Source organism: Equus asinus, chromosome 1 (genome assembly GCF_041296235.1).
Source record: "Equus asinus isolate D_3611 breed Donkey chromosome 1, EquAss-T2T_v2, whole genome shotgun sequence".
Classification (NCBI taxonomy): Eukaryota; Metazoa; Chordata; class Mammalia; order Perissodactyla; family Equidae; genus Equus; species Equus asinus.
The window spans coordinates 188,227,925-188,300,013 of NC_091790.1; the positions used below are offsets into that span (position 1 = coordinate 188,227,925).

Below are 72,089 nucleotides of genomic sequence, written 5' to 3' on the forward strand. Positions count from 1 at the left end.
ACCTCATGTGCTAGCAATAATCCCGAGTTTACCGTGTGCCAGGCCCTGGGCTAAAATGAGGGCAATAGCAGTCACCATGTGGGTGATGCATCCAAGTCAATATTCAGCCCACTGCACACTCATTGCCACCAGCCAGCCGACTAAACAGCCCATGCCTGCTTGCTTTGCCATTGCTCTATTTTCTAACCATGTTTTGTCCTTTCAACAGTTCTTGTAGTATTTGATAGGGTGATCACCAGAATTTTAAAGATGTGTTTGGCTGCAGCTTTCCTTGAAGAATTGACTCTTAAGGCTGGGGTCTCCCCAGGTCTTTGGGGGTATTCAGAAGACACTTTGAATAGCAGATGTTCTCATATCTGCACCAAGTCAGACATCTTTTTGCACACGGGTGATATACAAGCTTGTGCCCAAGGGAGGCAGTGGGCCTTTGAATGGGGTGTTTTTTTCACAGTTGCCTATTTGTCTTGCCTTTTTGTTCCACCTTTATTCTTCTCCTGAAGGAAACATTCCTAATAGGATTAATAAATGAAAAATGTAAATAATGTGACTACTGAAATATAGATTTTTCCAGAAATGCAATTTATTACTGGCTTTGTAGAAGCCAAGTCACGTGATACCATCTGTCCACGTCACAGGCTGCCAGGAGGAAAGGATTTCACAAATTTAGAGCCCGAGCTCCCGGGGGTCACTGACCCTAGGGGAAGCTGACAAGAGAGAAGGGGCTGACCCGGGGAGCAGAAATAACCTCCAACCATAAACAGGTGTCACATGAGCACAAGTCTTGAATCAGGGTGGGTGAGGACATTTATGCCTAAACCCTAAATAATCATTTGAAAGATTGGAGGGTTTTGGCCATGAAAAGAGTAGGAAGGGGAATGAAGAGGAGAGGAAGAGGATGATAATTTGCGGTAAATGTGGCAGACTCTTAAGCAACAATTTAGGCTCATGGGGTATGTTTGCAGGCTTGACCATTTTGAGGAATTATTTGCAAGACTGAATGAACCCATGTACATTTTGGAAACTAGACTTCCAAGTGGGGAGAGTCTGTCTTTGGGGCATCTTAATGGTCCCGCAGCCCTGGGCTGGACAGCAAGTCAGGAGACGTCAAGTCCTGGCTCTGCCTCTCACCAGCTCCGTGACCATGGGCAAGTTATTTAGTGTCTCTGCCCTTCTGTTTCCTCATTAATCAAATGAGAAGATTAGCTTATCTAGTCTCTAGAGTTGCTCGATCTTACATGAATGATTCCATTTCAGAATCAAAAGCTTTATAAAATACTCCTTTGCTAGATTCATTCAATGTCACCTTTGATATCACTTGAAGGAGAAGGAAATGGAAGCTATGGTGACCTTGCCTTCATCACAAACTATCCTCTGCAAAGGGGAAGCTGGAGAACCAAATAGGAAACCTGGAGAACCACAGGGATGTCTTGGATGGCATCAGGAACCACCCCCTCCCCCAGGGAGGGCACGAGGATATGGCTCTACCTTCTTTGTTAGAGAAGGAAAAATCCTACAAGAGTCTGATGGGGACTGCCAGCCTACATGACTTCTCCCTGGTCCCTCCTTCCCTCTCTCCCACCTTTCCATTCAAGGCTCTTTCTCCTCCTCATCAGCGACTTACATTTAGAACAAGGCTGTCTAGGACAGACACAGATTTCTGGATCTGGCCTTGACCTGAACCAAAGCAGGAAGTGCGATGGTGACCAGCTGTGAGCAGGAGAGGGGAAGCCAGCCCACCTCATTAGGGTGGTGGGTGGGAGAGGTGGGGTTTGAGAGCTGGATGGAGGGCGGAAGGCCTCAGAGAGGCATGAGATGCGGTTGCAGGCTGGCATTCAGGTGCCAGGCTTTCCAGGCAGCTCTGAGAGGTCGATTGTGTAAGGAGGTTCTGAGCAGAGAAATGAAGCCAAGAGCATGGATCTCCCACTGCAGCCAGAGAGCCAAAGGATAACTGAAGATGTTTCCCTCCAAAAGACTTCAGTTTCTTCAGAACTCATGGTATTTATTGGGGAGAATGAGTTTCTGCCCCTCATTCATTCATTCATTCAACAAGCAGTTATGAGTTTGCTGTGCCCCAGGCACCGTGGATCCCGTGGCGGACAAAAGACTATAAAATCTCTGCCTTCAGGAAGCTTATGTTCTAGTGGAAAAAACAGGCCATAAAGATATGACTGAAAATTATAAAATACTAGTAAGTGGTGAAAAGCGTTAGGAAGCAAAACAGAGCAGAACTAAGTGACAGAGCATGAAGGGAGGGCTGCTTTCAATCCGCTGGTGAGAGAAGGCACCACTGAGGGGGTGACATTTGAACTGAGACCTAAATAAAGCCAGGGAGGAAGCCCTGGGGATTTCTGGGGTAAAAATCTGTCCCCAGGCTGTGGGAACAAATCTGCAAGAGGCCTGAGGGAGGAGGGTGCCTCCTGTGTGCTAGGAATAGCCGAAGAGGACCATGTGGCTCCAGCAGAGTGAGAGAGAGTGAGAGTAGTAGGGAATGAAGCCCTGGAGGCAAGCAGACACCAGCCTGGGGCCACCCTTAGGACCCCGGATTTCACTCTAAATGTGATGGAGAGCATGATGAGGTTTAAATTTTCAAAGGGCCGCTCTGAGAATGGACTATATAGGAGGGCAAAAATGGGAGCTGGAGACAGGATTTTGGCTCAGCTGTTCACCACTGGACGACGAAGGACATTCTCTGATGTTCTCCCACTTCACAGGATATTAGCAGCCAAGCAGGGAGCCAAGGCCATCCTAGGGGAGGGTTCAGCCAGGGTCCGTGGCTGGGGGCCTGCTGGTGCCAGCATCTGAGTACATGACTGGCTGGGATGGTGTGGCCTCAGAGCTTTGCTATCTTGAGCAAAGATTACAAGTGAACTCCTTCCTCTCATTTTCTCCAGCGCTCTCCTTGGCGTGCTGTAGTAGAAAAAAGACAAAGCTTTGGAGTCAAGGAGATCCGCGTTCAAATCTCAGCTCTACTACTTATAGTGCACCCCTCTGGGCAGTTACTTCTCCTCCCTGACCCTCAGCTTCCTCGTGAGCAAACCCCAACTTGAATGGTGGAGGTAAGGGTGAGATAACTCATGCATGGTTCTTTGTCACAGTAGGTGTTCAGTAAGTAGCAGCCACTGTGACAACTATGAGACTGCTGGGTCTCTCACTGTGTAACAATGATCCTGTTGCCTTCTATTGGCTGCAGCAAAATTGATAGACTGTGAAGAGACTTTAGAAATCTTCTCTCCCAAGTTGATCGAGCACTGCCGTGTATGGGGGAACCAGGAATCTGGAAAATTGTAAGTTATTGTCAATTTCTCCATACTGTCCCCTCCTTTTCCAGAAAATAAGGGGACGCAGGGGAGGAGTGGAAACCAATGTTTGAGGGGTAGCTGTGTGATGTCAGAGAAGGCATCCAGCCGTCCAGCTTCAGTTCTTCCATCTGCAAGGAAAGGTTGGTTCTTCTTAGCTGGAGGGCCCTGTGACCCAGGGAGATGACAGACTGCTCTGGATCTCCAGCCTCCTCCGCTCACCAACCAGGGCCAGAGCAGCGGTGCCTTCAGGAATCCCTTATCCTGCATCCCCTGCTGTGGGCTTGAAGCAATGACATTATTCATTTTCTCTGGTGCCTGTCCCTTGGTTTTCCTCCTACAGAGGCTGGCATTGAAAGTGGGAAAGGACACTGTTGGGGATGGTTTTCCTGGTTCCAGGAGACACACCCCACCCACTCTAAATGAAGCCCCTGGTCACGCTCTCTCTCTTCACATCTCTTTACTCCCATCCTGGCTCTTATCATCACCTGATTTTGTTTGTTTACTTGCTTATTCTTTGTCTTCTTTCACTAGAACTTAAGCTCCATGAAAGAAGAGGCCTCATTGTCATGCCCACTGCTGTGACATCCAGTGCCCAGAAGGCTGCTGGGCATAGAGTAGGCACTCAGCAGCCACTTGCTGAGCGAATGAAGGAGTGAGTGAATGAATGTGTCAATGATGCCCAGCACACACAGGCTGGGTCCACAGGATGCCAACACATCTAGATTTGGCTATCAACCAGAACGTGGAAGCAAACACCTAGCTCTTGAGTGGTCATGGAGGGGCCAAACAGCACAACTCCTTTCAAGTTGCAATTAACGACTTCAACATACACAGTTTGGTATTCAGCAAATCAAATCAAATAGTCTCTCAGCTACATGTCACTCAAACGGATTGTTGGTTAGCTGGGTTTCCCCTCTTTTGCCTTATCATGGTAGATTTAGATTTCTGAGAGTACAGCTCCCGTAAGGCAGAGCAAAGGGATGCAAACAATGGGGGTTGATTCAGGAAAGGACAAGATGTGCCCGTGGAAGGGTCAGATGGCCAGGTGGGCTCATGGAGGCTGCTGGAAGACCACTGAGGCAAAAGAGCCCAACAGACATTTAAACTAAGGAAATAGGCTGTCCACCCAAACATGACCATGTGGGTGCTTCCTCCACTCTCTGCCTGAGTTGGCCTGAGTTCAACATTCTACGTCTCACTTTTCACAGTTTTGCTCAGACAAGGCCACTTCCTGTCATACCATACCTGCTTTTAATTGTTCCCCAGATGACATTATGTAATTCCTAAATTTAGCTTTTTTAAGTTCTATTTGTACCTTAACTAACCTGGAACCCCATCCTGCCTATGCCCTCATCAGACATGAGATGGCTACAGACAAGGAAGACACCGTCTATTTTGTAAATCCCATGTGGCTGCAGCTGGACACCCCTCTGGTGCCTTTTGGAGCTGCAGGTGTGAGAGGGACAGGAAATGTCCTAGGAAACTGGGGGAGCCGTGCCTTCTAGGCCCAGGAGGCCTTCACTCTGCCTTGTTCCAATGCTGTCTATTGCTGCCTCATTGATTTTGGCTGCTGATGGGACTACATTTGCCTGTTCAGTCGAAAGTACTTCATTTCCCTTCCTCTCATTTATTTTTTAATCTGCTCGCCCTTGGTGGTAGAAATGAATTACTCTGTGTCCACTGCTCAGCAGCTGGGGACTCAGTATTTTCCTTTCTGAGTGTAGGCAGAGGCCTGAGGACCCATCGGTTTGTCCAAATTAGAATTGCTTGCAAATCTGCTTTGTTATCAATGTTTGGTGAGTGAGTGAACAGAGACGATGTTGTAGCAGAAAGAATGTGGGATTTGGAGAGAGCTCTCTGAGTCTCATTTGCCTCAGGCCTGCGGTTTTCCCTCCTGACAGAGAGAAAATATAGGATCATCGTGAGGATTAAATGAGATGACATGTAAAGTGCTTGGCATACAGGAGGTAATTAACAAATACTAGGTCTCTTCCTTATACCAGAAAGGTAACCTCTGTGTCAGGGCCTAGAGAGAAGCCAGAGAAATAAGTCCCGATGACTCTGAGGTATGGGTCAGCCTCTCCCAACTTGATTGTCACTAATCCTGGTCTTGGTCGATGCTCTGGGACCATCTGCTTTAGCTCAATCCAAAATGTATCCCAAAAACTTGCGGTGAGGGCAGGAGAACATGCAATCCCCTTTCTAAGCTCCTCATTGTGTCATTGTCTATCTGAATCAAAGATCGTAACAGAGGATGAACAACAGATGAAAACAACAACAGCAAAAAATTCCCTATGAACTATCAGCAAAATAAAGCAGGAACTTTCAGGACTCCAAACTGACCAGAAATGAAAAGTGGGGCAATGGCGCCCCTAAGTGGTGAAACTGTGAATGACAGTTTTGGCCGCTGGTTTTTCAACAACTTCACCATCTCAGAGTTATGCCCAGCACCAACCAGGTCCAAGACCTGGTTCATTAGAGCATAGGGTTGACGGAAGCTGCTTGCAGGGACCAGCCATGCTAACACAGAGGAGACTTCAAACAATGTGCTCGTAATGGTGGCAAGCAAGAGAGCGGGAATGGAGCAGCAGAAATGAACTCCCTCTGGAGGGAAAACCAGTAAATATCATATTATTTGCAGCACGTCAGTGACACAAGGAAGTATTTTGCAAAATGTCTTTCTTATACCACCTGCCTCAGAATCCCTGGTAAAGGTGCAGATTCCTGGGCCTGCTCCAGAGCTGCTGGGTCAGAACCTCTGGGCATGGCGACCGGGAGTTTGCATTTTTAACGAGTACCCCAGGCAGGCAAGTCTGGAGCACACTAAAATTTAGGACCAGAAAGTAGCCAGAAGCCCAAGAAGGAGACATGAAGGCTCACTGACATCATTCTATAAAAAGAGAAAGTGAAGCTAACCAATGAGCAGGAGGAAGAACTATCGCATTTAAAAGAGATGGAAACTTGAAGGGAAAGGAAATCCTGATAGTAGATTGGTACACACACACACACACACGCAGCCCTGGATGCGCAACTGGACAAATATGGGGATTTTTGTTTCCTGGACCAAGGATTAAGATACTTTTCCTTTTTCTTGAATCAAGTATGAGTTAAGTTCCTGAAGTTTAAGCTCTTCCCACACATTTACTGCTGAGTAAGCCAGTTGCATTCTGGGACCTTTAGCCCTTATGTCAAAATTGAGATCTGCTTTCCTTGCCCTTTGTGAGATCATAAGATAAGCACATTCCTAGGCCCAAAAGGGCTCTATTTGTTTCCAAGGAGAGAGAAAACAGTAGTAAAATGTAATAAAATAATTAGGAAGTGATGAGTTTTGAGTATTTATTACCTTTGCTTCTAATATAATTTATTTAACTATGTTTATGTCATTTTAGTTTTTAAAATAAATCGTGTTTTTGAAAAATTCCTGAAAGAGTAGCAATCGGCTCTCATGAGCTGGTATAAGCCAGTTCCAACATGCCGTCACTCTGTCCCAGGATACATTCTGCCACCAACTTAAGGCCAGAGACAGAGGCCCAGGGCCAAGCCTGGGGAGGGAGCTGCTGACAGGAACTCTCAGGAAAGGACTTTCTGAGGCAGCTCCTGGACAGGTAGCAAAGCCTTACTGAGGGGTTTTCTTCCTGGATCTCTCTTTCTTCTCGAGGTTAGCCCTCCACTGGGCATGGAGTGGCTGCCTCTCTAAGCCCTTCCTGATCTGCTCCCTAGAGCTAGGAATTTGTAGCCTGCATATGGACTGCCAGGTCAACACTGTCTAGCACCCAGCGAAGTCCCTGGCCTATGGGGCAGGGGGTTCAATGAATATTTACTGTTGAATGAATGACCTGGTGGAGAACGCACTGGCCCAGAGTCAGAAGAGCTGGATTCTGGTCTCAGATCTACCATTACCAGGTTGTGCAACTTTGTGGTTTCTGGGCCTCAGTTTCCTCATCACATGACTCTGAAGGCTCTATTGCTATTCCAGGACTCTCTCCTACAGGGTAACTAATCCGGGGACCCCTCATCACTCTCAAACTTGGGCCCTGACCTGGTCAGCTCATCCCCAGGGCCTGGTTTCATTGTGAGGCCAGGGGTCTCCAACGTCTCATGGGTTGACCCTGGTGACACTGATGCAGGAGGCTCAAATACACATGGAAAACTTTACCCAAGAACCCACTTGTCCTATTAATGGCAGATTCCAGCCCCATGGGCAGAATTTCCCCAGAGATTCCAGAGAAGCGTGAGGCTGTGTCATGAGGCTGGAGCAGGCTTTCAGGATCTCAGCTGCCTGGGTTGCCTTGGTAACCCGTCCGGGAAACTTCCAGCCCTAGCTCCCTTCCTCTCTCTCCCAGGCATTGGGATAAGAAATCACAGGGAATAGTGAATATACTAAAAGCCACTGAACGGTACACTTTAAAATGGTGAATTTTATGTTAGCTGAATTATGTGTCAATTTAAAAAAGTATTTGAATACTTACCAGAGAAGAACAAGGAGCAAGAAGAGGAGGAGATAGAGAGAAGGAAGTCTCTCAAGGGTAGAGAGAGGTGAAAGAATGCTCTGAGCGTCCCTGGACCAACTCCTGTTGGAGGGTTTCCCTTTTGGAACAGGAATTCAACTGAGTGAATTTTTCCTATTACTTGATTTAATACGATGGGCAATTAGGGTTCAGATGAAACCCAAGTGCCAAGTCCCAGAAGAAGAAGAAGGTGGAGTGTGAGAGCTCATCCCTGTCCAGGGTGAGATGATGGTGGGAGAGGAGGGCAAGGTCCCCTGGGCCGACCTCAGCTCCAGCCCTCCCAGGATTCCCTTTGCTACGGATCCGGCTCCTGGTTCTTTACAGATTTCAGACAAGCATCAGCTGGGACCCTGAGTCCCCCTGTCAACCCAGAGCCCCTTGTGGAAAAATTCCTTTTCCCTTTTTTTCAGCTGAGACTGAATTGGAATTTTCCAAAAGGAACTCTTCCTCAGAAACACAGGGAACCAAAAAGTACAAAGGTCTTAGAAAAAAACCCCATTCCAATAGAGTGTAGATTTCCACTGTGGTCAAAGCACAGACCAAAGTTGGGGGAAGAGCTGGTGGGACCCCTTCTCTGGTCTCAGATCTGAACAGGGGCCCTGCTCACAAAGACCCCCTCTTTCGGGCCTTTCGTGTCTTTCCTTCCCACTCTCCTCTGTGGTCCCCCTGCCCCGCCTGGCGTGGGGAAGGAGTCCAGCCCTACACCTCCCGTGAAGCCATGTCCAAGCCTGGGCGTTGGAGAAGTCCTAGCAGCCATCCCTCCGAGGGCTAAGACAGGGTCTTTTTGGTGCTACTTTCCAAAGTAACCCCAGAATTTCAGAGTGACACATCTGGTAGGAACTGTCACAACCACTTGGTCCAACTCACCGGTCTCCTAAGAGGCTGAAGGTGCTTCAGGCTTGAGGGTACTTGTGTGTGGCCACAGAGCTGGCCACCTGGCACTGGGCACCTCGCAAACCAGGCCGTTCCAGGCCCTTCCACAGCTTCAGAGTGAACTCACTTGAGCTGAGGGGAGAGGGCCTTCCATGCAGCCCTGTGGAGCAGAAGAACCTTGGAAGGTGGCATGGGGATGGTGGGAAGAGAGGAAAGTAGTGCCAGACTAAAAACTCTGTTCTCTAACAAGTAGAGGGTATTTTGTTACAAGTGGGTGGAAACAGAAGGAGCAGGACCAAGGATCCTGAGGGCTGGTAACTCCCACAAATCAGAAATGGACGGAGGGTGACCCCAAGGATCTGGTCAGCCTGGGCCTGCAGTTACAGACCTGCTCACGGTTACATTGCAGCCCACATCCCTGAACCCTGCCTGCTCAGTTTGCGGGAGTCCAGTCTTCACGCAGGTTCCCTCACCCTACGCATCTCTGAGTTTTACTAAAAGTGCTCACAAGTGTTCGTGAATCAGTCCTGGTGGCCCCTTGCCACCTGCACTTCTCAAGCCCCTGGCAGCCCTAGGCCCCGGGTGGCACTGAATCCACAGTGGCCTGTGCCTACCACCCTCAGGACACCCTCCACAGATCTACCCTACTATAGTCCTGTGAGGTGACAGACGAGGCTCACGCCCCCTTTGTCATCTTCCCTCAGGGGCATCACTCCACATGGAGAACAAGCCCAGGCCCCAGGAGCTGCAGATCTTAGTGGTACAGCTTTTTCAGGTCTCTCTCTCTCTTACACACACACACACATGCACACACGCACACACACACACAGCACATGCTTGCACATACAGCCATTTCTCTCAAGGGTAAGTTCCCCAGGGTGACGGGCCGAGACTTCCAGCAGGCCCTTGTGCCCCTTGGTTTTCTGGGATCTGGTTCAGCAGGCCACAGGCCATTCTCCCTCTCTCTGAATGGGCGCTGTGGTCTCTTCCTGGGGCTTTTTAATTTGGCCTTGTTAGGGGTCACCCAATTTTTAGGATATGTTTTTTCATTCTTGAAACACAGTAGAGGCTAAAATTTGGATCCCTTTTTGCCCAGGGAATTTTTTAATCTTTTTTTTCCCAAGGAAGATTGGCCCTGAGCTAACATCTGCCACCAATCCTTCTCTTTTTGCTGAGGAAGATTCACCCTGAGCTAACATCCGTGCCCATCTTCCCCTATTTTATATGTGGGACACCTGCCACAGCATGGCTTGATAAGTGGTACGTAGGTCCACGCCTGTGATCCGAACCCATGAACCTCAGGCCACCGAAGCATAACAGGCGAATTGAACTGCTGAGCCACCAGCCTGGCCCCCAAGGGAATTTTTTTTAGCCAATCTGTGGATTCAAATTGGTACATGGGACAGGAGCTCAGAGGAGCTCCACATCCAGCAGCATGCAAATTCCAGCCTGGAATGCTGAAGGGGGCTGCTAAATCCACCCCAGCAGAAGCAGGACCCCAGGCTCAGCTCCCAGAAGGTTTTCAGGGCAAGGGGTGGGGTGGGGGTGACTTGGTGGGGGGGAGGTCTGTTACTCTCCAGCAGCATCTGACCTGCTCCAGTGCCCTGGTACTTTAAGGAAATAGCCCACTAGCCACTTTGCTCTAAATTCTTTGATTATTAAAACTTTTTGAGATTCGTCTTAGGTTCCTGGGGCAGAGATATTAACGGTAAGAAGTGATCTGTAGCTGCATCTGTCCCCCAAGGGACCATGAAGCCACAGGAGTGTCTGTGGAATGCTTTCCAGGGACTTTCTAACTATAGGCCTGAGGCAGGCTTGGTGGAGACAGGGCAGCTGAGGAGGAAGTGGAAGGTAAAGATGGAAACCCATAGGAGGTGGTCCTTGGCAAGCTGCTCTGGGAACTGAGTGCTTCAGGGGAGACCTGCCCTCTTGAGGCTGTGGCTTTCCATGGCCAGGAGTGTCTGGTATTAGCAGTCAGGTCTGCTTTAGGTCTTGGCCCCACTGGATGGAGCAGGGTCTGCCTCTGGGATAGATCAGGATGGTCTGGCAGAAATGTGTCTTCTCTGGGTCAAAGGTCCCCATCAAGAGGGGTTTGGTTAACAAATAGAACAATCTAGCTCTCCTCAGAACTACTCCGAAGTTTGCCTCAGAACTTGGTTTGCGAGACATCATATGAGTGCTCAGCCTCACCCGAGTCTTGATCTTACTCCATCCCTACATGTCATCTTATGGAGTTATTCTTGGCTTTACCCTTAAGCCCGCTGGTACTCAGGATCCTGGTACCTTTTCACATACAGCTGCCACATGAGTGATACAGACATGAGCATCCTGGACCCCGAGGAAGGGGTTCCTGTGGGCTAGGCTGTGAGGAAGCATGGCCAGAGAGAGCAGGCACAACTTGCACAGGTGGAGAAGAGGGGAGGCTATTCCAGGCCACGGAACCATGAGTCAGTCACCAAGATGGGGCATGTCCAGTGTGGTGAGGCACCTCTCTGGGCAACTGCCTCTGCCATGGCCAGAGTAAGTGTCTCCTTTGAAGAGTTTGTCAATGGAGTAGACAAGTAATCATACATTGGATGACAATTTGAGTGGGTAGCATGAATGGTGTTACGGAGGACCTGGGGATGTCTGTAGGTAGGGAGAAAGGATGCAGTCAATGAAAGAAGATTAAAGATGCTAGAGAAAATAGAGGCATTAGAGTGCCATGACTCAGTGGGACATCTTGTGGAGAAGATGAGACGGGATGATCAAGTGAACAGGAGGAGGGACTAACATTGTCAAGGAAGAAGGGGCCTCTTTCTCCAAGAAGGAAGACAAGCAAGGAATTCTCAAGGTATTCTCAAATGGAGATGAGTGTTTATTGATAAATCAGACTAGAAACGTGTCTTCTTCTCCTTTTTCCTTTAGTGACTAAAAAGTGAGGTCATCTGTAGATGAGGCTGCCCATGTCGGGTGATGTCTGATGATAAGGGATTGAGGCGGGCCACGCACATGGGTGACTCATAGGCCCCCTGGGTGCTTGGGCCTCTGCTTCAGGCCCACTTCTCATAAATGGGAGGGGCATTGCTGATGCAATGGGTTAATCGCTGACAACTGGAAGTGAGAGTAGCAGGATTTTATAAACAGAGGAGACAAGGCAAGTGGGGGTTCCCCTGGGAAAAATTTCTAAAGATTTGTCAGCTTAATTCCTCTCTAATATAATTTTATTAATAATTTTTACTTATTGCCCAAAGAACATTGTCAAAACAATAATAGTTTTTTAAAAAATCAAACTTTCATTTTTCCACATTTCTTTGCAGTCCTAATCCTAATTCTCATGATTTTTATGTGGTTTTAACCAGATCATAAATTTCAGCAGATTGTATTTTCTAAAAAACGGCCACAGCATGCTTGTCCAGAAACTTGTCACTCTCCCATAATGAGGTAGAGTTTCTCTTCCTTCCCCTTGAAACAGGATGGGACATTGTGACTGTGTCAATGAATGGAGATGGAAATGATGCTGCGTAATTTCCAAGACTAGGTCATACAAGGTGAGTTGACTTCTGTTTGGCTCTCTGGGGACTCTCACCCTTGGAATCCAGCCACCATGTTCCAAGGAAGCTCAAGCCATATAGAGGTGTCCTGGCCAACAGGTCCAGCTGAGGTCTCAGCTGGCAGGCAGCATCAATTCCCAGACATGTGAAGGAAGGAGCCTCAGATGATCCAGCCTCAGCTGAGGCCCCAGGCATTGTGGTCGCAGAAACAGTTGTGTCTTCTCTGAATCCCTGATCCATAATAAATGGTTGTCTCACGCCACTAAGTTTTGGGGTAATTTTTTGTTACAGCCATAGTAACTGGAACACAGGTGGAGTTTTGTTTTATAACTTTTGCATTTGTTAGCATGAGCATTTACTCATGTGGCCCCATAGTCACAATTATTGTTTTATTGGCTGTAAAATATTTTGAACTGATGTAGCATAGCTTATTTAAATATTATGCTATTCTTGGTTATTTAGACTGTGTCTCATTTTTCACTATTTAAGTAATGATATAAAAAGTTGTGCATAGAGATTTTTTTTTTTGAACTGCTTCCCTGGGACGAATTCCCAGAAGTGGAATTACTTTTGGATATGAACGTTTTTATGATTCCACAAATGTGCTACCAAATTGTTTCTCAAACAAAATTGCATCAAGAGATTCTGCCATCCATTGCATTTGGCAATTTTGGTAGAGAAATCCACCTCAAATCTGCTTTGAACTGAAGTGGGGTATAAATTAAAAACTGCATTAAAGAAAAACCTTTATTGTTGTCAGCATTAAACATCATCATGGCTTTACCTTTTGCTAATTTAATCAGTGAAAATTGCATTTTATCGTTGTTTATAATTTGTATATCTTGAGTGATTGCTGAAGCCAAGATTTTGCTATATATTAAAAATGGTCCTTCCACATTTTAAAAATTGTAAAAAATTGTTTCATACATAGAAATATTTATGCATATTCTTTATCTAATAATGTATTTATAAGAGATCTTAATATCACTGTTTTTTAAAATGCAAGCCACAATTCATTAGTAGATTATTAAGTTGATTAAAGGGCTCATGACCAGTACTAAAGAAAAAATTAGAACAGAACGGAATAGAATAGAACAAAAATATAAAAAAATTATATTCTGATAAAACTATCAGAATGGAATAAAAATTTCATTCCATACATAGTGAGTTTTTTTGTGGGAAACTTTTGTTTCAGTGTACATATGTGTTGGGTCATGACGTAAAATGTTTTTTTTCTTAGTGGAGAATGCAACCAAAGTATATTTTAAAAAATTGGCCTTATAAAAATGTATTTGTTAACGCCTTTTCATATCAATGTAAACATTTCCCAGGCTGTGTCTTCCCTTTTTATCTTGAATTATCTTTCTTTTGTATCATTTTAATTTTTCACGTGGTCATGCCCAGCAGTCCTTTGTGATTTTTTTTTATTTCAATTGAAAACCGAAATTCATCTTGTTTCTATCAAAGTGATAAATGATCCACCCTATTTTTTGTCAACTCAGTTCTTACTGAAGCATTGACACCCCCGAACTTACAGAAATTCTTGTTGGCTCAGCAAAATGCAAATGAAGGGCTCTGTGCAAATGCTATTATGGAGCTGGCAAACCCAGAATATGTGCTAATCGAGGGAGCACGTGCCCCTGGTCTCATTTCCAGTTATCAGAGTTTATGTTGCCTCAGCAAAATGTGTTCTGGTGCGAACGCTGTGTAAGCAAATGTTATAGTCACTCAAAGATTGCTACAGAATGAGGAAAAAAGCTGAAGAGGAAGTAAAGTTGAATATTACAGAACATATGGAAATAGACTAATAAAGAGAGATGAGTTTGGGGAAAAAAGAGTTAGAGACTAGTAAAATGATAATGATAATAAGAATAGCTACTATGTATTATGTGTGTTCCAGGATTATTTACCCCTCACCACCATGATGTGAGGTTTATCATCACAGTCTGTGCCGCACAACTAGATTTGGGTCAACGACTGACTGCGTATGTGAGGCAGTCCCAGAAGGCTAGGACCATGTAGCTTAGGTGTGTAGTAGGCCCTACCATCTAGGTTTGTGTAAGTACACTCTGTGATGTTCGCACAACGATGAGATTGCCAACGACGCATTTCTCAGAATGCCTCCTCGTCGTTAAGTGACACGTGTCTGTATTTCCATTCTACAGATGAGAGCACTGCGGCCCCAGAAGGCTATGCTGTGGCTTAGCCAACGTTACTCAGCTAATAGGAGCCTGGAATTTGTATTTCAAGCCCATGCTCTCTTTTTTTTATTTTTTTTTTGAGGAAGATCAGCTCTGAGCTAACTACTGCCAATCCTCCTCTTTTTGCTGAGGAAGACTGGCCCTGAGCTAACATCTGTGCCCATCTTCCTCTGCTTTATATGTGGGATGCCTACCACAGCATGGCATGCCAAGCGGTGCCATGTCCCCACCCGGGATCCGAACCGGCAAACCCTGGGCCGCCGAGAAGCGGAATGTGCGAACTTAACCGCTGTGCTACCAGGCCGGCCCCTAGCCCATGCTCTTAATCTCGGCCCCACGCTGCCTTGCCTAGGGAAGCCAGGGATCCAAGTCAAAGGAAAAAGGTGAACGCCTGGGGCGACAGTTACTTATAATTTAGGAGTCCTAAAGGAATACTTCTATTGCTCCATGAGAATCTTCCAGATTTCCCCTTCCACTCTGGGGAATTCTTTTCAAATTACTTGTCATTTGAATGAAAGCAGCTTCTACCCTGTACAGCGCTGGGGATAAACAGACCAATGTTTTGTACTCCATCTGTCATTTTGCTGGATTCCACTCAGATCATGAAACTTCCTAACATTACGAGGTCTTCAAGAGGCAGTGGAGACCATGGCTCTGAGCGCAGAGGCAGCAGCCAGTGTGCATGGATCTGTGACTCAGCTTGGCCTTCTTTTAGCTGTGTGATGTTGGGCAAGTTCTCCTCACTTGTAAGATGGATAATAATAGCACATACTTATTATTACAGAGAGCGCCTGGTCCACAGTAACGGGGTATGTCAGATCAGTTACACCATGAGTATATGCTCTAATGATTTCTTTCAAGGCCGGTATACTTTGTATTAGCTGCACAGTACTTTGGTTTGTCTGGCTAGATTTTAGGAGATAGTCTTGTTTTATCAGCAGCTTATTTACAGAGTTTTTATGTTGATGCTTGTAAGTTACATTTAATCACCTGGCATTTTCTTATCAAATTCTCCAGTTTCCAGAATACATGCTATTTGGGTGGGGTGACCATATGTCCCGGTTTACACTTGTTGTCCCAGCATAATGGCCGATAGTGTCCCCTTGCAACTCAAAAAGTGTCGGGTTCAGAAGATAAACAAGACGGTCATCGTTTTTGGAGAACTGCAGCCTCTCCCAGCCCTGGTCACCGCCGTGTCATATGATCCGGGTCAGGAAGCCCAAACCTGGCACAGAATCGAAGGCAGTGGTTCTTATCATTTCGTGCCAGGACCCCTTTGGCAGGCTGCAGAAGGCTTCAGACCCCTTCTAAGAACAGTGTTTTTGAATGCATAAAGTAAAATGCAGAGGATTACAAAGGGATTTCATGCTTTTCAAAGAATGCTATGAAAATATTGAAAAAAACTAGTTTGTGGTATAGTAATACATACATTTTTTATTAATGATTAAATAACAGACCTAGTGACAGGTTGAATAACTATTGTAATTTCAAAGCAATGATGAGCATAAATGATATTTTGAGGTATCTGTAACAATGGTAACGTGATATAGAAATACCTGCGAGTTCAGTTAGTGACAAAGCCACACCATGTCTGTTTTCTATTTTCACAATAGAATAGAATTATTTCCCTGTCCAAGCTCACAGAGCTCTTGACTCCCATCTGGGCCTCTTGCAGACCCCACTTTAAGATCCCCAGCACTTGCATTACGGTGAATGCTTGCTGCAAGCAGGAGAGAGGCAAATTGCACAAAGATCAAGAAGAAAAGGAAAAGACTGGAATGGTCATAGGTTTGGTGATGAGCACAAGAAGTGGAGGAGAAAAATGATGTGAGAGGTTGCCAGGATGTGGACTGATGGAATACAAGGCACGAGGGGTCCTCATTTGTCTCTGTTGGCGGAAGATGCGAGAGTACAGCCCATCCAGGATACAGCCTGCCAGGAACATGGATGTGTACAGTGGCTCGGAATGTGGACTTTGAAGTCTGACACACCTGGGTTTGAATCCCAGCCCTGTCATTTACCAGCATATACTTTGCACAAGACACATAACTGCTCTGTGACTCAGTTTCTCCTCTGTTTAGTGGGAGTAGTAAAACCTACCTCACAAAATCGCCTTGAGGATTAAATTAGATGATGCATGTAAAAAGCTTAGTACAGTGCCTGACATATTTTTTTAAGCCCTCCATTAATAGTATTGTGGTTGTTTCTCTGAAGGTCCACTTCCACAGCAAGCAAGGGTTCCCCCTAAGACACCAAGCTGCTCTAAAACATTGGCGTTGACTCACATATGGCCAGCAGGGGGCAGCAAATACCTAACTATAAGCTTAGGAGGCCCTGCAGAGGGAGTGGCGTGTGTGAATGCAGACTCCCATGTGCTCACGTAGAATGAACTAGATGAACTGGGTTCCCTCTGTCCCCCTTTGCTTGGCTCACAGTGCCCAGAAGGGTGTCCAGTCCCTGCTCTAGGGTCAGGCCCACTCAGGCACTGAGACCACTGAGGCACTGTCAGGCATGTTCTGGTGAGGCTAGAGGGCCAGGGACAGGACCAGAGACCAGCTGTGTGTATATACCCCATCCTATCCAAGCAGCATTTTAATCCTATAATTGGAGAGCCGGTGCTGGGTCCTGGGAAGAATTCTGCAAAGAGTGGGGGCCTCTCAGTTTACTCTCACGTAAACATCTGAAGACATAAATTCTAATCCTGGCTGTCCCACCAATTGGCAAGCTGGATTTGATGGAGTCGCTTGGCCCCTCCTATGCAATGAAAGCTGGGACCACATGACCTCTGAGAGCTCTGCCAGAGCCAACATTCAGCCAAACCTGCTGACTCGTGGTGCCTGGGAGGGACGGCCACACAGTTTCTCCTCGGTGCCCAAGTCCAGGCTGGTAGCTTCTGCAGCACTCCCTCAGGAGTGCGTTACAGCCATCCTGTGCTCTGCCCCATCCTTGTTCCATGCCGGCCCTTGTGCCCTCCCCACTGTGCTGAGCCATGAGGACTGTCCTCTGTGGTCAGTGCCCCCTTCTCTGGTCCCTTTTGACTCTGTACTCCAGTTCCACCAAAAACTTATCTGACTTCTGTCCTGGGTCCCAGCTATCTAAGAGGTATGTAAAAGACCCTGAGAACTTTTCTTCCAAAATCTGCTGTCTCAAGACTGACCGCCAATCTCATTTCCTAATACCACTGCAGCTAGTCCTGGCTCACAACTCCGGCATACTTTGCTTATCACTAGTGAATGGGTATCTTATCTACACAGCATAGAAAGCCAACGACAGTAGGAGAGAATATTAATTTTTAAAAGATAATTCCATTAAAAGCAAGCTGATTTCTTTTGCTCAACAACATGCAGTTGGGCACTCTAAATTTTGTGTGTCTAGAGTTAAGATAGCAGCAGAAATAGTCATAATAATCAGCTGCAGTGCGATCCAGTGGAAAGGCCACAGAATGAGAGGGTGGAGCCGTGGACTAGCTGTGAGATATCTGGCACATTGATGAGCTTTTCTTGATATAAGTTTATCATCTGTAAAATGAGAATCATGACACATGAGTCTTGTAGGATTGTTGTAAGGATCAATTGAGATCATTCGCTTATTCAGCATTTGTTTTTTTATTATGAAGTATACCATATATACAAAAGAGAGTATCGAATCTCTGTATACCACTTAGAGGACTAAAGTAAAATACACAAGTTCTCAGAACCCAGGTTAAGAAACAAGTAGTACCTTAGAAGCCCTTTGCATGTCCCTCCCTGATATCAAGCTACACCCCAACTCCCATCGGTTTTTTTGCGTGTGGTAACTTTAGTCTGCATTTTCCCCTAAGCCTCATTTTTTTCCCAGTTTTATTGAGATATAATCGACATATAATGTTATGTAAGTTTCAGGTGTACAATGTGATGATTTGATACACGTATATACTGGGAAATGTTTACCACAATAAGGTTAGTTAACACATCCTTCACCTCACATGATTAACATTTTATTGTTACATCTCTATTCTCATAGCAGCTTTCAAGAATACAATGCAGCCTTGTTAACTACAGTCACTGTACTGTTCTTTAGATCCCTGGAACTTATTCGTCTTATAACTGGAAGTTTGTACCCTTGGATCAACATCTTCCCATTTCCCCCACCCCTTGGCCCCTGGCAACCGCCATTCCACTCTATTTCTATGAGTTCAATGTTTTCAGATTCCACATGTAAGTGAGATCACACGATATTTGTCTTCCTCCATCTGACATTTCACTTACGATAATGCCATCAAGGTCCATCCATGTCGCAAATGGCAGGATGTCCTTTTTTCTTACAGCTGAGTAATATTCCATTTTATCTGTACACCACGTCTTCTTTATCCATTCATCCATTGACAGACACTTGGGTTGTTTCCATGTCTTGACTATTGTGAATAATACTGCAATGAACATGGGGCTGCAGAAATCTCTTTGAGATAGTGATTTCATCTCCTTCAGATGTATACTCAGAAGTGGAATTGCTGGATCGTTAGTTCTAGTTTCAATTTCTGGCGGAACCTCTGTACCGTTTTCCATACTGACTGTACCAATTTACATTCCCACCAACAGTGCATAAAGTTCGCTTTACTCCATGTCCCTGCCAACACTTGTTATCTCTTTCGGATATTGCTTATCTTTTGGATAATAGCCATTGTAACAGGTGTGAAGTGATATCTCATCATGGTTTTGATTTGCATTTTTCTGATGATTAGTGATGTCGAGCACATTTTCATGTACTTGTTGGCCATTTGTGTGTCTTTGGAAAAATGTCTGTTCAAGTCCTCTGCCCGCTTTCTATTCAGATTGTTTGCTGTTTTGCTCTTGCCAACTCCCGTCCTTGAATTTTGAATAAATCATTCTCTTGCTCTTCTTTATAGTTTTATGACCTGCGACTATATCCTTAAAAAAAATGTTTAGTTTTGCCTAATTTCGAACTTTCTATAAATAGAATCTTACTGTATGTATTTTCCTGTGATTAGATTTTTTTGCCTCAGTATTCTGTTTCTGAGATTCATTCATGTGGAAAAATACAGCAGTAGTCTGTACACTGGGAGAATACGCCATCATAGCTTTACGAGTTGCCTGTGCAGATGCCCTTCACCAGCCTAAAGAAGTTTTCTTCTCTTCTGAGTTTGCCACAAGATTTTATCATTAAATGATTTTGAATTTTGTCAAATATTTTTCTACTTGAAGACACACATATACCTTTAATTTATGAATGTGGTAGGTTACATTAAAAGTTTCCTAATATTACGTCAGCATTGCCTTCCTGTGATAAAATTGCATTGATCATTCTTTTACACATCATTGGATGTGACCAAGTCTATTTTGTTTAGGATTTTTGTATATAAGTTCTTCAGTGAGATTGGTCTGTAATTTTCCTTTCTTGAACTTTCCTAGTGATTTTAGTATCAAAGTTATGCTGGCTGCATAAGATGATTTTGAAATATTCCCTCGTTCTGTTTTCTGGAAAAGCTTGAGCAGGATTGGCATTGTCTGTACCTAGAATGTTATGATCCATAACAACACTCCTATAAAGCTGTCCTGATCTGGTATTTTCTTTGTGCAAAAATTTTTAACTAGTTATTCAACTTCTTTAATAGTTATAAGACTATAAATTATCAGACTTCCAAGTACTGCTTTGGCTGCATTCCAAAAATTTTGGTACGTTGCATTTTTACCATTCCGTATGTGTTTTCTACTTTATAGCCAGAGGCAGCCTGACAGAATCAGAGTACAGACTCTGGAGTGAGACTGCCCCTGGCAGAACCGGTTCCAGCAGTTCCAGCTCTACGACCTTAGGCAGGTTGTTCATCCTTCATGTGCCTCAGTTTCTTCACCTGCAAATGGGATAACAATAGAACCAACTTCAAAAGGTTATGCTGAGGATTAAAAAATATGTAAAAGTCATAAAATATTGCTTGGGACTTAATAATTAATAAGTGCCATATATAGTGTTTCCTGTTATTTTTTCTTCTTTAACCCTTGACTGTATGTGTTTTAAAATTTCCAAATGTGTGTGGGGGGGGGTGAGTAATTTTTTTGGTTAATCTTTTATAATTTTATTTAATTATGACCAGAGAATATAATCCATATGATAACAATTTGTTGAAATTTGCTGAGGCTAGCATCTTGGCCTAGTATATTGTGGATTTTCCGTATGTGCTCAGAAATATGTATTCTCCAGGAACAAGATTAGTATTTATGCCATTCAGATCTGTATGCTTGCTAATTATTTTGTCTGCTTGATCTAAGAAAGGCGTGAGCATTTTTAAAGCGAGTGAGTCATCTAGGCAGACTTGTTAGATTTTGTTTAGAAAAAAATAGCGCTGAGTGTCTCTTAATAGGCATTTTATTTTTGAATAGTTTTCAATTTACAGAAAGATTTCGAAGATAGTACAGAGTTCCCATATACTCCACACCTAGTTTCCCATTATTAACATCCTATATTAGTATGGTATATTTAGCATAATTAGTGAACCAAAATTAATAAATCATTAGTAGCTAATCATTAGTAGTACTCAGGACTACTTCAGTTTCCTTAGTTTTTACCTAACATTCTTTTTCCTGTCCCAGGATCCCATACCTTTAGTCATCGTTTCTCCTTAGGCTCCTCTTGGTTGTGACAGCTTCTCAGACATTTTTGACGACCTTGACGATTTTAAGGAGTATTAGTCCTGGTCAGATATTTTGTCCCTCAATTACAATTTGTCTGATGTTTTCTCATGGTTAGACTGTGGTTTTTGGTTTTGGAGAGGAAGATCATAGAGGTAAAGTGTCATTCTCATCACAGCTTATCAAGAGCACCATCCTATCAATATGACCTCTCACTGTCGATGTTAACCTTGACCACGCGGGATAAGGCTGTGCACATGTGGAAGTTACTGTAATTTTTATTATATTGGAATGTCATTGTAACAATATTATGATGTAATGCAATAGATTAAACTCCAGAAATTTGGATTCTAGGCCTGTTTCTGCCACTAAATTGCTCTGTGAGCTATAGTTGGTCACTTCACCTCTCTGATCCTCAGAGTTTTTTGTTGTTGTAAAACCACAGGGTTGTTTGGCTGGGCATGCCAATCCGAACATGTATTCTTTTGAAATATTGTTTGCATGTTTGTAGTTACTTTTGAAATGTTTTCTAAACAATACAGGTTTGCAAATTGTGGTAGCCAGCCTCCAAGGTATCCCTAGTGAATAGGGTTGATCTTTTGTGGAAATGATGGCGTGTGAGGTTAGAGAATGACAGACATGACAGCTTCCACCATGTGTTCCACTGGATCACTGACTCAGGGGAGTCAGCCACCACGTCATGAACACTCCAGCAGCCTTATGGAAAGATACATGTGATGAAGGATCTTGGGCCTCCTGCCCATACCCAGTACCAACATGCCAGTGACTGAGGGCAGCATCTTGGAATCAGACCGTCCAGCCCCAGTCAAGCCTTCACGTGACTGCAGTCTTGGCTGTCGTATCTACTGCCACCTCATGACAGACCCCCATCCAGAACCACCCAGTTAAGCCACTCCAGAATTCCTGAACTCCAGCAACTGTATGAAAGAAATGTTTATAGTTGTTAAAAGCAAACAAACAAAAAACAAAGGGTTGAATCCCAAGGCTCTGAAACTGTGTTCTAGGGCCCTCATGACTAGGAAGCTGTATGTGGGGTACTGACTGGATTGGTTCCCAGACTCCTCCCCCATTTAAACCACTGCAGCTCTGCCTTTGTCTGGTTTATATACTGAGGATCCATGTAGGAAAGGAGTCTGCTGCCAAAAGTAAGTTGAAAAATACTCGATTAGGGAAACACTGGATTAGATGACCTCTAACACTCTAATTCCATCTATCAGTATGAAAAAAATGCTCATTACAAACACACGGGCAGCATTTTCTTCAGGGCTCACTCTTATCCTTGAGGTTGGAAACAAAAACCCACAACGTGCTACTCCCTGACAAATGCTGCCCTTCCTGTGTGTGAGGTTGCAGAGTCCAGGTCATGGAGAAAGGGCTGCTCCTGCAGAGGAAAGAGCCACTCTCGGGCACAGCTGCTCGCCTGGGGCACCATCTGCGAACTGCGACGGAACAGATGGGTTTCCTTCTGTAACCAACATTTGGTTATAATAATAACAATGATAATAATAATGATGACATTAACAATATCAACAATAATGGCTAGCATGTACTGAGTGCTGTGTGCAAGACCTAGGATAGGGGTTTTCCATTCACAGTCTCATTCAATCCTCATGATGCTAGGATGGAGGAAGGCTGGTAGGTGAAATGATTCACCAGAGTCACGGATTAGCAAGAGCAGAGCTACAATGAAAATTCAGTCTGTCTATATCTCTACAACCCTTTGCCACCATTTCCTGTATTTTAGGCCGCTATTCAGAATGAGCAGTCCCTCTTTGGGTCTGAAACACTTTGATTTCACACTAGGAGGCTTCACTCATTCATGCAACTGACATTAGTGAGAGCCGACTCTGTGCCCAGGTGCTGTTGTAGGCACTGCAGACCGAAGGTAAGGCAAGCAGAAACTTGTGCTCCCTCAGGCTAAGCTGGGAGTTGCCTGGAGGAGGGCCTGGGAAGCCATCAGCTGCTTCTACTACTTGCAGCCAAACTCGGGGAAGGAGAGAAAGGGAAAGTTCCCTTCGGGATGCCGAAGACCAAGTCTGACTTGCAGCACAGCTAGAACATGCTTTCAAGGGACAGAAAGACTAGGCGTGACCTGGAGCTGGATCCCAGACAGCCACGAACCCCCAAAGACAGTCCTCCTAGGTATAGTTCCTCTAGGATAATCCCAAAGACAGTCTAAGTCTCTCTAGGAAGGCTTCTTGGGTCAGACCCAACACTGACTGCTTCTCTTGGCTGAGCGCCTCCCAGGGTTCTGCCAGCTGCACTACAATAAGCCTAGACTGGCGGCTTCTGTTAGTGAGCACTGCGGACATTACAGGAAAACAACTTGTTCGGGAACTGTATCAACACGAAGGCCATAGTGCTGAGAAACCTCGCTCTGTGAAATCGGACTTTGAGAAACTGCCTTGGAAATCGAGTCTGCAGCAGCATTGTTCAGAGATTTTGAAGCACGGTCTGGATTGCCTTTCAAACAATTTCTTGACTGTGATTCAATAAACTTTAGTTCTTTCGGTTGGTCTCGTCTTATGAACAATTCTACCCTTCGGAACTTTGTTTTGGTAAAACTCAACTGTTTCGTGAATGTATTTTGAGGCCCCAGCAAAGCTCCTCAAAGATGGGGCCAGCACAATTCTCTAACTCCCACTGACTTGGCCCCCTGGAGGGTCACTTCATTCCTGACAATGAGTCCACCAGAGTCCCGGGGCTGGGTCGGAACCTGTCCAGGAAGGGGCAGGGGTTTTAGTTCCACAAAGGGAAGGCAGAAAGGGGCTCTTCACAGGCAAAGGCGTGCCCGTCTATCTACGGAGCCCTCTGATGTCTATCTGCCCCAGCCTTGGATCAACTGTTGGCAGTGGAATGGAGCTGGCCTCATCAAGCCCGTAGCCTCACCTGCTGCTCCCTCATGCATTTTAGCACCAATACGCCAGGCCACCTCCTGAACCCGGGGCCACCAAATACTATTTTCTCTTCAAAATCCAGAACCAGTCCTTTGCGACAGGCTTGATTGCGCTCCTCACCCCCAGGCAAGGCTTCTTCTCAGGAGCAGTTCTTAGATAACAAACCACACACACAGAGATACAGAGATTAGATTGGTGGTTTGATCTCGTTTGTGCTTCTGGCTGACTTTTGTTGTTTCCGGATGCTCTTACTCAGGGATCTAGAAGGCAAGTATCTTACTAGGGAGTACCTCAGTTTTTCTAGTGTGTCAACTCTGGATCAGCTGAAGAAGTAGGGGGGAGGACTGGGTCGGAGGATTTGACACAACTGTTACAGAAATCAATAATCTGCTCTTGATGATCTAGAGGGTGACTGCAGAGGTCTGCAGATTAACTTGGGGTAAGGTGGGACCTGCCAACCCAGCAGGGAACACTGGACACTGTGACAAGCGGGCGCCAGGAAGAGGGGCCCAGGGCTGCCAGGCAGTGCCAGCAGTGAGCAGTTGAGACCCTGAGTCCCCCACCTGGCTCAGCCCCAGCTGCTCAGGGGCCTGGTGCTCTCTTTCATCCCTGGGGGAAGCCCAGCCACCACTGTTGCCCAACTACCTACACCACTGCGGGCGGATCTGACACGTGGATAATTCGCAAAGCAATGAGTCACCTAATAATAGGAGCTATCATCACCCAGTCAACAAAGTCAGCAACAAAGCAACTTGTCTGTATGAGATCTAAGGTCAATACTGTCTATCCCATCCCTCTCCTGGGCTTTGTCAATTTAATTCTGGATAAGAAAATGTTATTAATAAAAATAAGCAACAGCAGTTATAAAAGTAAAAAAAGGTAAAAGAGGGCCTTTCCTTTTGTAACCCTATTTAAAGCATTCATCCTTCTCTGCCATGTGACGACAGCGAGAAGGCTGCTGTCTACAAGCCACGAAGAGGGGCCTTACCAGAACCTGATCTTGTTGCCACCCTGAACTTGGACTTCCAGGCTTCAGAACTATGAGGAATAAATTTCTGTTCTTAAGCCACTCAGTCTATCATATTTTGTCATGGTGGCCGGAGCTGACTTATACAGATACCAATTACTGATGCTTTTCTTCCGTCTAGTCTGGACAATGAGCTGCATGAAAGCAGTTCCTTGTGAGCAGTGCAGCTTAGTAAACCTGACATTGGCCTTCACAGGTAGGAGGAACCACCAAGTAATTTGTGAAATTACAAATGGATTTATGTCGGCCCATGGCCGAGCTGAGCCCTAAAGCTGTAGCTGCACATTAGAATCACCTGTGGAGCCTGCAAACTTGACATCCTGGCTACACCCTGGACCAATTAGATCGTCTCCAGGGACAAGGTCTAGCCATCACTAGCATTTAAAGCTCCCCAGATGATTCCAATGTGCAGCCAAATGAGACCCATCACCCTATAGCTGAATGGGTCAAGTACTGCGATGAGGGGTCCTCAACTACAAGGAAAGACACGAAGTCCACATTCCTGTTTCAGAACTGAATGGCCTGCTTTACGGGTATCAATGGGATGAAGAGGGACAGAAGGCGATGTATCGTTTCAACAAACAAAAACAAAACAGCGTCAAGCTCACAAACGTACTTTTTATTTGAGGCAAAGAAAAGCCTGGCTGAAAGGGTTACAGTTTCAAGCAGGCAAAATCCAATTGTTAGTGGCACTATTTTGACTTTGTAGATTGAACTTAGTCAGAAAAGGGTATTCAGGTTGTGCTTTCCCCAGCGGGATGACAAGAAGGGTAAAGAAAACTGGAAGAGACTTCTAATCTACTGACGCTACTCTTCAGACCCAACACCACACTGGCCAAGCCCTCGCTGGTTCGTCTTCAGGTCGCTGATCCACTGCTGTGGGACACAGGCTATACCACACTACATATGGGGAAAATGAAGTAGGAAACACACCAGCAGGTCACTTGGGGAAGAGCAGACGCCCACCGCTTCAAAACTCTTCACGGAAGGGATAATCCTTGTGGGAGGCACAGCTGTCAGGGGAAAGGAGGAGCATATTTGCTTTTCAAGGAAGAGATTTTGACCACAACAAATTACACAAAGACAGAAATGGTGAGTGCCTCACTACAGGCAGAAATAGAGGCCTCAGAGGCAACAAGCCAGTTCAGAGACTGCAGATCATGGGTCTGCACCTGGGAGCAGTGGCCCAGCCCTCCAGACTCCTCTGCCACGGGCTCTCATCAACTGGCACATGCATGATGGACACCACCCTTCCTTGTGCCCGGGGAGTGGAGGGTGGCAAGAAATACAATTCCTGCCTTCTGGTAACTCAGTCTAGTCGCAGGACCAGACAATAAGATCTTATTGTCTTAAACAGTAAGAGGGTGATAATAACATAGGAGCTTTTAGGAGTCTGTGTGTGTGACACAGCAGATGCTCCGAGTACACGGAGAGGCCACGTCACACCTCCAGAAATCAGTGGGCGCTGAAGTGAGCCCAGCATAGTCATCGAGGATTTGATACAGGAAACACCGGGAGGGTGGGGTACAGGCTGGGCACTGAGCTGGGAGTGGAGAGCTGCATGCGTGTTTACCAGTCCTATCTGGTAAGGCCAATGGCTTGTGTTGGGAACATAATGGTAACAATACTGGAAAGACCAGCTGGGCAGAATGTGAAAGGCCCAGGGTGAACCCAGCTTGGGGCATGTAACTCTTATTGAAATATTCAGAGCCATTCAGAAGTTCCCCATGGTCTGCCTTTTTTTCTGCATCCCATCAGACTTGAGGAATATAACACTGCCATTAGCAACAGAAGCTCAGTGTGGCAATAACTGCCAAAAAGAGGCAATGCATTGCAATGTATGTGTATGTGCATAAATGTACACTTAGAAAAAGCTTCCTAGGTGACCTGGGAACGTCGGAGCCAGCCTCTCCCATCAGTAGCCCAGAGAATAATCTGACAGCTGTTTCTAGAAGGGCATTAGAGTGGAGGAAGGCTAAATGTAATGGACTAATTGGACTGATTAGAAAACCACTGTAGTTTGTCAGCAGTGGGAAGGGAAAGCGGAACTGAATGACACAGATTCTCAAAGGAGAACAGCTGTAACTTGGCGAAAGATTCACTTCTCTCTCCTTTGCCCACTAGATCCAAAAATGATTTTAATGTCTAAAGGTTAAGTATCATTAACACAAACAGGGCCATCAGAAAGGGCCCCAGTTTGGCGCTGCCAGTGACAAACTCTGTGGCCTCTTTTGAATCTGAGGCCATGCTGTGACAGCAGCACGCTCGCCCAGCACGTTCACACCTGAAGCATAGGAAAGAGTTATTGTCTAAGATGCAAACTTGACTGACATCTGCCAGAATGGCAGCTGGTGTCACCAGCGGTGCAAACAGAACTGGGAGAGAGAGCGCACAGGGGCTGGAGAGAGAAAGCAAGCACCCTATCCCGTCTTGGGGAATGTTCAAATGTTGCTCAGAAGAGTAACTACTGAAAGGAGACAGAACCACCAGAGCGCTCAGACGACGAAAGCAGTGAAACGAGCTTCTTAGTCTCCACTGTAAAATGGGAAGTTTCTTCTTGAAAGCAGAAGATGAGTTTTAAACTTTATTTAGTTACTGTACTGGTAAGAAAAGAAAACCCACCTTCCTTGTCATCTTCCTCAGATTCCAAACTACCAATCAGAAGGAATACAAGGGACCAGCAAAGGTGCAGCTGGAGGGGCCACAGGTGGCTCTGCCAGTCAGAGGCTTCGAGTGACTTTCTCCGAGTCACGAGGCCTATCAGTGTCAGAACCCTAAGCACCAGGCTCTTCCTACTAAACCCTTTTTATTAGAGTCGCTATGAGACAAAGAGTCACATGCAAATTCTTCCAGGAGGGTCGGGCAGCAGTCACCTGGGATCATCTGGTTTCAGATGAGCCACTAAGATTGACAATTAAATGCCAAAATATGCGGGTGCTGTAGTCAGGCCAATAGTGCACCTGGGCAAAGGGAGACGCTAGCAGCTCTCTCGGCATTCTCCCCATGGCTGTGTGCAGTTCACCTGACGTGGGTTTAAATGTTTCCTGCCCCACGCAGATGAGACAGCAAGGTAATATGCACAAGTCAGAAGGGCTGTGATCACAGGACTTGGGTGTTAAGGCCTCAGGAGTTATTCTTTTGTTCTGCAGCATCTGCTCCTCTCCCGGGACTTGCTCGATTGTCACACCCGGGACTCACTCACCTCGACAAGGCACAGACCCTCCAGTTCCTGTTGTAGCTGAGTAAGGTGGACATATCCGCGCTGCTCAGATCAAAGTCAAAGACCTAAAAAAAAAAAAAAGGAAATTCCAATAAGCTCTGCAAATAATTTACAGGTGGCTCTGGGCAGGACCACTGATGAGATAGCTGTTGTCTTGAGTTGGGGTAGGGGGGGCAGTAAGGTAGGTGAAATCAGAGAAAGTCTATTGCATGATTATTCAGAGAATGCACATGTTTTGGCTGGGTACTATAAGGAACAATGAAGACAGTCCTTCCCTTCCAGAACCTCCCAGCAAGATGGTACTTTTTATTCCCTTCAGTTCATTTCAAAAGTGTTGAGCACTTCTATTGTGATAAGATATGCACCAGTGGGGAATATGATGATGGGTAAGAATGGTCTTTGCCTCAGTTTAAAACGAGGCAAAAGAAAGAGGTAATTCAACAGCTATAATACAAGGAAGAAGGCATCGCACTCTGTATGAAAGATGCTACACAAAGCACTCAGGGCGTCCAGAGGAAGTAGAAAGGAATTCCAACTGGCGAACTGAAGGACGCCGTCAAAGGAGATGGTGTTTGAAATGGGCCTAAGAAGCCAAATAAGGTCTTGACGAAGCAAGAAAGGGATACTGCAGGACGACCATCTGCATGAAGACCACAGTCTGCTCAGGAAGAACTCGGCCCGCCTGCAGGCCAGGAGGCAGGCCCGAGGCTGCCCCAGGTGAGACCGAGAGGGCCGTCAGCATCAAAGGACCACAGACTGTGCACAAAGAACGTCTGCGGCATACTCTGAGATTACAACTGCACAAAAATGTGCAAAGACAACAGAATAAGATGCAAAAATAAGAGTCAGCACTATGAGATTAGTCATTTAAAAATATTTCTTTTCTAACACCTTGAAAAAATGAAATATGAAACAAAGGATCCATCTCCAGCTGGATCTGTCTCAAGTGGTCACTGTTTTACCACTTTATCTCAAATAATTACAACACCTGTACATAAGAAGAAAACTGTCTCCCCTACTAAGCAGGAAGCTCCCCTCCCCTTCCCAGGCCTCACTCCAGCCTCCCAGGTGACCAGTGGCACGTGTTACAGCCAGAGCCTGTGGCCAGTGGACTAGGCGAAATCAGCCACTCGCCGTGGAAACAGAGCCGCTTGGAACCAGAGCTCAGGTGAAGACGGGGTGGTGCTGGCGGAGCTGCTTTGCTTAGTTGGGAGCAGAGGCTCACAGGCACGAGGACCCTCCTGGGCACAGTCCCTACAACCGTGCGAGAGGCAGGCAGGGCGGGACGTGACGCCAGGCAGGCCGATCTGCTCCAGCGAGTGCTCTGAGGGCCCACAAAGAACAGCCCCCTGGTGCCCTGACACAAGCCCTGCTGCTCTGCTCACTGTGAGACAGGGTCTTGGCAGAAGTGGTGGGTGGGCTAAGTACCTGGGAGGTCTCTGCAGTCCACAGACTGATCAGCATAGCATTTCCTGAGTGCTTATGAAAGCATCAAGCATTATGTGAAGCCCTTTGATACATCTTATTTCATCTTTATGACAATCCTCAAAATCAGTATTTTACAGATGGGGAAACTGAGGCATGGTAACTAATGGAGCCCTGACGCAAAGCCAGGCAGTGCTGCTTGAGAGCAAGATTTCTCAGGCAAACACTAAGTCACTGAGGAGGCTCAGCCTAGGAGTGTGATGCACAGCACGGGCCACTGAGGCACAGGGCCTGCCCCCACACGAGGCCCACCAGGCATGGTACCTCCACCCATGAGGAGCCACCATCCTAAGTCCAGGGTTTGCTCACTGCAGCTTACTCAGGTGGGCTCCCTGACTGAGAGTGACAGGAGGTCCCACACATGCCAATCCAGGGACGGGATCAGAGGCCCTGTGAAGAGCCCTCCCTTGTCCCCTTCTCCACTGAGGAAAACCTGTGCTGACCAGCTGAGATCTCACCTGAATGTTCTCAGCAATGCGTTGGGGTGTCACAGACTTGGGGATCACGACCACATTCCTCTGGATGGGGAACCGGATCAGAACCTGTGAGGAGATGTGCCGAGAGTGTGTGTACACCAGGAACTCTCTCTTATTATCTCGCTTCGTCTTATATATCCATCACCTGAAGAGGGAAATCCCAGAACTTCCTATGTGAGAAAACCAAGGCTCAGAGATGTTAGGGTCACACCCAGCAACAGGGAGGGAAGGCACTCAACCCCTGACTCCAGAGCCGCCATGCCATGAGTGTCCCCATCTCCCAGGTGTTATCACCTACAAGGAGACTATTCACGCCTAGGACTCATTCTCCCACCTGGGAGAGAGAGACCTTTTCCCGTGCAGCTGACAATGAGCGCTCTTCTCTGAGTAGAGAGAGGAGCTTCCACATCCAGGAGCCAATGCGGACCCCTGGGGCAGCCTGTGATGGGAGTGGGCAGGGCCTACAATCCCCAGACCGCAGGGCAGTCTTCTAACTTCCCATCTGTGTCCTTTCTACTACATGCTCCAAGCCACACTTCCAGGGAGCGCTTGACCAGTCACCTCGGTCATCCCCCCCGGCTAATGTGGACCACCACGAATGCAGGAAGTTCTGGGAACAGCCCCAAGTGCCTGGAAATGGCCATACCTGGGCTGCGGTTTTATTGTGCTTGTCTGCAATCGCTTTGACCCTGGGATCCTCCAGTAGGGAAGGGTCCTCAGGCTTGGCCCTGGAGACAGAAAGAGTCTGTGTGAGCAACCATCGTTGCCACCACTCAAGGCAGCCAGCAACCTAACCCTAACTCCCATCGATCTCGGAGGGCAGCCTGCCAGCCTCCCCCTCGATTCGAAGCTCGGCTACAAACTCCCAACCCTTTGGAAAAAGGGCAGGCATCTTGTTGCTAGAAACACCAACCAGGAAACCCAACAAGAGACTCCTGGGAGGGTCTACAAATCAGTTCCAGAAGCATTTTCCTTGATGCTGAATTTTTCTTTTTAGCCATTTCTAATCTTCACCAACTGTGAAGAGAACACCATCCCATGGAAACTCACCAGGGCCTGTCAGGAGAGCCGAGAGGACTGTAGGCAGTCACCGCGATGCCTTTGGATTGGCAGTACTGGATTAGCTTCTCTTGAGTGAGGTACGGGTGGACCTCGATCTACAAGTGCAAACAGGAGGGCTGACGGTGCCCCTGTGGGCACAGGTGATAGGACATACAGGAAGCTTCCCCAGGCTAAGTCCCTTCCCTCCCCAGAAAGAAAATTATGTGTAACCAATGTCTCATCTTCCAGATAAGCTGTAACAACTGTCTATGTTTCCCAGCTAGTGTCCTCGCCATTAATAATAATCATCTTGTTACCAATCTACTATGGCATGGGCCCTAAGGGTTTTTTCTGGCTTTGGCCCTTTATCCACTGTGACAGGTCTGAGGATCTCAGTGTCTGCATGCTACTCTTGAGACCCCAAGTCACCACAAGGCAGGCTCAAACCCTTTCTCTCCTGCAACATTCACTCCAAATCATAAATCAGGACACTGCCCATGCCCAGGGACCTGTCCTCTGGCTACTCCCTGGGTGATGTGGACAAGAAGTAACTGCCAGGATCAGAGAGTAACAAAACAGACTTCCACGCACATCAGGTTCCCTGCTGGATGTTTACCTGGTTAACTGCTGGCTTATGTTTTAAGCCAGGTTTGTTTAAGATCTTCTCGATCTGGACATGGTTGAAGTTGGATATTCCGATGGCTTTCACCAGCCCTTCATCCACCAGCTCTTCCATGGCCTAAAGACAAAAGAGGGTCTGCTCACTGCTGACAGGTGTCCAAAAGGCCAAGGATCAGAAGCGTCTTTTGCACCAGTCAGTTTAACAGGTCCTGCCCTTACTATTAGACCTTTGAGAAGCCAAGAGACACCAAGATAAAAGCCTGGCTGGCTTTAATGAGACAGGAAGAGCAAACACAGTGACAGAATGAGAAAATGCGGTGAAAGAAATGGCAGAGCAGATTGCTCACACTTGGTTCATTCACGAGAACAGGAAAACCAGCAATGAAGGAGAAGGCCAAACCGAGGACCGCCTTACCGTCCATGTGTCCAGAAAGTCAGTGTCACTGGGAATCACATTGCCTTCCCCATCCAACGGGAAAAACTCCTTCCCGGGCTGTCGTTAAAATAAAAAAACAATCAATAACAGCCCTTCACAGACCTGTTGGGGGAGCTGCATCTTTGAAAGCAAAGTTCTAAAAAAATTATTCCAAACTAGGATAGCTGGCTAAGTGTACAGAAGATAAGGGCAAATCTGTATGTCAGTGTGAAAAAGAAACAAGCAGACAACTCCTGAGGTCCTCACTTTTTCTACCAAATAGTTGGAGCTGACTGTCAGATGGAGACGGATGGTTCTCAGTCAGTGAGACAAACCTCACCAGGGACTAGAGTGTGTGGATGGGAGAAGGGCTCCGGACCAGAAGTCACAGGGCCCATGGCCTGGCTGGATTACTAGCCTACAAAACTGTCACCTCACCAAGCCTTGCTGGCTTATCATGAAAAACGAGGAAGAAAATCAGGTCCTGATACACCATAGTGCAATAACAGAGCTACAGGATAAATCCACACGCTTTCCAGCTGGTTGACAAAGCAGAAAACTGATCTGGTAGCTAGAAAGATGGCAAAGGACTCTAAGGTTCTTTTTGTGCAAAGAGTCAGGGTGCTGACCAAGAAATATTTATTAAGCTTCCACAGGACGGGGTATGTGTGTGGAATACAGGAATATACACATACACACGTGCAGGGTATGAACGTGTATGTCTGGACGTGCCTGGAGGCGGGGCGGGGGTGACAGCCGATGACACCTTACAGCTATGTGCAGAAAGGTCACCCAAGCCATGTTTGCTGTCACTAAGTTTTAAATTACACAATCACCAGATGATAAAGAGCAGCACCCTTAAACTCTTTACTATGCACGAGTCATCTGTGGCTCGGATTCAGAAGGCCTGTGTGGGGCCTGAGACTGAGTTCTAACAAATTCTCAGGTGATGCCACTGCTGCTGTCCAGGGACTGCACCCTGAGTGGCAAGGACACACACAGAGCGTCTACCCACTCATCACCTGCTATAAAAGGAGGGTACAACACGCCCCAAACCACACCTGAGACCCAGGCAGCTGGCCTGAGCCCTGAGCCCCCACCTTGAAGCCCGTTGGCCAGTGAATGAGGTAGAGGTCCAGGTAGTCCAGCTTCAGGTCTTTGAGCGTCTTCTGGCAGGCTCCTTTCACCTGGCTTTTCTCATGGTACGTGCACCATAGCTGAAGCCAGAGAGAGAACGCATCTTATCACATCACTGCCACGCAGGAAGCTGTTTCCTGGCCGGGAGCCAGACGGCTTGAAGACAGAAGATTCATTTTCCTCTCCCCACAACCCACCCATTTCACCGTGATGCTGTAAATGGTGGCGAGGGAGTTTCCATTTCACACCATGGATCTTAACTTTCCAAAGGAAGGTAGGATAATCAGGTCAAGGAAACCTCTCAGAAGGACCAAACTGAAGGCATAAAATAGAATGGATAGGTCAGCAAGCCAGCTCTAGGCCCTAGACATGAAATCTTTTCCTACCAGGCTGGTTTTTGTGGAGCCAGCCTCACCCTCCCACCCAGTATCCTGTGGGCACCAATATCCTCCAGGTAAAAGACGGTGGCCAGTAGAGATCCAGCCCACAGATGGGAACCAAGTTCTGACCTCAAAGATAGCTCTCTGGAAAGGGAGAGCCAACCCACAACCTCAGCCTCGTCAACAAGGGGGTCTAACCAATAGGTCCGGGTAGAACAACCATCCAACAGAAGGCCACAGACAGGTGAGCTCTGGAGCCTTGAGTTAACGCGGTTGCCCTGGAAGAACTGCCTGCCAAATTATAACTGTAGCTGTATTAAGAGGCCCCAGGGTATGACCTTGGCTCCTAAGCTGATGCCGCCCTTGGAAAAATGTGAACAGGAACCCCATCCTCCAAGCTCCCCTGCAGAGCGGCACCTTGCTGACAATGAAGAGGTCCTCACGCTTCACCACCTGCTCCTTGAGCTTCTCCTGGATGGCCAGCCCCACCTCATTCTCGTTCTGGTACACGTGGGCACAGTCGATGTGGCGGTACCCAAGGTCAATTGCTACCTTCACAGCCTCTGTCACTTGGCCTGGAGGGGACTGAAAGGAAAAGGAATGGAACGCACGGAGTTAAAACCAGAACTGAAACAAAACACAGAGTTTGCACACAACCCAGGAGGAAGGGCAGAGTGAGCCTACCGCTCCTCCCAGAAGCTAGGTAGGGTAAGTCTCAGAAGCAGCATTCTAAACTATTCGCTCTGGGATGGGGCACTGAGGTGAAGTGCCACATTGCTTCAATTTAGGAAAATCTGACCACCACTTAATGGATCACCTTAAAAAGACGTGCCAAAGCCGTCTCACTTCCTTGTTTCTTCACATCCATCGATACACAAACCACTGTATAAAACATCCCCCATTCTCTGAATCTGTTAGGTTCCCAAGACAATAAGGGATACCATTTCCTTCAAATAGCTCAAAACATTTCAAAAAGCTGTAACTATCTACTCAATTCCTGGTTGGTTTTCGAGTTCAGTCAGTGAATGCCTGTGCTTTACTTTCTCCTTTCATGTGTGGATTCTGATATCAGCAACTGCTGGTTCTTCAGCAGTTCTGGGAGATTAACATGAAGTTGAGAACATTACGAAGCCTATTCAAAGGCCTGTGCTTCAATTCTCACCGTGCAAGAATCTGCTTTGAGTAGTGGAGGCAGGAGATGGCCCCTTAGAAATATTAACAGACAGAAATGAATTGAAAGGAGAAGAGAAATGGGAGTCATGGAAGATTGCGATATGATTTGCGGACAGAAGTGCAAAGAGACTGAACGGCTGTCTGTGCCCAAACCATCTGACCAATCGAGTGACCAGGATGGTAGGGGGGAGCCTGGCTGTTGAGGAGGAGGAGGAAGTGTCTGAATAGCCATCGAGCTTCACCAGCACCTAGATTGACTGCACAGACCCTTACACATCTCCTTGCTGCTCCTGCTCAGCCCAGAGAGGTGAAAAATAAACACATGTGCAACCAACAGCTGAGTGAATAGAGCGCATTCCTCTGGAGAGCTGGAGTAGAAAAGAATCGAAGGGAAAACTCCCCAGGGCCATGAGCAGCTGCAGACATCTGCTGTTTTGACATTGGCTCTGGTGAACAGGCGGGCCGGGGTGGGGGTGGGGAGGTGACCCCAGCCTATTAGCACCCAGAGCTGCTGGCCACCACAGAAACAGCAGAGGGGGTAAGGGGGTGAGACTAAATGCAGGTCTCGGAGCAGGAAACGTCTTCAGATGATCTGGCAATTTCCCATGTCCCTGGAGGACCTAAGAAGCTGCACCTGCAGCCACGCCCCTCCGCTTCAAGGTTCAAAGAATGGAGCAGAGAATAGAACTTCAGCCCCAGACAGAGGGCCACACACTGCATCTGCCACAGCAACTGTTGCAGGGGCAGAGACACGACCCAAGCCAGGCCCACGAGACTCAATCCTTGGACTTTAGTTGGTACCATCAAGACAACCTTTCATTCTGCTGGGGTCACGTGCTGGGAGAATGTGAACCGGAATCTGCTAGAGGACAGATAAGGGTTGATAGACAGATAAGGATTGAGAGAGACCAATCCTGGTGACATTATTTATATCCTTGAATCTGGTACATCCGAGGTCATCCTGTAGGTCAATGAATCCTTACTTCAAACATACCTTTTTTTCTGCTTAAGATTAAGTTGGTTATTTGGTTCCTTGGAACTGTACACACTAGGAGAATCAAGGTTGCTGAACAACTGGCACAAAATTAAGAAAAAGTTCACAGGGTGGTTTTATGGCAAAGTTAAGGACAGAAATGACCTGCAAGGTGCCGGCCCTGTAGTGTAGTGGTTAGGTTTGGCACGTTCCACTTCAGTGGCCCAGATTCATGGACTCAGACCCCAGGCATGGACCTGCAGCACTAGTCAGCCATGCCGTGGCGGCAACCCACATACAAAAAGATGACTGGCATACATGTTAGCTCAGGGCTAATTAAAAAAAAAAGAAATGACCTCTGCGAGGTCATGAGGAAGCTGCTGCTCCCTTACCCTTCCCTGGACAGAGGGCTGATTAGTTGGAAAACGACCAAACTGCTTTCAAAGGGAAAGGAAAAACAGAAGCTAGGATTGTTAGACATTTCACAACTTAAATTTGTCGAAGTTGTGGCAATTTATAGCAAAACTCCTGTGAATGGAAGCTACGTGCTGGCCTCCCCTTTACAGGGTGGAGGAGGCTGTGTGGGGCCACGTGCTCTGCAGTGGCAGGAGGGAACCAATGACTCTCACCTGGGCTAGTGAGCCAGGCTGGTCCTGGGGCAGGCACACTAGTGAACGACTAGAAGTCTTGTGCCAGGGCAGATCACGTCACTGAACGGAACCCGCCCAGGGGGGTACTAAAGTTGGTCCATAGTACCCACCGGGCGGGTTCCAACTTTAAATGTATTATGGAACTGAATCTTCCCCACAACCCCGGTAGCTACTGCTATCTCTACAGATAAAGAAACTAAGGCACAGAGAGGTTGGAAAGCAGCCCAGAGTCCTGCAGTTAGTAAGAGATGGCAGGATTCAAACCCTGCTGAGGACCTTAGAGGTCCTTCCTCTGGGGTGGACCCCAAGAAGCAGGGAGACACTCGTCAGTGAGAGGACAAGTCTCCTAGGCTTGGAAAAGTCATCCTCTGGGATGAAAATGTACCAGACTCCACAAACCACACTCAATATTAATTCTCTCAATGCAGAACCCTTCCCACAAAGAGACTAAACTAACTTCCCCTATCACCAATGAAGCAGCCAATTTTGGATATGGTGAAAAAAATCACTCAATCAACAGAAATACTAATACATGATGGCATCATATTCCCATTCCATGTCAACATTAAAAAATGCAAACAGAAGGAATGATCCATATTGAGACTTTTTTTTTAAGATTTTATTTTTTCCTTTTTCTCCCCAAAGCCCCCCAGTACATAGTTGTACATTCTTCGTTGTAGGTTCTTCTAGTTGTGGCATGTGGGACGCTACCTCAGCGTGATTTGATGAGCAGTGCCATGTCCGTGCCCAGGATTCGAACCAATGAAACACTGGGCCGCCTGCAGCGGAGTGCGTGAACTTAACCACTCGGCCACGGGGCCAGCCCCCATATTGAGACTTTTAAGAGAGAAATCATGAAAATACGATTCCATACATCTAACAGCAAATCTGTCAACTGAATTATACAGATCCTACAAACTAAATCAAGCTTTAAACTCGATTGTGCCACTAATCTGCCCTGTGACTTGGGCACATCCACACAGGGCCACCCCTCTCAGATCATACAGCTCCAAAGCTCCAGCTTGGGAAGCAACTTGACGTTGTAGGCTGATGGCACCAAGTGATGGTGCTGAGAAGTCTCTGCCCCCGAGGCTCCCGTCACCTGCACAAGATGGTTCTCCCTAGTTCCACGTTTCAGAACACTCCCAGGCCAGCTAACACCAACTCAGATGATTACTGTTAGACTTTCACTCTCTCACACACACCCCTCTCCTAAAACCCAATCATCTTGCCCTTTGCTTGTACCTCTTGCCAGTTACTTTAACATCCCTCCCTATATTCCCTCTGCAAGTCAAAAGAAAACTACAGCTCCGATCCAGAAAGGTTATCAAACAGTGTAAACGGTAAAAACAAAGTATCTCGGCAATTGAATCCCCTGCAGCATTAACCAGGGGGATTTCTGGGAAGAGGGGACTGCGGTCTTTTTGATGCATTTTTTGGAAATTTTCTCTAGTTAGCAAGCATTACTTTTGTAATGAAAGGCAGAACAGGGCAAAGAAAACTTCACTTTGGGGGAAAAAACCCATCCTGGGTAAGAAGTACGAAACAGTGTGCCAATGATCATCCTGAGGCAGGAATGGGAAATGACCGCTTTTGATGTGAACTGAGATTTAATAGAGAAACATGGCCATGGACTTCTAAATCCTTGAAAAGTACCATATCACAGAAAAGCTGCCAGTGAGCGTCAACCTCTTCCCATTAAACCAGCTCTTCTTAGAGAAACTCCACCTGCATTTAACAGAAACTAATTATTTTGTTATTATTGGTTTTGTTTAAATATTAGTGATGTCACAATGTAATTTTCTATTTTTCATTGTAAGTGTAAATCATTTCAACCAGATGTGAGTTAAACAGGCATGTGTGACCTAACTTCTCAAAATGTAGTCCAAGTTCCAATTAATTTACTTAGGATCTTCTGGAAGAGGAGTTGGCAAACTTTCTGGAAGGGGCCAGAGGGAAAATCTTTTAGGGTCTGTGGGCCAAAAGGTCTGTCACAACTGCTCAACATTGCTGTTGCAGCCCAAAAGCAGCCATAAACAATACATAAAGGAATGAGATGTGTTCCAATAAAACTTTATTTACAAAAGCAGGCCTCTGGATTGTAGTTCACCAAACCCTATGTATGCCAGAAGAGCATACAAAGAAATGCGGTTTAAGCAATAGGCACAGCCTCGCTTTGTTCTAACTCCTATTTACAAATATCATTCTCGTTTCCAGTTCAGCACCTTGATAACAAAAAGTTTAGTATTCTGACGCTGAATACAGGTATTTTGGTAACTGAAAGAGTTCAACTTCTGTCCTAATTTAACCAATTGACAACATAGTCCCAATCAACTGTGGGTAAATCTGAGCAAGCTGGGCCGGCTCGCTCTGAGATTACACGCGATGTTCTCACTCCACAACACTGGGAGACCAGGATCTGGCAGCTTTGTATAAACAAGGCTTAAAATGTGCCACATAAGGTTCCAACAGAATAAGCATCGGGGAGAATCCAGAGGATGACTACAACGTGCTACCTTTCACCTTCTATACACAGTCAACAGAAACGCTCTTCGTTATCTGATGTAGATAAGCCACCCTCACTTGGCTCATGCTCAATCATTCAAATTCATTTTACAGTTTAATAATGTAAACTGCAACTTCAAATGATAAAAACGTAGTCAATTTGGCTACTATTTTACATCAAAGCTCATAATCAAGTTTGGCAACAAACACAAACCAACTAACAAAACTGAAAATAACTTCCTTCCACTCGACTGGAATCAATCTGTCCTGAATTCTAAGGCACTGCTGTCTCCATTTGGCTGAGATGGGAATGGACCAGGGCTGGCAGGAAGGACTTATTTGGATATCTTCGGTCTTGGAGAGTGTGGGGTTGAGGGCTGCAGGGAGATGAGGCCAGTGGAACAGAAAAAACAAGCTACTGTTTTAGCTCCAAGGCCAGCACCTCTACCCTCTCCCCGGTCCCAGAATCTTGGAGCCATTACAAGCTAGCCCCACTAGGGGAATGTGACAGGAATTCTCTCAGTACATTTTCTTCAACCTCACGCATTCTTAAAGGGGGGATATCACCTTCAAAGAGGCAAAAACTGGTTCACTGGGGCGGGGGGGGGCGAACAGCTTATACAATAGTTTGTGGCCCTCCAAAGGACCATAGGACATAAACAGATGTACTGTCTACCTGTGATGCTAAAATTTTATGGGGGGACTATTAGGGAAAAATGTTTCAAAGGCTCCTGGGTGGGGCAGGTGGGCAGATCATGGAAAAAAGGTTGAGAAACACAACTGTACCTCCATTCCTCAGTTTGGAGCATGTGGATGAGTTATGATGACCATGTACTACCAGCAACTTTTCAGCTAGGTCAAAACATTTACCAGCAAGAGGATACTGGCCCACATCAGAAGTAAGCTCTGTTTTAACTGCTTCCTGGCAATACAATGCTGGTGGACTTAACGTCCAGTGCTGAAGGCAAGCTTGCCAGGGAGAAACCCCTCCAAGCCACATGGGGTCTGAGGCAGAGATGCCGGAGACCCTCACCTCTGAAGAGAGAAGGGGAAGTCTGAGGACCTTCAAGGGGACAGGAGGCTGGAGAGTACTAGAGCCCTGTGACAGGTGTGGAGCCACCATGACATGAAAGATCCATGAGAACAAGGAGCTGCACGCACTCACAGGGCCTCCCCCAGTTCTCACGAAGATAAGTGAACGGTATTTAGGTCACCCTATCTTTTTGTCCAGCATCTGTGACGGAATATGTACACGCATATAGGGGGAAAGGCGCTAAGCCACTATCCATATAACTTTTGCGCTTAAAAAAAAAAAGACTCACTCATAAGTAGAAGATAAAAACGACAGACAGACAGACAGACAAACATATAGCAACAGAGATTGGACTGATGGTCACCAGAGGGGGAGGGGGAGGGAGGAGGGCGAAAGGGGTGACGAAGGACACGTGTGGTGATGAATTGTGATTAGTTTTTGGGTGGTGAACACGATGTAATCTACACAGAATTCGAAATATATTATGATGTACATCTGAAAGTTATAATGTCATAATCCAATGTTACTGCTTTAAAAACAAAATTAAAATTAAAAAAAGAAAAAAAAAGGAAATCTACTCCAGGCCCATACTTATCCTATTTATTTCACTATTACCTCCCTACTGTGCCTCCACACAATTCTGTACAAACCTCGTCTCCTCACTCCCCAAATTCTAAAGTTATCTTACTTCTTTTCATTAATTCAACACATTCCTTTGAGGTACCCAGTATTTATCAGACACTGAGAGAAGTGCTGGAAATAGTCGTGAACAAGGCAACCACTACACTACCTAGCCCTCAATGAACTTAGTCTGCCAGAACGATCGATCTAATTGCACACATTTTATGTTATTTTAAACAAATATACAACTTTTCAGGGTGTTAAATGCTCAGGCGAATGACTTAAACCCTTTTTTAATCAACTTTTACTCCTTATTTACCCCAGTGATTTTCAAACCATGGGCCTAAGGTCGGGACTATAATTTCTGAAAACACGAGATAATAAGAACAACAGAATGTAACCCACATAGTAACATTAAGTACCGTTTTGTGGAACCTTTGTGCCAGTTATGTGTGTATGTCTGTGTGCTGCATCACAACACAAAGTCTAACTTGCTATTGCCAAGAAAGTGTCTTTTCACACCCATTCCCAGAGAATAATCTGCGACAGATGGAATTTAACTCGGTACCCACGGTCGTAATTCAATTATACCCTCAGAGCATAATTCAATTACTCTTACTAGACTGTGTCAAGGAAACACAAATTACGGATACTCGGATCACTTTGGCCAAGAAACACAGTGAGAGGCAGCTCCAGGAACCTTTTCTTATTCACCTTATCTTGACTAATTTTGAAGAGCAGCTTTTCAGGGTGGAGACAAACCCCACCCTCTGTTTTATTTCACGGTGCACTCAATCCCCGTCTTTTCTTTCCTTGTCCGTGTGTAAACACCCAATGCCCAGGCCCACATTCCAAACTCCCGGGAAAACCTGGCTCACAGCTGCGGAACGTTGATATCTAATACCCGAAATTAAAGCAGCTTTAAAATACCCAGCTTTGCCCCAGCACCCACACCACCACCCTCCTGTGCCCCCTAATTTCAGATGGTCAGCCAATCCCTCTTATCCCTAATCAGTTCTCAGCGGCGCTCGGAAGAGACTGCGGTGGTGGGAAGGTTTCGGAGGCCGTTTTATTAACACGGACGCCCCTCACAGGCGGCCCCGGGCAGAGCGCGCGCCCGCCCGCCAGCCCGGCAGAAGGGCGCAGCGCCGCGCGTTTGGGGAGGCGGAAACGGACGGGTCCTGGCGGAACTCGCGTCGCCTAATTTAATTATCTGCAGTCTCCGGGCTTACCTTGAGATGCTTATTCCTAAGAGAATAGAAACGGAAACCATCAAGGGTAAACTAGCAGACACACAAAGGGACAGGCGCACGCAGCGCCCTCGGGAGGGGAAGGCGCGCGCTCCACGCCCCACAGCGGCTCCGGTTCCTGGCGCCTCCCCGTTTCCATCCCCGGGGCCCGAGAGGCGGGAGCTCGGGAAGCCCTGCGGTCCCGTTGGGTGATTTTCCACCTGGGATCAGATTCCGAGTGCGGCCTGGGTATGGTACCCACCAACTGTCCCCAGGGGCGGCCTCCCGAACCTCATGCAAGCCCCGAGGATCGGCCTGAGCCCGCCGGGGATGGGAACCGCGCAGGCCCGAGTGTGGCTCCTCGGAGGCCGGGCGTCCGCGGCGGGGGCCACTCAGTGTCACTAGAGGTCCCTCCCCGCCCCAGGCCGCGCCGAACCCGAAGCGAGCCGCGGGGACGCGACTCCCAGGACACCTACCTTCCAGGTGCCCAGGCCCACGATGGGCATCTTGGCGCCGGTGTTGAGCACGACATGGGTGGCCATGACAGCTGAACCGCGCAGACCCCAGCCCAAGAACCACGCCGTGGAAATGGCGCCGCGGACCTTTAAATAGGCGGTGCGCCCCCAGGAAAGGGAGGGCATGATAGGCGCGCAGCTGCGCAAAGGCAGCTTCTGATTGGTCGGCTCGCGTCGAGGCTGCCGCGTCCGCAGCCTGCCCGGGGGCTCGGCGAGGATGCTTCTGCCACCAGGTCCTAGCGGGACCGGGGTTTTTCCGCTCTGATAGCGGTCTCGCCCCACTGGGCAGAAGAGAGCCGGCCAACCGCTGTGGGGCGTAGAAAGGGAATGCTTCAGCAGAAGTCACAGACATCCTATAAATAGCCTGGAAAGGAGTTTTGGTTTTATTTTTTTAAAGAACCCAGAAGGGTACGTTTGTCTGTTGTCCAAGGGCAGTATCATGCTCTTTGGGAATTTGGCAAATGTCTGGTCCTAAATTTGTATGAATCATACTGACTACAGGTATAGATTAGTGTACGTTGCTCTTAGAAAGGTGCGTGTCAGAGAAATGGCTTGCAATCGTGCTGCAGAACACCTCCTTGAGATTTGGGTTTGCCCAGCCTCTGTGTGGCTTCCTAGGGCTATCTTCGTGCCCCGTCCTGGGTACGAGCTGTGTCTGTATACACAGGGTGTGGTTCAGCAAATCTTCCTTCAAAAGCCAGCGTCTCTTCAGGTTGGGAAGCTTTGATGAGCTTGATCCAAAACACACGGAAAAGTTCAGTCTTTCAAAAGTAAGATTCCATCAAAGCGGCAAGTTTCAATATGGCACCTTAGCAAAACTCTCTAGAAGAAGAGGAGTGAATACGCAGAAACCCACAAAAGAAAAGTTAGCTTTAATATTGTAGCTTCAAGTAGTTCGAGGTAGCAGGTGCTAAAAAAATAAACTGATCAGCCCTAATTGGCAGGGAAGAAGACATTATTTTCCGAGATAACCAAAGGAAAGTTGCTGGACGAGCTTTGAAGACAATTTTGCTTTCTTTCTGACGACCTCTCTCCATGATGCTCTATCTTACTCCAAACCTACTCTTTCTGCTCCATCACCCTCCAATCTTTCCCCTAATTATGCGAGATTGAGAACTAAACCTACTGAGTAATGACTCAGGAACCAGCCATTCTGGTGATTTTCCATTTAGTAATTTCTAAAAAGTGCCCACTAGGAAAAATTTATACACAACAGAGGAGCCCAGATATTTTTCCATTTGACTTTTATAAAAACTGTTGTTGGTAGGCAAATTCTGATGCTATTTGTCCCCAAATAATAGAATTTTAATTTGACCCTAAAGCTGGGAACTTGCTTTGGAGTAAAACAGCAGGAACTCAGCACTCTCCATTCCTAAGATCTCTGTTGGCATAGAGGCTTCTGTCCATAGCGCTAGTTTCTTCAGAAAATGTTGCGCCCTGAGTGACCAGGTTGGTATACACAGAGGGGTCATCTGTTAGGGACATGGACTCAATATGAAGGGCTTTGTTATTTCTGTGATCATTGAGTATAGAATCTCCCCACAACTTCCCGCTCCATGAAGGTGTAACTGTCTAAAATGGAGTATTTTGACCAGGTTACGCAAATGTGAGAAGTCAGACCCATGGAATTTCTACAGCAACAATAGTACTATAGTTGAAACACACTGTTATGATAGTCTCCTGACTGCCCCATTGCCTCTGTAATGCCTGTGACGCGCCATTTTGCACAGATCAGAATTATGCTTAAAAAAACTTTCAGTGGAATCCTTCTGAGAAACGTTCTAGCACTTCATATTGACAGCAATAAGAATCTTAAAGTGCTCTGAACCAGTAACCCCATCAAGAGAACTAGTAATCTCATCTGATTACATTTAGAAGGAACACACACACACACACACACACACACACACACACACACACACTGTAAGTAAAGGGCTGGGATTAGGGTGAGGAAAGTGAGGTATCTTGGTGCAAAATTGCATCCCTGAACGTGAACACCTTAAATTTTACACTCCACGTGCTTCACTTGCCTCACCCGATGTCTACTGAGCTGACCATGTGCCTAGCACTATTCTACAAGTATTATGTATTAAATCATTTAATCTTCATAACCACTCTTTGCAATGGGTACTATTATTCATCTGTTTTGCATATGAGGAAACTGAGGCACAGAGAAGAGAGGTAAACTGCTAAGGTCTTATAGCAAGTAAATAGCATGGTCAAGATTTAAACCCAAGGAGTTTAACTATAGCACCCAAATTCTTAACCACTATGCTGGTGGCCTTCAAATTGTTGTACGGTGACTCACAGTAAGAAAGGCGTCACAGGTGACACAGTGCACATATATGTACATATAACACAAACAAAAGATGTGCAAAACAATTCTTGTCCTTATTATGTATGGCATACTCTGATTTTTCATGCTCTGGGTTTGTTTGTTTGTTTTTTGGTACCAATTTTGATCATAATTCACTCATGAATCCATGGTAAATGATTTTATGATCTGCTGATGGGTCATGGCCTGCAGTTTGAAAAACTGTCTTCCATCCACTCTGTGGCCCTGCCACTGCTCATGTCAAGTGACAGGAACACTATGACAACCACACAAGAGACGTGACGACAGCTCCCAGAGAAATCACAGGGTGAGCATTCCTATCGTGCCAGCAAAGGTGTCTTTCTCTCCACCTCTTCCCACTCCATCCGTCTCTACCCTTGGCCAAACAGTCATAGTTTGGGAGTGAGAACACCTGAGATTGGTCCTTCAGAAGCAGGGAGAGGCAGCAAGGCAAAAGAGAAAGCGTGTGGAAGCCATAGGAAGAGGACAGTGGCCTCAGCCCCTGCTGTGGAGTGGAACTGACCTTAAAATCTCAGGGCACTGGTCTACCAGGAAGCTGGCTTCAGTGTGTTAAAATTTACTCATTCATTGGCAATATGAGGCTTAGATGGCAAATATCATGGAGAGAACTGTCAGTATTAACCTTCCTCATAGATACTGGAGCATAACAAAAAATAGAGAAAAGCTCCTTGTCCCTTTTAGCACAGTTGTTCAATAAACTCTTGTGAATAATAATATCCATTATTTTCTGGGCCCCTTCCACGTGTCAGGCACTTTAAATACATTGTCTGACTCGATCCTTACAACCTCCTGTCAAAGACAACTGACTCTATTCCTTTCCCATTTTTCAGATTGAAGAAACCGAGGTTTGGCAATATTAATTTGCCCAAGACCAAGAAGTTAGTAAGTGGCTTGCCTTTAAAATTTTGATATTTTCTTCATCATGGATTTTTTTGCATTAATTTAGATTTTTAAAATATTACATTAAAATGCAATTTATCTTGATTACTGATATTTTTGGTGCCTCCCCCCCCACAACGAAATCCTACATTGAGGCAAATGCCTTGCTCACCTCCTATAGCCTAAAAGCATCAAAATAAAAAAACAAATCAACCCACAGGGATGAAGTTATTCACACAGAGCAATCATCATCCACACTGCAGTCATCTGTGACTGCCACGCTCTTAACAATGCATGCACGAGAATGTGTGTGCTCTGTATAATTCCCGGCCCCTGCAGCAGTACCTCCACCCCTTTCTCTTCTAGTCAAGAAAGCCTAAGAGAAAGCAGGTGAGTGAGGGGGCATTCTAGGCATTCTAACAGAGATGACTTTGAGGCCACTTTAACTTGTAAGAAATGCTTAAGGCATTTATGGATTCTTTATAACTAGAAACCAATAACTGTGACACCCCTCATAGCTGTTGAGGCACACTGAGGTATGGTGGCTGTGTAGCTGAGAACCTCAGATGCCTGTGGCTTCTTTCTGAGTGAGGGGCCTTAGCATGTCTGGTGGCAAGAGGGGAGGCTTCCCCATACATCACTGTGGGGGAACTGGCCTGGTAATACAAATAAATAAGTCTCCTGCACTCTGATTTAAGAATAGGTTACTTACTGGTGGGGTTGAGGGGGTCTCCTTATTTATCTGGGGTCCTGTTTTTGGCGGCAGCAGGATGGGTGGAGGTCAGTGACCCTATAGAATTGCTAACACAGGTTCTGGTATTTTAAAGCAAGTCACGGAGCATCTTGTCATTCCCCATTAGCTGGACTGGAATCAGATGATTGATATTTTCCTGGCTGCCAGCTCCTGCTTCATCCTCAATGGCCAGACTCATGCCCTTACTGAGAAAATCTACTAGAAGGAAAGATCTCCATGCACAGGCAAAGCACATGTGGTATTAGCAAGTTTGGCACCTTTATGGAAGAGGTATAGTCATTCAACAAGTGCATTCGTTATTCATTAAATATTTACTGCATATTTAATACCAACAGGTACTGTTTTGGTCCTGGGATTACAGAGATAAACAGAATAAAGTCTCTGACTATATGAAACTTCCTTTCTAGAGGGAGAGATAGAAAAAATATCTAAGAACAAGCCAGTGAAATATCTGGCCTGGTAATGATAAGCAGTATGATGAAAACAAAGGAGATGATAAGGATAGAGACAAGAGCAGGGTTAGCTGCCCTCGCTGACAAGGAGGATGGAGAGGGAGCGTGAGCAATGTGCATATCCGGAGAGAGACATTCCAGGGGGCAAGAGGAGTCCTGCATGGAACTTGAGGGTGGAATGAGTTGGATTTCTGTGTGTACGGAGTGGGGGAGTGGGAGAGTGATGGGAGAAGCAAGGAAGTGTGTGTGGGTCCAGCAGAGAGAGTGAGTTGGAGGTTCCTAGGAAATGAAGTTGGAGCTAAAATGGGAGAGGCAGGCACTGGTCAGATTATGCAGAACCTTGAAGGGCCATCATAAAATGACTGGGTTTTATTTTGAATGTGACAGGAAACCATTGGAAGGTTTTTAACAGGGGCACATCCTTTCCTATCACTTATACCTCTGATACCATAGGGTCTTCTGGCTTACATGGCCCATGAGGCAGGGCTGCTTGCATTACAACCTGATCAGCCTGCCAAGCCCTTCCTTGCATTAAGTCTCACTCAAAGCTGGCTGCCTTTTGTGACACCCAGTATACAGTTTGGAGCATTATTCCCAGATGTGGAGTATGCTGCCTCTAGGACTTGAAGAGACCTGTCAAGAGTTGTACTTCCATTTTCATTATGGTAGTTGTGAGATACAATAACTTCTCCTTTCCTTTACTTAGGTGGAATGTGCCAGAATTCCCAACCACTGGACACCTAAAAATTTTACTGGTATGTAAATACCAGTGGTATGTAAATGCCATGGTATGGCATGCATCCTGAGTCATTGTAGGGTTTATTTCCCATCCTCTGGAGTGCGTGTTTCTTTCCAAGGCTTCCAATGTGCTAGCCATTTCTTGCTCAGACAGCCCAGTTATCCTGATGGCATTGATATAGTGGATCAGTGTGGAATATCAGGAAGGTCCAGATGTCTTTGAACTATGACAAAGGGCAAGAGAGTTAACTTAGCCCTGTAAATGCATACTATTGTCTGCTTTGTCTGAATGCAAACTGTCTCTGATCCTCTTTGTTGATGGGAACAGAAAAAAATCCATTTGCCAGCTAAACATAAATGCAAGGAGAAATTATGGCAATAGACCATAGGTAAAGAGGGAATAGAGGATGAGAAGAGGTGGACTGTCCAGAGAAGGTGGTGATGGACAATGAAATGAGATAAAGTTAGTGGTTTAGAAGTCTTAATGGTGTCAAAGAATTTATGAGTTTGAGTGTTAGAGGAAATAAGATGGAGTAAGAGGCATTGGTCAGGATGCAATGCTTGAATTTGAGATTTAAAAGTATTAGATTTACTGGTAGTGACAGTAAAGAGGAAAAGCTCATAACAATTGAGGGGGTCAATTAACTGAGATAGCAGAGGCACCAAGAATTATATGGATATCGAAAGTCACCAAGAATGATTAGTACAGAAAGGGTTGTGAAAAGTGGTAAAATCTTTTAACAACCAAGGAAGAGGGCCCTGAGGTCAGTAGAAGAGATAGTGGGGCTTGTAGTTTGATGCCACATACTTCAGAGTCTCTGAGACGTTGAGAGAAGATAGAGACTAAAACTGCATATTTTCCTTGCTTTTAGGCTTACCAGTATGAGGTTGCACAGAATAAACAGCCACCTCTTAAGAGAGCTGCAGGGGGCGCCTATTTATACTTACAGCAAATTCATCAAACATTCAGAGAAGTGATGAAGGATAGAGTACAAGAGATTTTGGCAATGAGATTTTGGCAGTGGTCTGTTGACAAATGTTTAACAATCAGTTCTCGGGAGAGGGGGGCGGGTAGAGGAGGAGTTCTGGTTTGCAGTGATTGCCAGTTTCTGTGGAGTAAATACTCTCCCAACCCCCACCCCTACCTATTTCAAGCTGCCTGACCTCCAGGGCCAAGATTAGGGTGGGTCAAGTGAGGCACTCGCCTCAGGTTCAAAATTTAACGCAGCACCAAAGAAACTCAGTAGTCATGATAAATAAGATTTTAATATGATATAAAAAGGTGTAAATTCATTTAACAGTGAATACGATGATTCCATATTGTAATAACAACACTAAAAGAGTTAAAAGAGGATAACAGAGTGGAGAGTGCCTGGGGACGGGGGAGGGACTCCTTTAGTCTTGAGGAGGCTCCACATTTCATTATAAATTTCAAGTACTCTGCGAAAATCCTGAAAGAAGCCTTGTCCCCTGCTGCAGGCATCATCAGTTTCATCAGAATCAGGGCTTTGAATCACGATTTCAATCACAAGATTTTGTCGGGAAATGGGAGCAGGCTTCCTAGAAACTCTGACCTTGCAGAGGCCTTCTGGAAGCACATGATGAAACCTCAGGCAGCTTGTTCTTTTGACAAGAGAAAAAGAAAGCCCATTGTCAAAACAATTTGCCAAGCTTGAACATTTGTGAGCACGAGTGAGTCATAAATAATTGTACATTTTTTTAATATTATTTCTGTGAAGGAAATACATTTTCAATGCAATAAAAATCCATTACAGGCACAATTCAGAGTCCATGTTTTTATATACGTTCTTTCAGGGAGGAGTTCAAAGCTTTCTTTCAGATCCTCAGATGGGTTTCTGACCCCAAAAGGTTAAGATTGTTACCGAACCAGGTTCGTTTTTGCCTGCCACCCCAAAAGCTGACAAATAAAAATGGCAAGCAATAGGATATATTGGAGTGTATGAGGAAGCCATTTGGTATAAACCTAATTCGGCCTGACTTTGTTTTTTCCAAAAGGGCCTGACTGTGGCTGTTGAGCACACATTGCATATCTGCTTTAAAACATTTACTATGGCAAGAACAAATGGCCTTAAGATAAAGGTGCAACTTCCCCCCACATTAGCATTTCCTTAGGGATAAGCGTTTTTCCTTAGGCTAGGAACTGATTGCTGCACTCACCTTTGACCACCCAGCTCACCTGTGACCACCCAGCTTGAGACAGCAGACCTGCCACCCTGCTGTGTTCACCGAGACAGTAGACTTACTTGCTGTGTCCATCAATCGCTGTGCTGACAGAGCAGTCTCATGACTATTGTAAAAGGGACATTTCAATCATATGTGAAAGATCCTATTTGGGGGTATATAACCACACTGTACACCCCACTTCTTTGGTGCCCTTTCTTCCTTCGGGAAGAAAGCCCCTGGGCCATGGTCCTCAGATTTCAGCTCAGAATAAACTCTCCCAAATTTTCATTTATAGATTGGTTATGGATTATTTTCGTTGACAAAGCCAAACACCGAGATGATGGGATTGCAGCAGAGAGAGAATTTACTCACAAGGCAGCCATGTGAGGAAGCAAGAGCATGAACCTCAAATTCACTTCCTCCAAAACAGAGACTCAGGGATATTTATGGGATGGGGGCAAGGTGGTCTGAAGTATGGAGAGAGGTAATTGGAGGTGAGGAGAGGTGAGAGAATTGATGATCTGTGCAAGTGTAGTCAGACTCCATACCTCATCATAGGACTCATGTTCACAAAACAGTGGCATTAGCGTGATCTGAGGGTGGAGTCTTTAGCCTCTTGATGTCAAAAGGCTGCTATTGGACTTCTCTGAGGGCCCCATTGGTGAATTGGTGGTCTCAACTGGCCTGAAGTGGACAGGGAGTTCTAATTCCTGAAAAACAGCTCACACACCCATTGCCATGGTGACCCAGGCTCCAGGGAGACGCTATCTACAGGAGCCTGGTGGAACTCAGATAGCATATTGCTGAAGCAGCACTGTTAACGATGGGTGGGTTAAACAGCTAAAAGCTATAATCAGTAATGGCAAAAAGGAAAAAACTTTAGACCTTGATACTTAATCATCAACAGCTGTTTGCCAGTTTCAAGATTATTAGAGATCAGCCTCCATAAAATGTAAATGACAAAAACATATGCCCAAACCCATAGACTGCAACGTGCCTGCACACAGGCACATAACATATATACATGACAAATGCTTGGGTAACTTTCCAAGCTGAAGAGTAAGACTCTCAGTGAATCTTTAATACGACTTGGGGGAAAGTGTTTTCTGAAAGTATATGGTTAGTTCTAATTATTTATGCAGCAAAATCCCTAGCAAGTTTTATAAGAATTAAAATTATGGTTGAGAAAGTTCTAATTCCCTGCTAACCCAGCAAAAGGAATTGAATTTTCTAAGAGGATATTTTTTGGTAGTAAAGGGTTATACCATCCCTTCTTTGCCCCTTCTTCCTTTCTGCTGCCTAGAATGTGGATATAATGTCTGGAGCTCAAGCAGCCAGCCAGCTGAAATCATGAGACAGCATGGATAAAGCAGCAGGCTGTAGAAGGAGCCTGAATTCCTTAAACAGTGCAGCTGCCATATCACACCTGGATCACCTTCCTCCAATCTTCTTCTTTATGATAGAAAAAATAAGCTTTCATCTTATTTATGTTACTGTTTGCCACAAACTCTGCACAGATGGTCTCGTTTATGCATCATTATAACCTAAGAGGTAAGTGTTGTTATGAGTTTTATAGATGAGGAAACCCAGACCTAAAGGGGTGGTGGGAAGTTGAGTTAGGCAGTCCAGTTCCAGAACCAGTGTTCTTACTCCATCCCAGGTATTATTCCAAGCACTTAACAAGCATTAATTTAAGTGATCCCCACAGGAAACTTAGAAGTTAGTTACTGTTATTCCCCCAATGTGTGAAAGAGGAAATCTCAGCATGGAAAGGTTAAAAAGTACCACAGATCGCAGTGAGTAAGGTGGAGCCAGGATCTAGGGCAGGGATCTGACTCTGGGGTCACTGTCTGGCACTCTGTCATACAGCCTCTCCCAGAAGCGGAGATAGAATTGTGTTCTTAAGGGCCATTATCTGGTAAAGATATATGGGCTGCTTTTGGGCAATAAACAAGGGTGGATCATCTGGGTAAACCTGTTTCAGGACTGTGTACCCAAGGTGGGCCCTGACTTAACGCTGGCATTGAAGAGTCATTAGCCTTGTAGCATTGCCAAAGCCAAGACTATATATGGACATTGATTTTATAGAGGCAGAAACAAAAGCTAGTATTTGCAAAACTCTTCAGGGTCCATTCTAAAAAAATCTCAAAGAGAGCTATCCTTGTAGCAAATCTTAGACAAATATTTACCCAAATCATACACTGATTTAATGCCCTCGCATTCTACAGTTGGATTTCTCTATTTTAAGAGTATAAGGGCTTGCTTGACAAAAGATACTTATTTGATGTTCAGAAAAATATCATGATGTATGTTCCTAGCATGGAAATCTGAGTAACCAAAAGTAAAGGTAACAGTTACCATGTATTAATCACATTCTACTGGAGTTGGAGGGTGACTGCTCTTCCTTTCCTGAGGAGATAACCCACTGAGGAACAGACACAAGAATCAGGCATGTAGAGATCAAAATATAGCTTTGTTTCTGACATGTCTGAATTGGAGAATATAGTTTGAACTTTGCAGACAGGGTCCATAATATGCCCCCCTGGTTTGAATGTGCCAGCAGTGTCATGCAAAGCTGGGCCACTGTGTCTCCCTCTCAGAGGTAAGTCATTTACCTGATGGAAAATGTGTGCAACCTGAAGACAGGATTCTTTCTCGGAGAGAGACAGAGAGAGAGCAGATCCAGAAAAGGCTGTGCCAAGTATGCACAATTCAAATTCAGGGAAAGTCCTGAGTTCACCACAGAAGTCACTCCACCACCCCTAGAGAAGAGTAAACCAGGGGGTGGGTGAAAGGGTGAATGCTATCCTCTAAAGAGTTCCCCAAGAGGGGGATGCCCTACTTTGTGGGGGCAAAGGAGAATTTAGAGAAACATAACAAAGAGGTTCTGCTGAGAAGACTCGTGTGAAAGGCAATATGCTAAGTGTTTTATATGGCAAGGTGACTGGTAGCAAGGGAGTCTGACTCCAGAGACCCATACAGAACCCCCACACTTCACGGACATTTCTGGTGCATGAGGAAGAGCCGTGACAAAGAGCTAGCTTGGATCCGGGGCCCATCTCATCAAGGGAATGTCATACATATGCCATTGTCCAATCATATGTATGCATCATTCTCTCCGCCCTGAAAGTGGGTATCTGGGCAAAGATGTTCTAAAATGAAGGGAGGAGCATGTGCAATCATCTTTGTGCAGCCTGTTTACATCCAGATTTCATTAATCCACCCTGCTGGTGGGCATTATTGCTATCTTACAGGTAAGGTCTTTAAGGCTCAGAGGGGTTAAGTAACTTGTCTAAGGCCATATAGAACTAAAAAGAAGAAGGAGTCAGGATAGAATAACTTTAGAAAGCCCCTTCACTTTTCTCCTTATCTCATTGCCAAGGAGAAAATTACCTCCCAAGCACTTAAACCAGGTTGAGGAGTATGACATCAACTAATCTACACCTTAAAATTTCTCAGTAGGAGAGGTTATCAGACCTGTAAAAAGAGGAGAGCCATGGTAAGGGATCTATTCATATATGATGAGTTTGGAATTTCTTTCTTTTCCTGGCTCATCTAAGTGTTCAGGGCAGAAATCTATTTCTCTGTCTCGTGAAGTCTTCAGAAAGAAAGTTCCTAACTATGTGATAGTCTTGAATATTGGGGAGCAGAGATAAGACATATCTGTGAGCCATACATCTCAACAATTTTTTTGTGATACAAGCTTGGGGGCCTGTGTTTCACAGTTACAGGTTCTTGATGGGCCAAGAAGGATTCAGGATGAGAAGCTCTCTTAAGTTGGAAGAGGGGATGGTGATGGCTAACAGTGGAAGATGAATGTGGACATCATTTGATAGAACTTGAGTGTGGGTGGTTCTTTGGTTTCTTTCTTTATTTAAACATATATGCTTAGAGCAACGTTAAATTAACTAATGAGTTATTAAGTTAATGAAGAGTTATACTTTTCTAGGAAGAAGGAAACACATGCATTGCCAGGATTTTTTATTTTTTTTTTGAGGAAGATTAGCCCTGACCTACTTCCAATTCTCCTCTTTTTGCTGAGGAAGACTGGCCCTGAGCTAACATCCATGCCCATCTTCCTCTACATTATATGTGGGATGCCTACCACAGCATGGCATTTGCTAAGCAGTGCCATGTCCACACCCGGGATCCAAACCGGCGAACCCCGGGCCACCAAAAAGCACAACGTGTGAACTTAACCCCTGCGCCACCAGGCCAGGCCCCCATTGCAAGGATTTTTGCTAGACTGTTTATACATTATCCCATTTAATCCTCACAAGAACATGCAAAAGTAGGCTATAATCTCTCTTTTTGATCTTTAGCACAGGAAGATCCTAAGACTTAAAAAAATTAACAAACTTAACCACACAGGTTCAAAACCCATATTCCTTTCAAGATACAACAATACCTTCCAACAACTAATATTCTTAAAACACTATAGAGCTACAATCAGCAGTTCACATGCGTGGTCTTCTTAAGTCTTTCCCAGACTCCTTTGAATTCGTCTTTATTGTTCTCACTTTGCAGATGAGAAAGCTGAAGCTCAAAAAAGTCATTTCTTATAGCCAATAAGTAGCAAAGTTGGAATTCAAATGCAGGTCTTCTGAAATCCAATCTCAAGCTCTGTCCAGTACACTGCCCCATTGAAATCTGGGACACATTCCTTTTCACCCACAGGAAGCCTTTCTATTTGAGTCATGACTCACAGACAGAACAAAGCTGGCTGCCTAAGGACCAATCAGGGGATTCATGTGCTCAGACCTTGAAAATCTAAATCTACAAAGTGATGGCCAACGTCATTATCTCAAAAAAAATTAAAGATGTTTTATCTTTTATCCATTTATGGCTGGCAGCTCCAGAGTGCATTATTAAAGGAAACCAGACTCTTTGGTATCGTCCCTGTATTAGAACCTATAGGAGATTTTATATATATGTATACACACACACACACACAATGAGAGAGAGACAGAGAGATTTATTATGAGGAACTGGCTCATGTGATTTATGGAGGCTGCGGAGAAGTCCCAAGATCTGCAGTCAGCAAGATGGAGACCCAGGAGGGCCAGGGTTGTAAGTCCGGGTTAGAGGGCAGAAGAAGACTGATGTCTCAGCTCCAGCAGTCAGGGAGGCAAAATTCCCTCTTTTTCAGCCCTTTTGTTCTATTCATGTCTGCAGTTGATTGGACGCGGTCCAGCCACGTTGGGGAGGGCAACCTGCTTGACAGAGTCTACCAATTCAAATGCAATCTCACCTAGAAACACCCTCACAGACTCGCTGAAAATAATGTTTGATCAAATGTCTGGGCACTCCATGGCCCAGTGAAGTTAACACATAAAGTTAACCATCACAATGTCCTCCCCAACCAATGACACTGACATTAACGAAGATAACCAGCATCTTCCACCACATATACCTGATTGTTCTTATGAGAGGCAGAATAACTGGATGATCATTAGATTTGTAAAGTCTAGAAGTTTGCACCGATTCTGTAAATTCTTTTTCTCTCTACCCTCACTCTTTGTTCTCTTCACACTCTCCCATATTCAGCTGCTTCATAATTTCACTTTGCAGCATTTATTTAACTAAACATAAGTTTCACTGAAAACAAAAGGTAGCATGGTATGGAAGTGCAGGGGGCTGGGATCCAGAAGACTTGAGTTTGGATTCCAGCTTCGCATTTTGCTAGCTAAGATAAGATTGCAATTTACAAATATTCAGCTTTTAAAATACAAAAATATCAATTTCATGTGATTTAATGTGCTAATGATAGTCAGAATAAGTGCGTGATACGTGTTACCTCAAGTAGGGCTCACAAAAACGTTGTGAAATAGATTTCTCATTACCTACGTTTTACCGATGAAGAAACAGAGGTTCAGAGAGTTTGACCTAAGCTGCAAAGCTATGGTGTCACCTAACTGAGACTCTAACCAGGTCTCCCTGTTTCTAAAGCCAACACTCTCTAGGCTTCATTTTCCTTTCATGACATGAATGAGTCACTCAAGCATTCTAGGCCTCAGACATCATTTCTTTTAATTTATCCTATGCAAGAAGAAACTCAGGGTTTTCTTTTCTCCATCAGTTGTTATCAAAGCAGAGAAATCTTGAAAATTGGTAGAATTTATAATTAATAGAATAAAGATTAAAGAAAGTCAAGCTGACAACTGAAAAAATAAAATGAAAGGGTAAAATCTGGATACATGCAATAACTGGGTATTACTAGTGAAAGCAATAATGGTCAATATAAATGTGTGATGCCTTCTCTACTTAATATTCATTAAGTTATATTTTGTTTCTTAGTAAAAAGAAGTGTCTCTTGATCAACTACTACAGTATATAAATTGTTATGGACAATACAGACAAATAATGGATTCCTTTTAGGTCATTATTTAGCTCCGTGCTTCATCCAGAGTGCAAGCTCTCCTGTCCATGTAGGAAACGGGGTTGAGGACAAATCTGCCCCCTCTCATTCCTCTGAAGAGGAAATTTTGCAAGGCAATGGGTGTAACAGGAGATGGAGACCCTCAGCCTCAGTGGGGGAGGGTCTCTATCGTCCCTGAGATTCAAGGCTTGGATGATCCCAATGAAGGCCCACCTCCGCCTTGGCCAGTCTATGGGTCCTTCCATCTGGGGGTTGGTGGGCACTGGGGAACCCTCTCCCCAAGCCCATGTCTGCCACAACCAAGACAAAAACACCATAAAAAATATGTCTTCCTCTCTCTGTACCTCCCTAGACTTATTTCCAGGACTGCCAATGTGGTGGCTGCACTAGCAGGTGATACTTGATACACATATCACTTAGGGGGTCTGAGGGTTGCAGCTGCCATAAGTACTAGAGATAAGAGCCCAAGAAGCAGGCAGGGGTTCCCAAAGATCATGAGACAATGGGAGATATGGGAAAAAACCATTCTTTTCACAATAAGAAACACGACGATCAGCCTACAAAGGCTCCCTCTTGCCTGACATACCCTCCTAACCCCAGTTGGCTCTCTGGAGGGAAAGGAAAGAGAGCCATTCATAGGTCTCAAACATAAAATGGAATCTGCTCTCCTTTCTTGGATTGATTCATAACATGCAGGATCAATGTCTATAGGTGGGGAGGTAGTTACACTTTAGGTGAAAAAAAAAGAACAACATTTAAAAATATGTATTTTTGAATAAGATTCTATTTGTGTTCTGCCTGGAAACCAGAAACAAGAGAAACACAACTTTGATAGGAAGCAGTTCTCATGGAACTTAAACTTCTTGGGTGCTTTTATTCTTCTGTTTTTCTCATGCATCCACACGCCCTTGTAATGCAATAAGGAAACCACCACAGCAGTTAAAAGGACAGTAAAACCATAGAAGTGTGCCAAGTGGCAGGCTTGAATAAAGTGAAATCAAACCACACCCAGTCCAGTCAACGTAGTTCAACCAATGTGTGTTGCACCACGCACCAGCCACCAAGGCCTCAAGCAGCTCACAACCTGGCTTAGTATAGAACGAACTGTGAGATGGTGGGGCGAGGGCAATAGGAATGCAGAGGAGGGAGGATGGGAAAGTTTTCACAGAAGGGGTCCTATTTGTACTAGGTCTTGAAGTTCGGTGACATCATGCAGGGAGTTTGGGGAAGGCATTCTAAGTGGTTACAGCAGGACTCAAGGCACCTCAACATGAATGAAGATGCAGGATCCAGGAAATGGCAAGAATCTTGGCAGGGATGGTGGGAGAGGCACTGGCGAAAGAGAAAGGACAGAGAATGTGGCCAGAAAGGTAAACTGGTTCAGACTGTGTAGGTTTTGAGTGCCAAGCAAAGGGGCTTTAACGTCATTTTGTGGGTGTGGACGATCATGGGAATTATTTCAGAAAATCAGAGTGTGTACATTGCTAAGCAGTGGTTAAAGTATTTCAGGAATGCTGCCTTGAGGAAAGAGCCATGGAATTTTTTCTAAGTAAATAGATCTAATAAATCTTTTATTTGAATGTTGGGGTTATCTCTTTGTTCATTTCTCTCAGTGTTTTCTTACCAGCTCGCAATAATTTCTAAAATTCTTGCATAACTTAGCTATGCCAAGGGAATTCAAAAGAAAAAATATTTTTGTTCCAACTTAGGCTGGAATTGTAAATAATACTCAAGGGAAACTGGGCATGATGGTAAGGAGACATTAAATATTAGAACTCAAAGAGGAAGGAGAAACCTTGGGGACAGAATCAGGCTGCTTGGTCAGCTTCTCCTCCCTACTTGGAGTTTTCATTCATTCTTTCATTCATTCACTCAATAAATATTTATAAATATATTTTTATTTTCATAATTTATATTATTTAACATAGTATATTCAAAATACAAAATTTAGAAAAATATTTATGCTAGGCATCCTTTTCTCCACAAAAATTCTGTGGTTCTCTGTTTTCTTTTAATGAGAATCACACTGAAAACTGAAATCGTCTGTACCACACAGACTACTATCTACATTAATATGAGTTCACTTTCTTCCTTAGCATACTCCTCCAGGAGATTCTTGCCCAGGAAGATAAAATTTGCAGACAATTTTACTGTTTATTTCAGGAACTTCCTAAAAGAGTCACCCACATTTCAATACAAACCATCAAATGACAGTTTTACACCCCAAGAATCTTTGAACCCTAGTCCCCAAATCCTTACTTTGCTGGATCCACCAATCCTAATCTGTTATGTCATGATTCTTCTCCAATTCTAGTCAAGCTCCAAACACTGCTACCCGCTTCAAAACACCTACCCTAAACCAGACTTCAAAAATTTCAATAAATATCTCAACTGTGCCCATCCCCCTTTGAGATGCTACTGGAACTTGAACTCCATGGAGGCAGCATTCTCCCTTCCCTCGGTCAGCATCTTCTTACCAGTGGCTGTTTTGGTGTTATTTTGGGGATCCAACATTCCACAGAAACCTTTCTATTAAATGAGTAGAAATATAAAGGCTTGAGTTGGAAAAATTTTGAAGTAATTGAATTGATTGACGTGCAGCCTGACTAGGAATCAGATTGCAATAGCAGAAAAAGTCAGATGACTAAGTAAAAAAAGGATGTGAGAGAGACATAGAAACTGGCCAACCAGGAAATTGTTAGCGACAAATGAGGAAAAGCAAAATGAGTTTAGGAAGTTAGATCCTTTCAGAAAAAGATTAGAAAACTTCATCTTTTACTAAACAAATTTTGAAGCTATTATCCGATTACTAAGAATAAGCAGTGAACTAGGCCATAAATTTTGCTTGTTTTGAGAATAATGTAAATATTATAGCAGACTAAACAGCAGAGAAATGGATTTTGTTTGGTTATTGGGCTTTTTAAATATGGTACTATAAAAGCAAATATTTAGACTGGTCAATTTAATAATTTCAGTGGCAATAGCTCTTATTGCTTATAAATTAGTACAAGATTTTCTTCTCAATCTGCCAGAGATTTGATACATAATGTATAAATACATGTTTTTGCAAATTTATAAAAATATAAATTTGGTTATCATAAGCAAATGAATTCTCATCAGTATGATCTAAAAACTTTGTGTTGTGAAAGCAAGTAAGTTTAAATTTAGTTAAAAGAATTTAGTTCCAGTTGGAGCATTCTTCCTCTTCAGCTGTGATTTAAGTTTATATTCATTCCAACATGTTTGCAGCATAGTTATAATAAAGCTTATGTGGAACTGAGAAAACAGTGAAAATTACTTGTAAATTGAAAATCTACATTGCTTTTAGATTTATGAATCAAAAAAATTACTTTTTGGACAATCCAAAATGAAATTTCCTCAGATGTATCAACTTTGACATGTCCCAGTTATAAAATTTTTTCAAGACAGTTTTTTTCCAGATGACTTATTTATTTATTTATTGCTTTTGAGGAAGATCAGCCCTGAGCTAACATCTGCCACCAATCCTCCTCCTTTTGCTGAGAAAGACTGGCCCTGAGCTAACATCTGTGCCCATCTTCCTCCACTTTGTACGTGGGACGCCTGCCACAGCACGGCTTGCCAAGCAGTGCCATGTCCGCACCCAGGATCCGAACCCCAGAACCCTGAGCCGCTGAACCAGAATGTGTGAACTTAACCACTGTACCATGGGGCCGGCCCCCCTGAGATGACTTATTTAAATTTATGATAGTCAATGATATGATGCTGTCAAGAGTATTGAACTTCTACTAGTTGAAGACTGTTATGTCTTGATGATGGCAATAATAAAAAAAGAACAACTCTTTTGGATTTTGATGAATTCACATGTTAATGCTTTCTTCCAAAGTGGAGTCTTCTCAGTCCTACACTGAAAGGGGGGAGAGTTTGGCTTGTTCGCTTAGTGTTCTTGGCTTGATAAATTGGGTTGATGTTCTTCGACTAGAAATGAATAAAGTGTGACCAGTATGTGTAAGATGTTTTTAGGGGGTTCATGAGGCCAAGATCACTTTCACAATAACACTAAGACAGGCTTTTCCTTTTATACTCTCCTCCTCTCACAAGTGTATAATGGAGTTTCCAGAGGCTACATGACATGCAGTATTGCAACAGAGTTAATGCAGAAGAAGACATGAGAATTCAGCTATCTTCTATTCAACCATATGGTAAAGAGTTTTGTAAAAATGCCAAACAATGCCATTCTTCTCACCAAATTTTTGTTTTGGAAAATATAGTCATTTTTGCATAAAAATATACTGTTTGTATAATATGTAATGGGCTTATTATTATTTTTAAATGAATTAATACATAAATATTTTATTTTATTTTTTTGCTTGAGGAAGATTGTCACTGAGCTAACACCTGTGCCAATCATCCTTGGTTTTACGTGAGATGCCACCACAGCATGGCTTGATGAGCGGTGCTAGGTCCATGCCCGGAATCCAAACCTGTGAACCCTGGGCCACTGAAGCAAAGCCTGTGAACTTAACCAGTATACCACCAGGCTGGCCCCAATACATAAATATTTTAAAAATATTTAAAAATATGTTTTAATTTCTAATATGGTAAATATTGATTAATATAGCCCAATTAAACTAAAGCTTTTTGAGATCCTCAATAATTTTTAACAGTGTGAAAAGTTTGAGATCTACTGCCATAAAGCTCTACTACTAGCCTCATTCAACGAGGAATCATTTACAGCACCTTTAACAGTTGATCACCCAGCCCAGGAAAAATAATTCCATTCTTGATGAGTTCAGAGATTTGGCAGGCAGCTTGTCAATTTGTCAGACAATCTTGATTGTCACAATGTCTTTATTTTGTGTCCCATAAAACTCCCAGAACCATTCTATTTTCACTTTTAGTGCTTGCTGTCATAAAGTTTCATATGACAGTCCTTCGAATTCTGAAGGCAGTGTTATATCTTGCCCAGCTTATTCTCCAAGCATAGCATTCCTAGGTCTTTTGAGTATTCTCTGTGTGACGTGGTTGCTAATATTCTCATCAGCATGCTTCCGTTTTTCTTGGTCTCAGCACACATAGCAAGAAGAGAGAATTTCTCTGGAAAGGATCTTACCAGAGCCAAGTGCAATGAGGCTATCACCTTTCTTGATTTGTCATTCTATTTTCCATAATATTATTTCTTACCGAATTGCTGGTAGCAAACCCTTATTTCTTTTCATTATGAGTTTCTCCAAAAATTAGGTCTCCTAGTTTCCTTTGTGTTTGTGCAATAGGGTTTGTAACCCTAACCTTCACTCAAACCTCATCGTGTTGGGTTTGGTCCCAAATTTGAGCCTATCACATTTTTAATCTTTCCTAAAGTCAAAAGTGGCAAAACTTTATTACATTATTATATTCTTCCATTCTTGGAATAAGGAATTTGAACATGAAATTTTAAAGCAAGTAAATCAGCAAAAATGTGATGTTATACCAAAAATAGGAAAGTTAAATAATAATGATAATAGTGACCTACTTAATCAGTGCTTGTGATAAAAGCTGGAAGGGGAAGTGGTGTCATGTCTTTTCAGGATTACCTGAAATAATCCTATTGCCTTTTAGGCAATGACTGAAATGAGTGTACCATGAAAAAGTCTCTTACTGGCTTTTATCTCCAAAAAATTATCTTACTCCACTCTCCTTCCCTGATCTAATTTTAAGCACTCAATATACCATGTATATATAGTTATCTTGACTCCCAGATGAATTTCTCTCACAGGAATTATGAAATTAGCCTTTGGGTCTTTGGCTTTGTTGCGGGGCAAGGGAAAGTCATTTGGTGCAATTACTTGTCAAAGGCAAAGAGTACAAACCCTTCAGAGTCCTTGCAAGTGCAAGATAGGAGAGGCCACCATGTCTGTCCCATTCACATGATTTTAACAACTCCAGTTTTTAAATCAAAAATCCAAAATCAATACGTATAGTAACATTCAATATAACTTAAAAAAAAAAAAAAGCCCAGCTAGTGTGCTATGCTCTTAACATTTGGATAAATTGCTCTGAAGAATAATCTCAAATTAAAAATGTTGCTAAGTTGGAGCCTGCCCAGCGCTGTAGTGGTTAAGTTTGCATGCTCTGCTTCAGCAGCCTGGGGTTCGCGGATTTGGATCCTGGGCATGGACCTATATACCACTCACCAAGCCATGCTGTGTTAGCATCCCACATACAAAATAGAGGAAGATTGGCACAGACGTGATGTCAGGGATAATCTTCCTCAAGCAAAAAGAGGAAGATTGGCGATGGATGTTAGCTCAGGGCCAATCTTCCTCACACACAAAAAAAAGTTGGTTAGTTTGAGTGAACATTAGGCTTTTTAAAAAGTTATATTGAGACTGCAGTAGGTTAAAAATGTATACTTTAAATCCTAAAGCTACCACTCGAAAACAAAACAAAGTTATAGCTAATAATCCCGTGAAAGAGATAAAAATGAAATCATAAAAGACATTCAGTTCATCTAAAAGATACAGAAAAAGAAAAAAGAACAAAGCACAGATGAGACAAATATAAAATAAATAGCAATATAATAAATTTAAACCTAACCACCTCAATAACCACACTAAATGGAAATGGCCTAAACACTCTTATTAAAAGGCAAGTATCATTTGATTGGGTAAAGAAGCATAGCACTACTCCATGCTGTTTATAAAAAACATTTTAAATATGAGGAAATAATTAGGTGAAATGCAAAAAGATGGAATTATATTCCATGCTAACACTAATCAAAAGAAAGCTAGAGGGACTATATTAACGTCAAACAAACTTGCCTTCAGAGCAAATAAAATTTCATGGATAAAGGAGGTTTTTCATAATGACAGATGAGTTAATTCACCAGGAAGATATAATGACCCTAAACATTTATGCACTCAACAATATACTTTTAAAATACGTGAAGCAAAAACTGATAGAACTGAAAAGAAAAATAGACAAATCTACAACTATACTAAGAGATTTCAATACTTCTCTTTCAATAATTGATAGAATAAGTAGTTGGAAAATCAGTAAAGATATATAAAACATGAATAGCATAATCAATAAACTTGACCTAATAGAAATTTATAGAACATCCCACGCAACAACAGCAGAATACATATAATTTTTAAATGCGTATGGAATATTTACCAAGATAAACCATAGTCTTGTCCATAAAATAGGTCTCAATAAATGTAGAAGGATTTGGTCAAACAAAGTATGTTCAATGACCAAAATGAAATTAAATTACAAATCAATAACAGAAATATATCTGGAGAAACCTGAAGTCTTCAGTAACTAAATAATGCACTTCTAAATAACCCATGGGTTAAAAAACAAATCAAAGGCAAATTGGAAGGTTTTTAGAACTGCATGAAGCTGAAAACACAACATAAAATTTGTAGGATCCTGTTAAAGTGGCACTTAGAAGAGAAATTTAAAACACTAATACCTATATTAAAAAGAATAAGGGGCCAGCCCAGTGGTGTAGCAGTTAAGTTCACTCACTCTGTTTTGGTGGCCTAGGATTTGCTGGTTTTGATCCTGGGTGCAGACTTACAAACCGCTCATCAAGCCATTCAGTGGTGGCATCCCACATACAAAATAGAGGAAGATTGCCACAGATGTTAGCTCAGGGACAATCTTCCTTCAGCAAAAAGAGGGTGATTGGCAGCAATGGATGTTAGCTCAGGAAGAATCTTCCTCACCAAAAAAAAAAAAGAAAAGAATAAAAATTTCAAACTGAAAACCTCAATTTCCACCAAAAAAAAAAAAACTAGAAAAAAGTGAATAAGTGAAACTTGAAATAATAAGAAGAAAAGAAATAATAAAGATCAGAGCAGAAATAAATGAAATAGAAAACAGGGAAACAATGTAAAAAAATCAATGGATCCAAAATATGTTTTTTTAAGTAGATCAATAAAATTGATTAATCTCTAGCCAGACTGATTAGGTAAAAAAGAGAGAAAACACAGGTTGCCAATATCAGCAACAAGAGAAGTGACATGACCGCACATTCTACAGATATTAAAAGATAATAAAGGAGTATTATGAACAATATTTTGTCAATAAATATGATGATTTAGATGAAATGAACAAATTCCTTGAAACACACAAACTCCCATATCTCACTCAAGAAGACATAGATCACCTGAATAGCCCCACATATTTTTTTACCACCTTGCTGATGAAATATTTATTGTAATTTTTTTTAAATTACCGAATAATAAAATGCATAAATAGTTGTAGGTTTACACTATACAATAGATGACAACAGCACTGTGGGAAAAACATCCAGAGTACTTTATTTATATTCCACAACAAGATTGTTTAGCCTCTATTTCCTACATGTATTTCACATACACCTAATCTATAATTTCCAAAGTCTCTCAGAAATCTTGCTTCCTGCATTTCAAATGCTAAAGAATGAGCCATGACAAAACTGGCCTATACAGCAAAGGACAAGTCGGGCAGCAACGTCAGATACTTCTCCCACCAGCAACAGAGACCTTTCAATCACACTTGCGTTTTGTCAGCACGTGCCTTGCATCCTGTTCTTAAAACAGAAGTGTTAGCTATCTTGTGTCTGAAGAGTTGGGGGAAAGATGGATTATGCCAGTTATATTTCAGATGAGAACTCTGATCCCTGTGCACGCACCCCAAACAGAACAAAATCATGTCAGGAGTTGTAATTACCAAGTGGAGACCTACCAATCTCATCCCAGCTTATTTTAATGCAACTCTCAACGAAATACTTCACATAAAAAATACAGGGCAAATGCCAACTCTTGCAGGCTGCTGGGAGAGCAGGTGTACACTGGGACTGTCCTAGGCAAACTGGCACATAGGGCAACTCTATTTATAGGTCACTTAAGTGAAGGAAACTTGAGAATGCTTCAAGTTTAATTCAATTGAAAAGAGGAATAAAGATTTTTTCACCTAAATATTGACATTAAAATTATGAAAGTTATTTATCCCAAGAGAACAGACTATCTGACTTCTACACAGCCAAATCAGTTATGATAATATGTTAAACATTCTTTTTTTTTTAAAGATTTTATTTTTTTTCCCTTTTCTCCCCAAAGTCCCCCCGTACATAGTTGTGTATTCTTCGTTGTGGGTCCTTCCAGTTGTGGCATGTGAGACGCTGCCTCTGCGTGGTTTGATGAGCAGTGCCATGTCCGCACCCAGGATTCGAACCAATGAAACACTGGGCCGCCTGCAGCGGAGCGTGCGAACTTAACCACTCAGCCACAGGGCCAGCCCCTAAACATTCTTTTTTTTAAAAGAAGACACAATTTGTATTTCAGAGCTTGTATATTCTTAAAAATAAAGAATCTTAAGCATTGGCTTTATGAGAACATGCCATTCTATATCTTCAAGTCTACTGTGAATAGCCCCAATATTTATTAAAGAAATTGAATTCACCCCTCACTCCCCCTCCCCAAATGCTCAAGGTCCATATGGTATTGTTGGTGGACTCCACCAAACATTTAAAAAAGAAATAATATCCATTCTACACAGATTTGTTCAGTAACTGAAGAAGAGACAATACATCCCAACTCATTTTATGAAACCAGCATTATCTAGATACTCAAATCAGGCAAAGATATCACAGGAAAAGAAAAGTACAGACCAATATCCCTCAAGAACATGGATATAAAAATTCGAAACAAAATTGTAGCAAATAAAATTCAGCAAGATGTAAAAATATATATACAATAATACATAAAAGGGATAAAATCCCATGGTCAAGTTGGGTTTATCCTAGGAAGGAAAAGTTGCTTTAGCATTTGAAAATCAGTTAATTTACATATTAACAAATTTAAAAAGAAACATACAAGCATATCAATAGACCTAAGAAAGGCATTTGACAAAATCCAATATCCATTTCTGATTAAAAACTCAGCGAACTAGCAAAACCATGAAAGACTTAAGGATCAAACTGACAAAAGATGTGCAAGATCTGTACAGTGAAAATTGCAAAACATTGCTGAGAGAAATTAAAGAAGTTCTGAATAAATGGAGAGATATGCTGTGTTCATTGGTTAGAAGAATCAGTATTGTTAAGATGTCAATTCTCCCCAAGTTGATGTTTAGGTTCAATGCAACACCAATCAAATCTCATCAGTTTTTTTGACAAATTTGTAAAACTTGACAGAGTCTAATATTCACACAGAAGGATGTAGAATGGCTCAATAACTGAAAAAGAAGAACAAAGTTGGAGGGTTAACACAAACTGTATTTAAGACTTATTATAAAACTACTGGGGCTAGCCCTGGTGGCCTCGTTATGTTCAGCATGCTCTGCTTTGGTGGCCTGGGTTTGGTTCCCAGGTGCAGACCTATACACTTGTCTATGAGTGGCCATGCTGTGGCAGTGGCTCTCATACAAAAATAGAGGAAGATTGGCAACAGATGTTAGCTCAGGGCGAATCATGTCAGCAAAAAACCCAAAAACCAAAACCAAAAAAGAACTATTATAATTAAGACAGTGTGTCATGGTTTTAAGAAGATAAGAAAAGAGAACAACTAACTTCCTGATCTCAGATTAGAGAAAGGTTTCTTAGAGAAGAAAAAAAGCAGTAGAAGCACTAAAGGAAAAGATGGGAACATTTGATCACATTAAAATTCAGGTCTTTTCATATAAACACATCATAAAGAGCATACCAACTCAAGCCCCAGAGTGTTACAAGACATTTGCAACACATGTATAACCAACAAAGGACTATTATCCAGAGCATATAAGGACTCCTATAAATCGTTAGGAAAACAACCAAACAGCAAAAATGGGCAAAGACTGGAACAGATATTTAATAAAACTAGAGATCCTAGAGGTTAATCAACATATTAAAAAGTACTCAACCTCTTTAGTAATCAGTGAAATGCAAATTAAAATCACAACCAGATACCATCACAAACCTTTTGGACTGGCAAAAATGAAAGAAATTGATGGCATTTAATGTTGGTGAGCAACATAATTTTTTGTCTATAGCTGGAGAAAGCACATTGGTGCAACCACTTCGGAAAACAATTTATTATTATTTAGTAAAGTTGACGACATGTACATTTACACTTCAGCAATTTCTACTGTGGGGGGTCAGAATTTGCCACCCGAAAATGTGTCTCTTTGGCTTATTTTTAGGAGCAAAAGATTCAGGGAGAAACTTTGACCTTCCTCCTAACTGACTAGAAGAACTCAAGATAGAAGGCCTGTCCCAGGAAGGAGCTATCACCATAGACAACTCCAGGCGTGGTAGACAGGAAGGCACCTAGCAAGGTCCACCAAACACTTGTTTATCAAACATTTGCATTTTTATCTCCATGTAAATTGCCTTCCTCCCCTTTGAAGTCCCAAACCACTACCCCCAACACCCTTTTTTGTCTTCAGCTGCAGACAGTATTTAAGGTGGTGACTTCGGCCATTTACGTGAGTTACTCAGTTTTCCTGGGTTTCTCTCATGTACACACGTAATTAAACTTTGTTGGATTTTCTCCTGTTATTCTGTCTCATACCGATTTAATTCTTAGACCAGCCAGAAGAACCTAGAGGGTAGAGGAATAGTTCTTCCTCCTCTACACTATCCTAGAGAAACTCTTATACACGTATATGTATCCCGGTGCCTATGTGTACAAAGATGTTCATAGCAGCGTTGGTTGTAACAGCAAAAACCTAGAAACAGCTCAAATGTGCATTGACAACAGATTGGATAAATACTTTGTGAGATATTTATACAAAGCCAAAAATAGTACAAACAAGTCACAGTTATGAGAACATGAACGAAATGAGCTTCAACTTTCATGCGCAAATGAAGTAACCCAGAAAATAATTTAGATAAATATATTCGTTTTTTGTTTTTTAGTTTTTTTGAGGAAGATTAGCCCTGAGCTAACATCTGCTGCCAATCCTCCTCTTTTTGCTAAGGAAGACTGGCCCTGAGCTAACATCTGTGCCTATCTTCCTCTACTTTATATGTGGGACTCCTACCACAGCATGGCTTTTGCCAAGTGGTGCCATGTCTGCACCCAGGATCTGAATTGGCGAACCCAGGGCCGCTGAGAAGCAGAACGTGTGAACTTAATCGCTGTGCCACCAGGCCGGCCCCAATAAATAGATTCTTAATGCCACTCTTCATAGTGCCCCCTGAGGGTACCTCACCCTTGCCATTGCTGATGGTGTCAATGTCCATGCTGAGCTTACCATCTCCTATGCTCCCAAAGCCACAGTCCTCAAGGAACCAGAGTGAAGCTGGCTTCCACACTAAAGCGGGGAGAAGTTTCCTTGCCTACTCTATCTTGTACTTCGTCACTGGGGTGCTGAAGCATCACCGTTTGAGCCCCAAGACTTACAACATCTCTCCTGAAAACAACTTCAATTTTTACCTCTAATCTCAAGCCAACCCGACACGACAGCAGGTAGCAGGAAGGAAAGTTGGGGTGATGAGGACAGAAGACAATGCCATACTCTCTTAGCCTATCTCCATTTCCCCACGAAAAACAATCATTCTGATCCCCAAGCAAAATAAGCAAACTCTACCCTCCTCCTTCAACTCAAAACAAAAACGTCACTCCTACAACTGTTAAAATTTGCTTAATAATGTTAGAATTGGTTTAAGCTATTTGCCTTGGTGAGCTGTCATACATATTATATGCCTGGCTGAGCTTTGAGAAGCATGCTCCCTGAATAATATAATACCTAATTTTTCTAATTTATTTTCACCTGTATATTTTCTGGGTGTCATAGATTTATTGTTCATATATACTTTTTTTCTTTAGCATATAGTGTTATCTTTCTTTTAAATGTGCCTCCTTGCAAGAACTCACATCCTTCATTTATCAAATTCCAATTTATTTGTATTAAACTATCTTGTTCTCATTCCTGTGTTTACTCCATGCGACATTATTTTTTGGGCACCTGAGGTCCTAAGTAGGGTGATCAACTCATCAGGGTTTACCTGCAACTTTCCTGATTTTTAAAACAGAAAGTCCTGTGATCTGGGAACCCCCACAGTTCCACGCAAACAGCGATGGTTGTCACCTAGTAAGAGTGATTCCTGACAAGTGACTCTATCATATTTACTCACAGATTTTAAGCTCTCCTCCCCTTTACTGATTCTTGTCACTTTTTTCTTCATTATATTCAGTCTTACTGGTTTCTCCACAAACCTCCCCCTTCCTTTCCAAATTCGAAGCATCATAATGCATTATGGTTTAATGTGTTATTCATTTAGGTATTATCTGGTCAAACTCACTGATCTACATCTATATAAAGATAGACGCTCGAATTACAGAAACACACCCACTGACTTGCTTACTCTTCTGAGAGAGAGGGAACGAGCTGCTTCTTTATTCTGCGGTAACACAGGATTGTTTTGATCTCTAGACTCTTGATTTTCCATTAACCTCTATCTGTTTTCAGATCATGAGAATGTCTATCAGGTTGGGCCTAACCTGACCTGGAGAGCAACCTTGGTGGGCTGCAGAGGGGAGCTGGGGAAGACGGAGGCATTGCTATCCCCTTCTCTGTGCCCTTATCACTCACAGCCGGCTTTAGTTCGAGCTTTGAACTTTGTTCTACACCTCAAACAGTCCCCAGTGAATAAAGCACAGCAATCTCTTCAGGGACAGTGCCCCGCTCCTACCCTCAGGATGATCACGATAGTGACCCTACTGTTGATCGTTGTCCCGGGGAGCTGTCTAATCTTTCCAAAATATTGCCTTTTCAGTTATTTTCTTCTGATCTTAAGAAGATTTTCCCTGAACGATTTGATAAACAGTATCTGCTTTTGAGATTCTTAACAAAATATCTTAGTTAAATTCATGCTTTCGTTCAACGACACATAGCTAGACTGTAATAGCAATCACATAGTCTGAATTCCAAGGCCTCACCAGCTCAAGGTTGCACGTGGGAGCCAGTACCACTGACACGGCATGGAGCTAGCACTGGGCTTCCTGGGCCAGCTCACCTGCCAGACCGGGCCTCCTCAGTCTCCTGCCCTGACCTCCCTGTCCTGTCCAGGCCAGCCTGTTCTCTGAGAATGCTGTTCTGACGCCACAGCTCTTCTCTTCGAGAACCTCCAGCCCTTGAGGTGCCAAAGCTGCACTATGGTCTGTGGCGGAGGCTGGGCCCTCAGCTCTTCACGCCCCTCCCTGACCTGATCCTGGAACCCTGACCTGCCGGAGGGCAGGGCCTGCACCCCAGCATCCAGCACAGTGGCTGGCACATGGTGGACACTTAGCTAAATAAACGTTTATCAAACAAAAATGAAGTGATGAAAGTGACAGATATGGTTCATCACCTGTCTGCCTGTCTCATCTTTCTTTAGGTGAGTGGCAAAGGACAGGAAGTGAGAGACTGGGGAAGGGCAAGGGCCAGTGGGAGCACACGTGCATACATGCTCGCTGGGTGGCCTTATAAATTGTTCAAGTTATGATTCAGCAGTTTTTCTTCTTTTTTTTTTAAAGGGATTTATTTTTTTTCCTTTTTCTCCCCAAAGCCCCCTGGTACATAGTTGTATATTCTTAGTTGTGGGTCCTTCTAGTTGTGGCATGTGGGACGCTGCCTCAGCATGGCTTGATGAGTGGTACCATGTCCACACCCAGGATTCGAACCGTCAAAACACTGGGCCGCCTGCGGTGGAGCGTGCGAACTTAACCACTTGGCCATGGGCAGGCCCCGCAGTTTTTCTTCTGAAGTCAAAACAGCAGAATCAGATTTAATGGAAGTTTATCATGAAATTCGATCATCTGAAGGCTGATAGGAAGAGATGGGGACAGGAGCAGGAAGGAATGCTTGTGCCATGAGACCAGCGATTGCTACAGAAAGCTCTAACGCCGTAGGGCAGGGCAGGAATTATTCGTAAAGGGGCAAGGGGACTGACATCTTCGAAGGGGCAGGCTTTGTGCCAAGTGCTCTGCTTACTTTATTAGATTTAAGATGAGACTGTCTGGGGGCCGGCCCAGTGGCGCAGCATTTAAGTTCGCACCTTCTGCTTCAGCACCCTGGGGTTTGCCAGTTCGGATCCCCGGTGCGGACATGGCACTGCTTGGCAAGCTATCCTGTGGTAGGAGTCCCACATATAAAGTAGAGGAAGATGGGCATGGATCAGATGGGCTCAGGGCCAGTCTTCCTCAGCAAAAAAAGAGGAGGATTGGCAGCAGATGTTAACTCAGGGCTAATCTTCCTAGGGCAAAAAAAAAAAAAAAGATGAGACTTTCCTTAACTGAACTCAGATACTCAGCAAAGGAAATGCTTGATTATTATCAAAAGCGTTGGGTCACACTACATTTCTGAGACCCCTCTCCAGTAGATTTTGCAATTGCCAGGTGACTCTTCAAGATGAACACACTTTGACAACAAGGGGACAGAACAGAGTCTGACAGCGATGCCCTGTTTTGGTCCTGCCTGCTCCACTTCTCCCACCCAGGTCTTCCCCAGCAATCATATTATAGCTGTTGAGGCACCCTCTGACCTCTGACTGTCTTGCCCCCTTCTCTTGTGTTAACACTACCGGGATGGCAGGGTTTTTACAGAATATACCAGCAGCCACAAGCCACTAGCATCTGGATATGGCATCATCTTGCTTCTCCTGGGCTAGAGTGTTTTCCTAATTCTTATGGTTGCAGCCAACCTGAGAGAAGGCTATTGCCAATTCCCTGCTTAATACTGCAGTGTCCTCTCAGGGCTTGGGAGATCTCTCCTCGGGCCCTGCCACTCTTCCTTACCCCAACTCCCAGCCACTAGACCATATATTTTTTTCTCCTTTAACCTATTAATACGTGATCTAAGATTGGGATTCCTTTTGACCATAAGGTAGACTTCTTTTAAAGTAGTGTTAGATTCTATATTTTAATATTGTAAGATTCTTACATCAATATCCATTAGCTTATTGGCTTGTAGTTTTCTTTT

At 44.2% G+C, this 72,089-nt stretch overlaps 1 protein-coding gene across 3 annotated transcripts; it reads right to left on the bottom strand.

Annotated features, from left to right (window-relative positions):
- Window positions 1–18,005: 18,005 nt before the first annotated feature.
- On the bottom strand, window positions 18,006–42,784 carry AKR1B1 (aldo-keto reductase family 1 member B). 3 transcript variants are annotated; one of them, XM_070513711.1, is made up of 11 exons: window positions 42,418–42,714; window positions 34,175–34,342; window positions 33,341–33,457; window positions 32,241–32,318; window positions 31,821–31,943; window positions 31,214–31,320; window positions 30,810–30,891; window positions 30,146–30,229; window positions 28,185–28,267; window positions 21,009–21,073; window positions 18,006–20,262 (listed from the first exon to the last, which is right to left on the bottom strand). In XM_070513711.1, the coding sequence occupies exons 1-10, from the start codon at window positions 42,580–42,582 to the stop codon at window positions 21,028–21,030; spliced, it is 1,053 nt and encodes a 350-aa protein (XP_070369812.1). In that variant the 5' UTR covers window positions 42,583–42,714; the 3' UTR covers window positions 18,006–20,262; window positions 21,009–21,027. The 3 variants fall into 3 exon arrangements, with proteins under 3 accessions (XP_070369812.1, XP_014694877.1, XP_070369819.1); XM_014839391.2 differs by lacking the exons at window positions 18,006–20,262; window positions 21,009–21,073 and adding an exon at window positions 25,581–25,995 and having other exon boundaries at window positions 42,418–42,784; XM_070513718.1 differs by lacking the exons at window positions 18,006–20,262; window positions 21,009–21,073; window positions 42,418–42,714 and adding exons at window positions 25,581–25,995; window positions 41,945–42,321.
- Between the last annotated feature and the right edge of the window lie 29,305 nt (window positions 42,785–72,089).

What these genes read in the sequence shown, in the direction of transcription:
- AKR1B1 (XM_070513711.1), bottom strand. Translation starts at nt 42,582, where the DNA reads ATGCCCTCCCTTTCCTGGGGGCGCACCGCCTATTTAAAGGTCCGCGGC. An exon ending in ACTTTCTGGACACATGGACG is followed by an intron (nt 31,944 to 32,240) that starts GTAAGGCGGTCC and finishes TTTTGTCTTTAG; the next exon opens with GCCATGGAAGAGCTGGTGGA. An exon ending in GCATTGCTGAGAACATTCAG is followed by an intron (nt 28,268 to 30,145) that starts GTGAGATCTCAG and finishes TTTTTTTTTTAG; the next exon opens with GTCTTTGACTTTGATCTGAG.